Raw genomic sequence first — 72,089 nt, forward strand, 5'->3', positions numbered from 1 at the left:
CAGAATATGACAACTGGTATCAAATCGCTTCAATTCTCCATCCGTTTGACTAAAACAATCAGAACTCCCCCTCACAACAAACTATTTTCCCATAATGATTTCAAATCACTCAAGTTTGTTTTAATCAGAATGGTTTTTTCGGAAAATAAGTTTTGTTGATTTTACCACTTGTAGGTTTGTCAATAACAAGTTCGGGGATGTGGTTCATCATATTATCTTTGAACCACTTGTAGGAAAAATTCAAGTACAAATTAATGTCCTTGATTTACCATATGCAGATATGCACAAACAAATCTTCAAACCTGTTTTTCAACCAATTACCATCTGTTGGTTGAATTCTCAAGGTGCCGATTCCTACTCCTCGCTTACAAACCTGGGAGTTCCGGCAAGTCCTGCAAAAACTTGTCAAACACAAAATACAAACATGGTAAAGAATGATGCTGATTCCTGATCCACAATTACCAACTTGGGATCTCCGGCAAGTCAGGTTTTTACTCTTTGAAAAATATATCCACCCAAGCCTGGCCTTCCTTGGGTGTAACTGTTTCTTCATCTTTACTTTTAACGGACTTGTGAACCCCTCTTTTGGCAGCATAAAATTCTTTAACACCTTTGGCCTTACCATTGACCATTTTGCCAAAAATATGTTTCACATTTCCGTTGAAAGTCTTTTCAACATCAAATTTCTTCTTGTCAGAATAAAATTGATTTGAAATTTCAACCTTTCCAACTTTCTTCATAAAATTTTCAGCACGTAACGGTGGAAAATTTTCATCGTTCATAGTTGGAACTTTTCTATCAACCTTTTTCTCAACACGTGGCTCCTCTGATTTTGTGGAATCAGATTCATCACCAGAATTATTACCTGAACCTTTCACAACCCATTTTTGATTTGCCACATTATCTTTTCTTTTAAAAGCACTCTTTGAACATTCTCCTTTCTTAAAAGTTGAATTTTCAAAGCCAGTAAACTTTCGGGTTGAAAGTTCAGTTTTCTCAACAACTTTCTCTTTCATTTTACCAGAAACTTCCTGTTTTGGCTTGAATGTCTTTGGACAATTCTTCGCAACATGACCAACCGTTTTATACTGAAAAAAGGTTCTCTTTTCAATCTTCTTTGAAACATCATTCTTCTTCAGTTCTTCTTGCTTCTTGGCAAGGAATTCCTGATTTGACTGCTTTCTGAATGATTGTTCCTTTTCAGACTCTGACGTTTTCCCTGAAACAAACATAGTTTTTGGTTTATACATTTTTCATTTTTATAATTTTTCGGTGGAACAAAACCTAATCCTTTCTTTTTGAAATTACGATTATGGTTTGGTTTCTTTTGGAAACTATAACCACAATTGTAACCCATTTTCTTGTTAATTCTTTGTTGATCTCTTGAAGTGTATTGTTTAGGTTTTCCGATAAGATTTAAATCTTTTATTTCAGAAATATTAATTTCTGTTATTTTGAAAACCTTTTGAATCATTTCAAATCTGACACTTCTTATTGGAAAAGCTTCGTCAGAATATAATTTGTCAGAATCTTTCAAAATGTATGCTACTTTGAATGATTCATCATTCAAATTAGATTTTGACATCAAAAACTCTGTATCATAAACCCGTTTGTCCTTTTTGAATGTTGGCTTTGACGCATTGGACCCATACTTTGACTCGGGTTTGGACTCCTCACTGTCATCTTTATCTAACACCTGATCGACCACACTTTTTATCAACTTTGACTCATGATCAGTGTCGGATGACGTGTACGTGACATCAATATTTTCTGGCAAGTTATTCGATGGCCCAGACTCCCATTCTAAATTTATAGCTTTTTCGACTCTCTCGGAATTTGGATTTCGAGGTGAATATCCATTTTCGACCGGGGGCGGACATCTATTGTAGACCACACTTGATTTCTTACCAGAAGTCTTCACTTTTTCTTCGTCTTTTGTCATAGATTTCTTTTCTTCAGACGTCTTCACTTCTGCAAACGTCTTCAAATTCTCCACAACCGGATAAATCCTGTCAACAACAAAAGTAGAACATGAGTAACTTTCTAATAATTTTTTAACTTTCTCAGTTTCTATCTTTTTTGTTGCTAACTCCAACTCCAGATCAGCACATTTCTTTATATGAAAATTAGCATCATCAAGCTGTCTCAGGTACGCTATCTTCAGTGTATTCATTGCCACAGCTTGTTCACCACTCGAATCAGTATACTTGTTGATTTCTCTGTTCATTGTATCATAGGATTCTTTCAATCTGTTTATATTATGCAGCAAATCATTGTTCTGCTTGATTAAAGAATCACAATTCATGCACTTTTCAGGAACTTTGACAGGTTCAACATCAACTTTTACTTCAAATTCAGGAACCTCTTTGACTGTTCTGTTTGATCGTAAAAAATCAGCTCTTCTCTTTCTTTCAGCTTCAGCTTCAGCTTTTAATCTCTCTTCCTCTTCTTCTTCTTCTTCTAGCTTTCTCCGTCTTGCTTCAGCAGCTTCTATGACTTTTCTGCTTCTTTCTGCACATTTCAAATCATAGGCATTAGCAATGAAAGCGTTAACATTTGAAGTGTTTTTGGACATCTCTTTGGCCATGAGATCTTGATCTGGGCAAAAATCATCCCAACAAAAACCTTCAGCCAACTTTTCATCATCTTGTTCTGCCAAACACACTTTGCTGTTTGTTGGAATATATTTATCCCATGAAAAATTTTCATATTTGCTTAGACATGCTCTTTTTGTCCCGTCAATCACATCTCTCCCATGTACAGTTTGTGCCTGATGCTGTGCTGGTGGTGTGACTTGATGATAAATTGCCTTTTTGTGATAGTCGTTGTTTCCAAAAGGATTCTGGGCACTAGTAGCTTCACGATTTTTGCACTCCCTCTTGAAATGCCCCTTTTCCCTGCAACGAAAACACGTAACTTTAGATTTATCAAAGCCTAAAGTTGAAACATTTGCATCACGAAAATCATCTCGGCCTTTAATTTGTTTAAACTTCTCAGCTCGTCTCATCACGCTAGCCATGCACCATTTAATGTCCATCAATTCCATTTCCTCAGCATCAATTTGATCGTAATCCTCTTTCGTGAGCATTGGATTACCGATCTTTCCGGCCACAAAACTACTATAAGACTCAAGAACCATTCCCAACAAAGACATTTGATTTTTAGCAATCTCTTCAGTGTAATCTTGATCATTTTCAATACTAAGAACAATATTGCACTGAAGTTTTCTTCCATTCTTTGTTACAGAAATGTTTGGATCGAATGATGAAAATCTTGTGCTGCTTGATCCTTGGGATGACTTCTTTTCAGAAGAATCTTTCACACTGAATGCTGTTTCAATTTTTGGAGAATGACTTGTCGTTCCAGGAACACCACTCTTGTAGTATAAGCTGATGTCTTGTTCTCCATCGTAATTCTTCATCCTGGCTATCTTCCTTTGCTCCATCTCTTGAGCTTCCAGGTGTTTGATGAAATCTCCCAGTGTCATATTCTTGTAATCTTTTCTGTTGGATCTCAGCATCATCAGAAACTTTCCCCATGTTTCATGTGGTAGCGCATCTGCAAGTTTTTCAATCAATTCATCAGTATCTTTCTTAATTCCAAGTTTTGTCATATTTCTCACCAAGTTACAATATCTATCAATTATCTGCTTGGTGTTTTCAGTTTTCAAACCACAGAATAAATCGAATTCTTTCTTCATGAGAGACATCTTATTTTTAAGCATATCATCACTTCCAACAAATTTAGCTTCCAATTCTGTCCAAATTGAATAAGCAGTTCCATCATGTTGAAGCAATATCAAGATATCTTCTTTTATCGCTTGCTGAAGCAGACTCACCATCAATTTCTCATCTCGATATTTCTTTTTATCTTCAGTACTCATTTCTCGAATTGTTTGCTGCACACCATTTGTAACGGGTCTAACATATGGCTCTTCAGTGTGTTCCCACGCATCTAGGTGATAAGCCTCGACCCAGTTTCCAAATCGTTTAGACCACACATTATAATCATCAATATCCATGAGTTTAGGCGGTTTCTGAGACGTTCCGGTTTCATTGTCAATCAAAGCATTCTGTGTAATTGAGATCGGACTAGCAAAGGCGTTATAGAATTCAGTGTCCATTGTTCGATTGTCCAAAGTTCACAAGTTCACAAATTTCCAAGCTTAGGCAAAATGTTCTCTCAAGCGAAACACTAACTGTCCAGAAAAGCGAAACTAGTCTAGACAGTCACAAGAGCGAAACTATGCTTTGTTCAGATAAGCGGAACCTTCAAGTGTCACTATGAGCAGAACTTTCAAACTGTCTTATAAGCGAAACCTTTGATTTGGTCAAAAGAGCGGAACCTCCAAAGTGTAACTACAAGCGGATCTCTTGAGCGAATCCCCAACAAACAAGTCCCTATAAGCGGATCTTTCAAGCGAAACTACAAGTTGTTTGTTCAAGCGGATCTGTGATGAACACAAAAGCGAAACTACTGATACATTTTGGAGCGGAACTATCAACTTAGTTGACACTGAAGCGAAACTAACTGTCCTTTGGAGCGAAACTACACTGTCACTGAAGCGAAACTATCAAGTGTCCGTAAAAGCGGAACTAAGTTCGAAGGTTATTTCGTCCATTTTTTGTCCGTATTTTGGTCTGAAACTTTACAGGGTTTGTTAATACTCAATTGTGCACACTCTGTGAAATTTTGAGACAATTTCGACCAATAAAATTTTCTGAATTGATGAAAGAAGGTGTAGAAACAAGAAATGATGATGAAATCCAGCTAAAATGGCAAGAACTCCTCCTCCTGAGCTCTGATACCACTTGTAGGATCGTGTTCGGCCCTGATTGAGTCGATCAGAAGAATTCCTATCCAAATCAAGAGGCGGAAACTAATGATTTGGTGCTATTTCATTCGGATTCACTTTAAACTGCTGTTTTATTGATTTTGATAACGTTTACAGACTTTGACAGCACTTCGGCAGCACTTCGTGGCTCACAGGAAGAATACACCTACAACTATGTGCTTAGGTTCGCTTGAAATGACCTATTTATAGATGACATGGTTTCGCTTATACGGTCATGTCCGTATAAGCGGAACTATCATGTTCACATAAGCGAACCTGTTAGACTATGACACATAAGCGGACCTAGCTTCTTGACACATAAGCGAAATCTATTTTAACACTTGTTTCTAGGATTTCGTGCCATATCTCATCTATACAAGTCTAAGACTCAATGTAAGACGTAGTCGACAGACGTAGTGCATCAACACAGGCCCACTCTTCGCAATTCACACACTCCACCACACCATCCGTGGCTCACACTTCTAATGACCATACATCTGATTTCCCTCAATCATCCACCGAATTCCACTCCACCTCCACTGCCCAGTCATCTCCTCCTTTGAACTCTTCCAACTCGGCCACCACCAGCCCAACGACCTCCACCTTACCTACACGTAACCGTAAGCCGAACCCCAAATACTATAACTCTGCTTTTGTTAATCAAACCACACTTCATCCAATCTCTCCTACCCTTGAACCAACAACACATAATCAAGCTCTAAAAGATCCAAAATGGCGAAAAGCAATGGATAATGAATTTAATGCCTTATTAAAAAATGCCACATGGGAACTCGTCCCTCCCACCCAACGCACACCTATCGATTGCAAATGGGTCTTTCGTATCAAACGGCGTCCGGACGGGTCTATTGAAAAATATAAGGCTCGCTTAGTTGCCAAAGGTTTTCTACAAGAATATGGGAAGGATTACTTTGAAACGTTTAGTCCAGTTACTAAGCCTGTGACTATCCGTACCGTCCTTTCCATTGCCTTATCTCAAAATTGGTCCATTCGACAACTCGATGTCAACAACGCCTTCTTACATGGCACTTTGCATGAAGAGGTTTACATGACTCAACCCCCGGGATATGTCAATCCGGATCTCCCACACTACCTTTGTCTCCTACGGAAATCTCTCTATGGGCTCAAACAAGCACCACGTGCATGGTATATGGAGCTTGCAACGTTCCTCCTTGAACTTGGTTTTCGAAAATCCTTCGCGGACCCCTCTTTGTTCATCTACAATCGGGATGGCATTGTCTCGTACTTTTTGGTATATGTTGATGATATTGTCTTGACCGGCAACAATGATACTTTTGTCCAACATACTGACGTGATGTCGTGGTCACAATCAAATTTAATCCAATTACTACTAAATAGATAGTGGTAAGAGGGTATCGAACACAGGGAGTTTGTGGAATATGTGTTATTCGAAAGTTTATCTAATTTAACTAAATTAATTTAATTGCAAGAGAAATAAAATTCAAGAGTTTATGTGAGTGAATTGGTTTTATACTAAATTAAACTAATTAAATTGCAAGAGAAAAGTTTGGTTGTAAGCAAATTAGAGACAAATGACCATCCTAGATTTCCGGTTTGTTTCGACATTCATATTATCATTCCACTAGAAAGAACTACATAGACATAGCTCATGTGTGATTACTTGCAGTGATGAAAGGGAACTAAGTACTCAGATTCCTAGAACGTGAGGTTGTTACCCGATGATCAATCAACCCTTACCCAATCCTAATTCTACCCATGATATCTCGATTGCCAACGGCACCAAGAACGTATGGTTTCAAACTAGAAAATCATAAGAATTAACAAGTTACTAATAAACAATCACACACCATAACAAACCAAACATAAAGATAAGGATTGCTATTCTAGAAATTAGGAAATCAAATACAAAATGTCTCAAACAAACCTTCAATCTAGGACGATCATAAAGTGTTTAGCCACACCTGGCTCGAATCAACATAATAACAAAAGTTTCAATGTTCATCCAAATCGAAAACACAAACCGAATGTTAACAATCGTTTAGAACCAAGCTAGCACAAGCCAAATCGCCCCTCGTGTCTCCCCAAAACCGACAATGATGAGAATACTTGAAAAGACACCATAAAATTAACTTTAATGAGGCAGTTACACATTTGATCGCAGCCTCCACCGTAAATTACGGTATCACCGTAATTTACGGTGATGTTCAATGTGTTACGGTACTTCTTTCCTGAGTTACGGTGGAATTTAGATGGAATTCAAGTCCACCGTAATTTACGGTGAAACCGTAAATTACGGTATCAACCTGAATTTTTCACTTTGTTCACGTGATACCTCTGCCAAGCCCAATGATCATGATGTATGTTGATGGAAAGTCAAAACCCTCACAACACTTTTTGTCGGCTGCCAAGATAATCCCACATGTGCATCCAGTCAGCCGCCTCGAAGATAATATTGATGTTGACTATTGTTGTTTTTAAAACCTCAAGGCCCTCTCTCCTTTCTTCACGTGCATCTCTGGCTGCCGCCCAAGTCCAACCGAACCTCACATGGACCGTCCACTAGTGTTGGCCCAATGTCAAAAGTCTGCGAGCCCAATGTCTGCCAAAATCCCTGTTGGGCGATGTGATGATATTGTTTTATAATTATAATGATCCCTCTCATAAAAATCGGCCCACTTATGTCCACTAATCCACGTGGTACTGATGATAGGTGATGATGTTTATTAATGATGGAACAAATAACTTGCACACCTCCCAAGTCTCATGCCGTCCAAGATGATTTCTGTTGCATTATGATGAGATTGTTGACTTTGATGTTTTGTTGAGGAACCCTCTAAATCACATGATCTTGATGTTTGCCTCTTCACATGTGCCGCCCCCAAAGAAGTCCAGCCCGCACAAGTTAAAAATCGGCCCAATCACATAAATCCACAAGTCTCATGTAAACCCAAAAGAATTAATACCACAAGCCCCATGTGCCTCTAATTAATATTCATGTGAAAGAATCTGCTGCCAATTATGTGAAGTGATGATGATGTTTGCTTCTTCATCAAAAACCAAAACCTCAAAGTTGCTGATAATGTTGACTTTTGTTCCTTCCTTTCACGTGATTGACTCATGTTTATACAGTCATGATGTGATGACTATTAAAAATAATAAATCCTTCTCACCAAAACACTTGCGCTGTTAACACGTATCATCAACCGTAGCCTACGGGTTCCAATTTAACCGAATTAAGTGATTTACCTGCAAAACACACGAACACTCGTAGTTACTAAGTTCAAGCAAATAACCAAGTAAAGCATGAAATTTTAATCTTTTTAAACTATTTAAGGGTTGTCCAACGGACCACCCGTCACATCCCCACACTTACCCGTTGCTTGACCCAAGCAACCGATTCAAAAACTATTTCAAAACCACAAGCGATCAACATGCAAAACAAGCTAAAATGTATCGTCCTTTTACTAACTTTCAATCATACCACAAGACACACCCCTCACAAAAACTCTCGGTGACAAGAAATATTAGCTACTCAATGCGTGTGTGTGTTTGTGCGACAATAAGCTTGTATAAAAATCAAGTCTCCTCCTATTGAGTATTTAGCATGCTTATGAATCAAAAGGACTTACGGGTTGTAACGGGGCTAGGTGCAAAGATAGAAAAATGGTGGAATATATATGCGAGAGCTAATTGATTTGACCCGGTTTTTATTTCTACCACTAATAAAGCAACCATCAAATATATACACAATTTCTTCAACATTCTCAACTACTGTTGCAACCAATCACTTCTTTTTTTTCATATTTTTCTCTCTCTCTTTTTTTTTCTTTTTTTTATCATTTTTTTTTCATTTTTTTCTTCATAACACTTCAAACTCAACAATATATACAAGAACATCAATACTACATACTAAATCTCCTAAACCGGGTCATCTCAATAGGTAAAATTTTGTAGGAAGTAGGTTTGGGTCACAACCGAATGGTATAAGGCTCAAACATGGCTTTCTAAAGACCAAACCCCCACCCCTCACAATACCAAGCTCATATATGTAACGTATGAGGTCCAACCCCCAATTCCCACACTCTCACACATCTAGACGAGGCTTCCTAAAAGTCCCCCTATCATTTTCAAAAGCATGCTAATTCTAGGATTTAACAAGTATTCACACACAAGTTCTATTAACACACAACACACACTGCCACTCAAAAAATGAAATATCAATAACAATCATGTGTGGCTCAAATCCTCACCAAGAAAAGACTAGGAATGGGTGTCGGTGGGTCAAATGGTACAATATCAAGCTTTCAAATTTTAACAATTTTCGCTTGGATTTACAAAAATTTTTTAAAACTCCCAAAAATTTCCCCCATCCCCACACTTGGGATACATTGTCCCAATGTATGGCTTTGAGGGCTTTGATCACTAAAATTCATTCAACATCAACAAAAGCTTTAATTCTCAAACCCCAAATTTCTTTTTGGTATTTTTTTCTCATTTTATATTTTTTTTCATATTTTTTTTAATAAACAAAAGCAAACTAATAAACTAGCAATATTTCAAAGCTAAAGAACATAACAAGACTAAGGAAAGAGTACATTGACCTGGTGAAGTTTGCCACAACAGATGTTGTAGATAATCCGACTTCCTATCACCACCTTCACCCAAATATCCGTACATCTTCCTCGCACTTGAATGTCACCATGGCCCTGAAACATAGAAAGATAAAAACAACAAGATCAATATAAAACCCCGGGTTGCCTCCCAAGCAGCGCTAAGTTTCGAGTCTTCAGCCAGACTGTGCCACCACCATTTATGGTGGCTCAAAGAATCGGTTCCTATCACCTCCCCCACTGTAGCTTGTCATTGGGCAAAATGCATCCGTCTCATTTTGACTCGGTGGGTAATCAAATACACTCTTGCTCGCACCCATATATGTTTCTTCACGGTCCGGTGGGTGTTTTTTTCTCATTCGTGGTAACACATTTTTCATACAGTCACTAGACTCACCACCCTTCCTCTCAATGGACTCATAACTAATCCCTCTAGTTTGAACATCAAAGGACAACTTACGGTTCTTTTCGGTCATGGTAATAATCTCGTCTCTACAATTAATTTGAGCATTTGCCGTGTATAGAAACGGTCGACCTAAAATTACCCTTTGTTGTGATGCCATGTTGGTAGAAGCATAGTCCAAAACTAAGAAATCCACTGGGTATTCAAACTCTCCCAACTGAATCTTAACATTCCTAACCATTCCCCGTGGACGCCTCCAACTTCCATCCGCCAAGCTCACCATGGTGTCTATATCTTCAAGCGGACCAAAGTCGTACATATCGTATAAATCGCTCGGTAGCACACTCATGCTTGCCCCGTAGTCCAACAATGCGTGAGGGATTTTTAATTTTCCCACACGGATAGGCACGATTGGCGCTTCACACTCTCTATCATTCTCGACTTCGGATCTTTTTCCAAACCTGCATTCACTTGACACGAAGAAGTTATCAATGTTTCATTAAATTTAGTATTTGGAATGGTGCTTACCACATTGATGTTAATGCTCTTTGTGTTCTTGGGATTTATCACTATGTCACTTGGTAATTGACCTTTTGCTTTCTTCAATATCGCCACTTCACTTGCAAGTTGACCCATTTGGGTGGTCAAAGTTTGAATCGCTTTATCACGGGCCTCGTCCTTTTGCATCCGAACCTCATCACGTTGATTCATTCGTTGCATTTCAACTTGCATCGCCTTCAACATCTCCATTACTTCGTTTCCACCCGAAGAGCTTTGACCCGTTTGATATTGCCTTTGAAATCCTTGGTTTCCTTGGAAATTCGGGTTTGCTTGATTTGAAGGGTTCCCATAACGAAAGTTTGGGTGGTTCCTCAACCCGGGGTGGTAAGTGTTAGAATTCATATTGTTGTAATTTCTACCACCCCCTCCTTGACCTTGAACAGCATGAACCTCTTCGTATTGCCCATCATCTCCTTGGCAATTTTCAGCCGCATGACCTATTTCATTACACAATGCACAAACATCATAAATTTGATTAGTAGTTTGAACATTACCATCGTCAACTGCATTAACTTGCGATCTCGTGACAGCCGGTCCTGCTCTCCTTGATGCTTGAGCTTTCCTCGTTGAGGTAATGGCCATTTGTTCCAAGAACTCCCAATCCTCATCTTCATAATTTGTGCCAAAAGTACCATTTGTGATGGACATTAGATCACGTGCATCCTCGGCACACAACCCTTCATGAAAGGCGTTCATCAACTCCCAAAGCTCAATCCCATGGTGTGGACAATTTTTAATCATCATGTTTAAGCGCTCGAAGGCTTCATGGAACATTTCGCCTTGTTGTTGTTGGAAACTTCTCAACCCTTTCCTAGCATCATTGGTCTTTTGGGCGGTATAAAATTCGTCTAAGAAAGTTTGTTGCATTTCCCCCCAAGTGTAAATAGATGCCGAAGGCAAAGTGTAGAACCACTTCTTTGCCTTATCTTCCAAGGAAAATTGAAACAAAACCAACTTCACATCATCGGCCGAAAAACCTTGACTCCCAAGAGTGTTACAAATTGAGTCATAGGCCTCCAAATGGAAATAGGGTTCCTCCGTTGCTAGACCCTTATATTTCGGCAAACTTTGTAAGGAATTAGTCCTTACTTCAAAAGTTCTTCCTTGATTGTTATGAGGAATAACCACCGGTGAAGGGTTGTGAGTAATCACCGGCCTAAAATGTGCTTCAATACCCCTCGCATGTTCTCTAAGATGCCTCCTTGGTACACCCAACCGACCCCTTGGACGAATAGGACCCATTGGTCTTGGTATATGCCCTTGTGGTGCGAATGGTTGTTGGGGCATCGGTGGTTGTTGAATTGGCCTTTGAAATTGTGGTTGGACATTTTGTGGCCGAACTTGTTGCAATGGTATAGGGCGTTGCATTGGTGGCCCTTGTGGCCTTGGTCTAATGTGTTGTGGTATGAGTTGTTGTTGTTGTTGTGGAATCCCACCAACACTTGACATTCTTTGTGTTTGACCAGGTACATAAGTCAACTCCCCTTGATCTCCACTACCCACATAAGCATAACCCTCTTCCTCATAACCCTCGAAATCTTCATATCCTTCTTCATATCCATCTCCTTCTATACCCCCCGATGATGGCCCAAATGGAATAGATGAGTATTGAAAACCGGACTGGTTTGGTACTCCAAATAATGAAGTAGCATGAACAACAATTGAGCCTTGTGGTAGTGTATAGGTGGATGATGATTAACCTGAAGCTGGGAAGAAATGGGTGAGAGGTGGAATTGTAGAAGCAGGGCTAAAGGTAAGAGTAGGTTCAGTTTGAGTATTGGTAGGTAATGTGGTATTGGGTGGTGGGATATCAAATGGTGAAGTAAATTCGGTAGTAGAACTGGGCATGGTGGTATTTGGTGAAGGTTGAGTGGATGTTGGTATAAATGGTGGAGTAGGTTCACCCGTAGTGGGTGGTGGTTATGGTGGATCCATGTATCGGATTGGTATGATTGGTGTAGTTGGTGTTGTTGGTGAACCGCTAATTGTGTTTTCCCTTAACAAAATTCTGTTTGCTCGCAAAGTCCGTTCGATTTCCGGATCAAATGCTAATGGTGAAAGCTTGTGAGAGCTCCTAGTATGCATGCACCTGTCAATACCTGCACACTAACACACCCAGCGTAAACCAGAAAAATAACAAACTTAAGAAAAGAACAAAAATAACACACGTTGCGCACTACTCCCCGGCAACGGTGAAATTTGACGTGATGTCGTGGTCACAATCAAATTTAATCCAATTACTACTAAACAGATAGTGGTAAGAGGGTATCGAACGCAGGGAGTTTGTGGAATATGTGTTATTCGAAAGTTTATCTAATTTAATTAAATTAATCTAATTGCAAGAGAAATAAAATTCAAGAGTTTATGTGAGTGAATTGGTTTTATACTAAATTAAACTAATTAAATTGCAAGAGAAAAGTTTGGTTGTAAGCAAATTAGAGACAAATGACCATCCTAGATTTCCGGTTTGTTTCGACATTCATATTATCATTCCACTAGAAAGAACTACATAGACATAGCTCATGTGTGATTACTTGCAGTGATGAAAGGGAACTAAGTACTCAGATTCCTAGAACGTGAGGTTGTTACCCGATGATCAATCAACCCTTACCCAATCCTAATTCTACCCATGATATCTCGATTGCCAACGGCACCAAGAACGTATGGTTTCAAACTAGAAAATCATAAGAATTAACAAGTTACTAACAAACAATCACACACCATAACAAACCAACCATAAAGATAAGGATTGCTATTCTAGAAATTAGGAAATCAAATACAAAATGTCTCAAACAAACCTTCAATCTAGGACGATCATAAAGTGTTTAGCCACACATGGCTCGAATCAACATAATAACAAAAGTTTCAATGTTCATCCAAATCGAAAACACAAACCGAATGTTAACAATCGTTTAGAACCAAGCTAGCACAAGCCAAATCGCCCCTCGTGTCTCCCCAAAACCGACAATGATGAGAATACTTGAAAAGAAACCATAAAATTAACTTTAATGAGGCAGTTACACATTTGATCGCAGCCTCCACCGTAAATTACGGTATCACCGTAATTTACGGTGATGTTCAATGTGTTACGGTACTTCTTTCCTGAGTTACGGTGGAATTTAGATGGAATTCAAGTCCACCGTAATTTATGGTGAAACCGTAAATTACGGTATCAACCTGAATTTTTCACTTTGTTCACGTGATACCTCTGCCAAGCCCAATGATCATGATATATGTTGATGGAAAGTCAAAACCCTCATAACACTTTTTGTCGGCTGCCAAGATAATCCCACATGTGCATCCAGTCAGCCGCCTCGAAGATAATATTGATGTTGACTATTGTTGTTTTTAAAACCTCAAGGCCCTCTCTCCTTTCTTCACGTGCATCTCTGGCTGCCGCCCAAGTCCAACCGAACCTCACATGGACCGTCCACTAGTGTTGGCCCAATGTCAAAAGTCTGCGAGCCCAATGTCTGCCAAAATCCCTGTTGGGCGATGTGATGATATTGTTTTATAATTATAATGATCCCTCTCATAAAAATCGGCCCACTTATGTCCACTAATCCACGTGGTACTGATGATAGGTGATGATGTTTATTAATGATGGAACAAATAACTTGCACACCTCCCAAGTCTCATGCCGTCCAAGATGATTTCTGTTGCATTATGATGAGATTGTTGACTTTGATGTTTTGTTGAGGAACCCTCCAAATCACGTGATCTTGATGTTTGCCTCTTCACATGTGTCGCCCCCAAAGAAGTCCAGCCCGCACAAGTTAAAAATCGGCCCAATCACATAAATCCACAAGTCTCATGTAAACCCAAAAGAATTAATACCACAAGCCCCATGTGCCTCTAATTAATATTCATGTGAAAGAATCTGCTGCCAATTATGTGAAGTGATGATGATGTTTGTTTCTTCATCAAAAACCAAAACCTCAAAGTTGCTGATAATGTTGACTTTTGTTCCTTCCTTTCACGTGATTGACTCATGTTTATACAGTCATGATGTGATGACTATTAAAAATAATAAATCCTTCTCACCAAAACACTTGCGCTGTTAACACGTATCATCAACCGTAGCCTACGGGTTCCAATTTAACCGAATTAAGTGATTTACCTGCAAAACACACGAACACTCGTAGTTACTAAGTTCAAGAAAATAACCAAGTAAAGCATGAAATTTTAATCTTTTTAAACTATTTAAGGGTTGTCCAACGGACCACCCGTCACATACGATTGGTGCATTATCAAAAAAATTCTCTATTAAAGATCTCGGTATGCTACACCACTTCGTTGGTATAGAAGTCATTTCCACCACCAATGGTTTGTTTTTATCTCAGCATGCTCATGTGCAAAATCTACTCACCAAGTTCAAAATGGATGGCGCTAAACCCGTTGCCACACCCCTCAGTTCCACTGAGTCTCTTTCTCCTGTTGATGGCTCATCTCAGATTGATCCTACACCATATCGTCAGCTGGTGGGTTCTCTCCAATACCTTGCCTTCACTCAACCTGATGTCTCCTATGCCGTCCACAAGCTCTCACAATACATGCATTCCCCAACTCAACTTCATTGGCAAGCTTTAAAACGTGTTCTCCGCTACCTGAAAGGCACCATCCATCACGGTTTGTTTCTTAACCGTGGGTCTCCCATTGATCTTACCGCATTTACCGACTCTGACTGGGGTGGTATTGCAGATGGGGGGCGCTCCACAACTGCATACATCATCTATCTTTGCTCAAACGTTCTCTCCTGGCGCTCAGCGCGTCAAAAATCGGTCTCTCGATCTTCAACCGAGGCGGAGTACAAGGCATTAGCAAATGGAGCTGCCGAACTATCTTGGTTCCAGAACCTGTTAGTGCACTACATCTGTTGATTGCGTCTAGGTGTCTAGGATCAGGTCTTATGTCGTAATGTATAGCATAGGGCACGTAATACGAGAAAACAGGAGTCTGTATAGATTTTATATGCTAGGTCCGCTCATAGGGACATTTGGGTTATGGTTCGCTCATTTGTCAATTGTGGTCCGCTTATGTGGACTAAGGTGGTCCGCTCTTATGGTCATGCGACACATAAGCGGACCCAACTGCCTATATATAGAAGTCGTTTGAGCGGACCTTAGTAGTAGTAGTTAGATTCCACGCCGAAGCTCTGCCGGTGTGACGATTGAGCTGTAAAACGTTTCAAATCAATAAAACAAGCAGTTAGAAGGAAGAACAAGCTATATCTACTTGCATTTCTTATTATTCCGCATCTGAAACGCAAGAGACAACCTCTGAACGACTCGTTCGGGTCAGCAAACGATCCTACAAGTGGTATCAGAGCTTGGGAGGAGGTTTTCTACAGATTGTAGCTGTTTCTCATCGTTTCTTCTTACTTCTACACCTTCTTTTCTTATTTCGGAGAGATTTCACGGTTGAATTTTGGTCAAAAACTCACTGATTGTGCATTACCATACAAAGATAAACCCTTGGAAGTTTCAGGTCAAAATACAGCTTAAAAACAGGTCAAATCATGTTCGTTATGTGGTTCGCTCGTACTGACGTCATCGAGATCCGCTCTTAGATCACAGTCTGGTTCGCTTATTTGTACACGTTTAAGTCTGGTTCGCTCCAAATTCATTTCTGATTCGCTCAAGAGTACACTTCAGGTCCGCTTATCTGTCAAGACAGGTCCGCTCCAAATTATTGTTGGTTCGCTCCAAAGAACACTTTTTGGTTCGCTTATTTGGATCATTCTGGTTCGCTTATTTGGATCATTCTGGTTCGCTTATAAGGGTTCGCTCCAAAGTTCAGTTAGCTTTTGTGAACATCTGGTTCGCTTATCTGTTCAGTGTTAGTTCGCTTTTCTGTCATTTGTTTAGTTCGCTTATAAGTCAGTATGGATTCAGAGTTTTACAACGCTTTTGCTACATCGACTACTCCAGCCGCAATTGCTCAAGCAATGAATTTAGAAAATGAGACGGGAACGACTCAAAAGCCTCCTAGATTGATGAGCATTGAGGAGTATTATGGGTGGAAGGATCGGTTTGAAAACTGGGTTCAGGCAAACCATCTCAGATCGTGGGAGTGTATATTGAAGAAGTACACATTGCCTCGAACAGATTTGCAAGTTATTAAAGAGATATCCGAGTTTACCGATCAAGAACGAGCAATGTATAGAGCCGAGAAAATGATGATCAGTTTGTTGCAACAGGCAATAAAAGAAGATATATTCATCTTGTTACAGCATGACAAAACTGCTAAGTCTATATGGGATGCTCTTAGAGTCAAGTTCGAGGGAAGCGAAAACATGATCAAAAGCAAGAAGGCCTTGTTAAAGAAAGAGTTCGATTTGTTTAGCAGTTTGCCGGGAGAGGATACTAAGAAGTTGATCGAGAGATACTGTCACTTGGTGCGATCACTGTCTATGTTGGGAGTTGAAAAAGGTCGTGAGGAATGGGTGGATAAATTGGCTGACGCGTTACCTCAGAAAGAGTGGGGAACGTATTTGATGATTTTAAAAAATACTGGTGTGTATGACGGGCTGACTATTTCACAGTTCATTGAGAAAATAGAAAGTCAGGATCTTGAGCAGCAGAAGATTGCTAGGATGAATAGTCCGAGTGGTCAACAGCATGTTAAGATGTACTACCGGGGTAGTGTTCCAGTCACTGAGTCTGACAGAAGTCCGAAGATTCAAACTGCGTTCAGTGCTGGTGATTCATCTGAAAAAGCTGATCAGGGTTCGAACAAGTGTAGCAGCGGGTTTTCATCGTTTCCGAGTGTGAATCCGAAAGAGACTAACACGAGTTTTCAGTCTCAGAGTACAAAAACCGGAAATGGATACACAATTCAATGTAACATAGCTCTTAATCTTCCAGAAGGTCAAAGCTTCTCTGAAGACACTGCTAAAGACCACATGGCACTTCTGGGTTCAGTTCTGTTATCCTATGAGGGTCTTGTTGCTGGTCGGATCGGAAATCCTATGCTTACCAAAGAGGATTACGATCAGATAGACGCCGAAGAAATGGAACTCATGGATATTAAATGGTGTCTTGCTAGTGTTCTTCGACGAGCTGAGAAATTCAAAACCATTACCGGGAGAAATGACTTTCTTGATGCACATGTCTCTACTTTAGGTTTTGATAAATCTAAAGTTACTTGTTTTCGATGCAGGGAGAAAGGCCATTTCAAGCGGGAGTGCAAGGGAAGAGAAGCTAGCGGAGCACAGAATCCATTCGGGAAAGATGATTACTATCGCAAAGCTATCTATCAGCAAGTTGGTCAATCCCAAGAACCGCAGACAGCTCACGGGAGAAAGATTGAAGATCCGAAGAGAGCATGTTTGGTAGATTTCAGCTGGAGTAATTACATGTCATCTGAAGCCACAGCTGCACGCATTATCGATCAAGATGATGAGAAACTACCAGAAGGTTTCAGCTGGGATATGTTTGTAGATGAGAAGGCAGAGTTTAAAGCTTTCATTGCCAAGATCGTCCGAGAGCCAGATTTGTTTGCTACTTGGATGAAATCTATTGGAGAGACTGTGAAAAGTGAAGATGAAAAATCTGTGTCATCTGAAAGTTCAGATAGTACTGATAAACTTTCAGAACATTTTGGGGAAGTGTCAGAAAGTTCAGATGAAGGTTTACAGGGTTCAGATGAAGATTTACAGAGTTCTGATAAAAGTGTAAAAATGAAAATGTTCAAGAAAAAGAAGTTGTTTTTGATAAAACACCGACTGTTTCTGATGTATCAGATGATGATTCTGATAAATCTGTAAAATTTGATCAATCACCTGATCACAGCAGCAGTGATGATGAGGAAGAAAAACACATAAATATTGCAAAAACTCATCTTTCTCCTAAAAGTTTTCATTTCTATTTTGCAGAAAGAATGGAGAAACTGAAGGAGAAACGAGCTGCTAAAGAACAACAATCCGAATCTGAAGGTGATATTCAAAACGCTGAGAATGTTGCTGAGAAGATTACTGAGGTTGTGAAAGAAGAAGAAAAGGTGATCGAAGTAGAAAAGGTAGTTGAAGTTGTTAAAACAATCGAAGTTGAGAAGATTGTTGAAGTTGTTAAGCCGTGTGAGAAGTGCTTGGAAGCTTGCAAGAATTGTGCAGCTAAAGACGACATCATAGCTGAGTACGAGAAGAAAAAGGAGCAGTTACTGTTCAATCTCAACTATGTGAAAGAATCATATGATGTTCTGAATAAAACAGTAACTGGTCTCCAAAAGACTAACTCAGAGAGAGAACAAGCACTGACGATGTTGAATGCAGTTTTAATGACAAAACAAAAGGCAATAAACTTCTATATCGAAGAGAGTGCTAAGTGGAAGCAAGAGTTGGAGACGGAAAAGATAGAGAATGAGAGAATTAGACGCTTATTGCAAAGTTATTCTAGTTCTGATTATCTCATTGATCGTATTTACCCAACTGTTGTAGGTATGGAAGCTTTCAAAGATGAGAAGCTAAAAGACAAGAAAGACTGTGGTAAGAAATCGACTGTTAGTTACAACAAATGTTCGCCTCCGATTTGGGATGGTTATTCACCTAGGAGACCAAATGAGGAGCAATTGGAAAAAGCAGTCAATATAAAGCTTAAAACCGACACAACTGACGTTTTACCAGATAACATTGATGTCACGTATACCTCGTCCGATACTGATCATGAGTCTGAATTAATCAAAAAGGTGGTCGACCAGGTGTTGGATACTGATGAGGAGTCTGAGTCAAAATCTGGGTCTGGAAAGTCAAAGTCGTCAGTCAACAGTCAAAATTTGTCGGATAAACGGTCTTATAGTAAAGAATTTTTATTGTCAAAGGCAGATTTGAATGATCAAACATTCGAAGTTGTGTATACTTTGAATGGTTCGGACAAATTATATTACAATAAAGAGTTCCCGGTAATGAGTATTAAAACGGAACTAATAAACAAAACTTTCAAACTTATAGAAGTTAATATTCCAGAATTAAAAGTTTTGAAAAGTTTTGAAAAATCTAAAAAATACACTTCTAGAGTTCAGCAACGTTTAAATAAGAAAAAGGGCAACAATCCTGGTTCTGGTTTTCAAAAGAAACCTAACCAGAATCGTAGCTACAAAAAGAAAGGTCTTGGTTTTGTTCCACCAGAAAATGATAAAAATATGAAAAATTCTAAAACAAAATCTGAATTTGTGTCAGGTGGAAGTGCTGAGGAGGAACAACAGAAACCGTTCTGGAGACAGTCTAATAAAGAGTTTCATGCTGAGAGAAAGAAGAATGGAGCTGATATATGTTATCTAAGAGAGACTAGAACTTGTTACAGATGCAATGAAGACGGTCACATTGCATGGAATTGTACAAAGAACGCTAACACAAAACAGGGAGTTTCTCAGAAAATGAAAGAGAAAGTTATTGATGTCGAATCACCAACCAATAGGCCTAAAATTTTTGAGAATTCAAAATTTGAGATTGGTGAGTGTTCAAAGAAGAACAAATATGAGAAGAAAGGAAAAGACAACCAGGTGTGGGTTGCAAAGAAAGGTGAAGTGAATGTCGGCGATGAATCTGGTTCCACAAAGCCAGAAGAGCCACAGGTTGAGGAGAAAATTTCAGTGAATGATGAAGAGTTTCCATCGCTGAAATTTGAAGAAGTTAAAAAGAAAGTGGGAAAAACTGAGATTTCAAATCAGTTTTACAATGAGAAAAAAGATTTTGATGTCGAGAAAACATTCAACGGGAATGTTAAAAAGATATTTGGGAAAATGTTAAGTGGAAGGGCAAAGGGGGTTAAAGATTTTTACGCCACGAAAAAGGCTACATACAACCCTACTGCTCAGGAGTTGAAATCCATCAAGTCTGAGAAGACTTGGATGGATGTTTGTTTTCCATAATAGTCGAAGGACTATGCCGGAGATCCCAAGTTTATATCGTGGATCAGGAATCAGCATCTTTCTAGTGTTTGAAAAGTTTGTTTGTAAGATTTTGAAATGTGTTTAATGTTTGCAGGATGAAGGACTACGCCGGAGCTTCCAGGTTGGTAAGTGCGAAGCAGGAATCGGCATCCTGATTGGTAAAATGGTGATGTAGACGTAACATTCCTACAAGTGGTATTGTGTGTTTCTACAAGTGGTTATTTTGTTTTACAATTGGTTTAGAGATTGATTGATTGCAAATGGTAAATCAGGGACATTAAGTTGTACTTGATTTATTGTTCATATGAAATTGATAAACAAGATGATGAACCACATCCCTGTACTTAAAAATGATAAACCTACAAGTGGTTTTTATCAACACAAACCCATTTTTCGGAAAAGTCATTTCGATTAAAACAAACTTAAGTGTTTTGAAATCTAAATGAGAAAATGGTTTGTGATAGAGGGAGTTCTGATTGTTTGTGTCGAGTGAATGGCGATTTGATGTGATTCAGTGTCAGTTATCAAGTTTCTGTGCAGTTTGTTTTGCATTTTATGTTTTCATTTTAAGTCCAGAGTCTTTTATTTTCAAATTTCCTTCGAAATGTGTTTGCATTTTAGGGGGAGTAGGGAAATTTCAAAATCCAAAAACATTTGAAAATTTGAAAAAGACAAAAACATGATAAAATCCAAAAATGAGTTTTGTTGCGAAACAGAGGAAATGATAGTACATCAGTGGACTATCACGTCACGCTAAAGAAATGTAAAGTTAAAATGTGATAAACAATCTTACTGCGGATGTGTCAGTAGATTTTCGCACATTTAGTAAGTTGAAACGAGATATAAACCTAATTCAAACTTGCTTAATTCGTGGGTAACTATTCTTGGATATATGGGTAACCCCCGAAATCTTGTTTGAAAGGTCCCATATTCTGAGATACTAGGTCTTTATACTCAGTGATATCTGGGGTATTATCCCGGGACTTCTGCTGAATGGAAGTTCTGACCTAGTCCCCGGATAATACTTTCTGCTAAAGCTTTGAAACATAAGCTTTGCCCTCAGCATGCTGATGAAACAATAAAATTGATAGTCGCTGCTGTTGTAATCAAAAGATCCTCTAAAGGGGACCCACCAAAAGTCGAGCCGTCATCTCTCTGTTGAACGGAAGTTCTGACCTGAGCTCTCACGGTTTCGCATCTACCCCTATACGGATATCAGCTGTGGTATACTCACCTGTAAGACTGAATATTTGGGATCTGGATACAGGAGTATATTCAAGTGGAGTGATACACAATTAAGTTTAAGTCTCTAAAACATTAATATAGTATCTCGAATCGATTGAAATCTGTGTGAGAATTTAAGTGGACAAACATACTGACAATCTAGGTAAATTGTTTAAAGCTTAAGATGTAATCAAGCTTAACGGTGTTAGTGATTAGTCTCAGAATTTGATATGATCCTCTCGCACGAACTCACAAAAATATTGTTTGTAAATATTACATTTCTGTATGTTTGTGTTTACTAGTAGTGTCAGGTAATATCTCTCAGAAAATCCAAAAAGATTTTAGTGTGTTTTAGCTAAATTTTGAAAAAGTCAAAAAGATTTTCGACAGCTGACGTTGGAAAACTGATTTTCAAAATTCCGAGTGCTAAACATGATGAGCTGAATTTGAGGGGGAGTGTTTGTATAAAACCGTTTTAGTTAAATCTAATCTTCTTCAAGTGGTTCATCATAGATATTTGAGAGAAAGTCTGAGTTAGTGCGATCATATGTTTGTTTAGTGCATATGAGAGTAATCACGTGTTGGTGCACAGTTATTTGAAATATTTGTGAAAGAAATTTATTTCGGAGTTGAGATTGTGTAGATAGCCAGGTTTCAATATCTGAAGATCTCTGATGGAAGAGAGTCAAGTTTCTATTCTGGAAATCAATCCTGAAAAAAATGAGTAGAGTCAGTTTCTGATCCTAAAGATTACTTCAACCGTTGATGCTGATGAACTTAAGGAATCAAGAGATCTGATCAAGAGAATTAGAGTATTTTAAAGCCAGACAACGATCCTGAAGATGTTACTGAAGAACAAAAGAATACCAGTAAATCGAGAGGGGGAGTCTGAAGATTGAAAGAAGATAAAGCCCATAGACTGATCTAGACTGAAGATGTGAAGACACAGTTTTGCAGTCAAGGTGTATTGGCGACTCCATCAACATCTGAGGGGGAGTCTGTTAGTGCACTACATCTGTTGATTGCGTCTAGGTGTCTAGGATCAGGTCTTATGTCGTAATGTATAGCATAGGGCACGTAATACGAGAAAACAGGAGTCTGTATAGATTTTATATGCTAGGTCCGCTCATAGGGACATTTGGGTTATGGTTCACTCATTTGTCAATTGTGGTCCGCTTATGTGGACTAAGGTGGTCCGCTCTTATGGTCATGCGACACATAAGCGGACCCAACTGCCTATATATAGAAGTCGTTTGAGCAGACTTTAGTAGTAGTAGTTAGATTCCACGCCGAAGCTCTGCCGGTGTGACGATTGAGCTGTAAAATGTTTCAAATCAATAAAACAAGCAGTTAGAAGGAAGAACAAGCTATATCTACTTGCATTTCTTATTATTCCGCATCTGAAACGCAAGAGACAACTTCTGAACGACTCGTTCGGGTCAGCAAACGATCCTACAGAACCTACTATTGGAACTTGGTCTATCACCAACTAAACCTCCTACATTATTTTGCGACAATGCTGGAGCTACTTATCTATGTGCCAATCCGGTCTATCACTTGCGTATGAAACATGTGGCACTCGACTACCACTTTGTTCGGGAAAAGGTGGCTAATGGCTCATTAAAGGTTCTTCACATTCACTCCGCTGATCAACTTGCTGATATGTTGACTAAACCTCTTGGTCGGAGTCCGTTTCAACAACTACGGTCCAAGATTGGAGTCTCCGATGGATCCTCCATCTTGCGGGGGCATATTAAGGATATCAAGGATACCAATTCATAATTGTATAATCAATGTATATTTCCGTTTATATGATCAGTATATATTTAGAGAATAATTTCTAGTCAATAGGTTTCCATAGTCCTAGCCATAGTTCTAGCCTTGTTTCTCTCGTTTCTATTCTTGTCTCCTGTTGTAGCTATTGTAGCTGGCTATTTAAAGCCTCTGTATCTTTGCAATGAATCAAGCTTTTGCATAACATATTCTAACATTTATACACACCACCCACCTGGGATGATGCTTCCGATCCGTGTAGTGGCAGTTGGGAGGGCATCACCTGCTCAAACGGTCGTGTCACCAAAATGTGATTACTTTCTTTTTACTAGAGTTGGAAATATGGTTGGGTTGACCACAAACACTTTTCATCTTGTGCTAAATATGATAACTTAATAATATTACCATCTATAAGAAAATAGTTCAAAGATTACATTAGTAACAAAAGTTTGATTATGTAACTCATTATATAACTTTGCAGCACCTTGTCCAGCATGCAACTGATTGGTGAGCTCCCGGGAGACATCGACCAGTTTACCGAACTGCGGATTCTGTGAGTCCTACGTTTTTATGGTAGTTTTGATCGGTTACTTCTGTTGTTATCTTGTCAGCAATCTTTTTGGATTGTTTCGTATGTAGAGATTTATCTTACAATAAAGATTTGACTGGATCACTCACTTTGAATATCGGGAATATGAAGAAATTAAAAAACTTGTAAGTAATTTTAGATTCCATCTATGAAGAAAAAAATAACGTTGTTAGGGTGTAAGGGGCACTCCTCTAAGTGGGGAGTGACCTCTCTTACCCACAGCCAATTAGCACACGTCACGTCAACTCCCCACTTAACTCCCCCCACACCCTCAATTTGATGGCGGCACTCCTCTCTTGGGGGACTTTGTTTTTTATTTTTTTAATTAAGTAAATATCGTTCTAAAAATCAATTTGATGTGCGGTCTATGAAGCACGGGGACGCCAACTGACCTCGAGTACCCGTCCCGGGGACGGCGTGGGGACGGAAACGCGCCGGAAACGCCATGGGGACGTCCCCCAGACGTTTCCGGGAATATGGGGACGGCAACGATACGCTTCCGGGAACATGGGGACGGCAGTTCCACGTTTCGGGGACATTTCCTTAATAAATTTAGGGTTTTAACACAGGATTCGATGTTTAAGAGTGAGATCGGAGTAGAGGTGTAGAAGGATTCGATGAAGATGTAAAAAACCCAAATACAACTTCCGACTGGATTCAGGTCAGAATCTGCAAATTCCGGTCAAAAACCAGACCGGACTGGTAAAAAGGTGATGGAAATAGGGTAAAAGACTAAAAGATAACCAGACGGGAGTGGTTAAGTTCTGCTTTCTTTTTTCTTTCATCTTGCTTTTTTTCTTTCTTCTTTCCAACTGGCTGCTACTTCTACTTCTCTTTTGTATTCTGATTTTTAAGAGCCATGAAGCTTAAAGATGATGTAAATAGTGTAAAAGGTGATGTGAACAGTGTAAAGTGTGCAGTAAAGTAGATAGGAGTGTGCAGCCAAATTATTTGGGTTGTCAATAAAAAGTTAAATAAACTTTGAACTTATTTTCATTAGAACATTAAACTTTTTATTAGATAGATATCTTTTGTTTTTAAGCCACTGATATATATTTTTATTGTTTTCTAATAGTGCGCTTTTTTTTTTGTCTCGGGCGTGCGTCTTTATTGTTCAGTTTGCAGGACTCAACAAGTGGTTAGGGTAGTTTTAGTTTCGAGGTTAAATTTTCATGAAAAGAAACACATCTTCATTGATATGTCTTCTCAAGAAACACATCATTGATATTTAATATATTTTTATTTTTTAATATTATTTTTTTCGCCGTACCCGTATCTTGTATTTTTGAGTTTTGCCGTTCCCCGTACCCGTATCGTCCCCGTATCCCAGTCCCGTACCCGTATCCGTGCTACATAGTGTGCGGTGAACCAATGCCGCTCCCCACTCCCCGCTTAGCCTCCCCGAGGGGTCGGCGGCAGTGTTCCCGCTCGGAGACTCGCCTCACCGAACCCCTCCCCGCAAAGCGCCCCGTTCACCCTTACTTTTATAAAGTTAAACATCTAATCGTGTATTTTCAGAATTCTGGTTGGTTGCAGTTTCAACGGTCCCATTCCAGCCACCATTGGAAACCTTAAAAGTCTTATCTTTTTGTAAGAATTTCTTCCATAAATCACTGATTCGAATCGAGGTAGTGGGGCTATGTTTTATTACAATCTGAGTCAAGGTGTCAAAAGTCACGTGGTCTTCATCTAAAAAATATTATTATTTTTTGACAATATAAATTCAAATAAATCAAATTAAATTTTTTTTTAACGGCCAACAAACTCAATCCCGAGTACTCTCGGGGCATCCACTGGACAAACGGAGTACTCCGAGAGTAACCCGAATCCACCACTAATTCCGGGGAAAACCCGGTAACCCACTCGCCCGTAGGCACGACGGTAAAATTACCGGTAAAACCCGTTTGGTTCAAGGATCTAACCCAGGTTTCCCAGGGTCTCCTATCATTGCCCACCAATGCCTCACTCTGCACCAAGTGGGAGTCGAACCTGCATCTCTCAAGAGAAATACAAGCCCTCCACCAATTATCAAATTAATTTTATATAATTCAAACTATACCTTATTAACTGATAATAATCAATACGGAAAATGGAACAAGTTTTTTTTGAAAGGTTGAAAATGGAACAAGTAATTCTCTTAACTTTCACTTTCGTTATAACTTTCACTTTCGTTATAAAAGGAAATTATACTCACACAAAAAAGTATTTTGTTTACCCCTAACTTTTGGGTATGTCGTTTAAAAACAACAACAACATTCTAACCTAGAAAAAAACAATAAATTGTTCAATAGAGCCATACATACAGAGTTGCTTTTCTGTTAGAGTAAGATTACCCTGACAAGAAGAGTGATGGGTGTACGTCACATTACCTGTACGAATATTATCAGTCAATAAGTCATAGTTTGGATATTAATATTACTATTCTTATTAGTATAGTACTAGAAACTACTATCTGCTAATAATATGTCTTAAATTGGTGTTGCATAGAGCCCTAAATTCAAACAGCTTCTCGGGACCCATTCCACATTCAGTTGGCAATCTAAAAAATCTGTATTGGTTAGATCTCTCTGATAACAAGCTCACAGGGAGCATACCAGTTTCAAACCCAACAACGCCAGCTGGTCTTGATAACTTGACTCACGCCAAACACTTGTATGTTTATGCCCGTTTTCTTTCCTTTTTGTACAACAACCGGCGACTTATGTTTTACTGTTTTCAGTCACTTAGGAAACAACCAGCTTTCAGGTGATATCCCACTTAGGCTCTTCAGCTCCAACATGAAACTCATTCATCTGTACGTTTTTTATATTCTGTTGACTATTATTATACTACTAGAAAAAAAAGGTTAAACGATTACTAGAAATGAACATCAACATGATCTATATATCAGGCTATTAGAAAACAACAGGCTTACGGGCACTATCCCGTCCACCCTCGGACTTGTCACGTCTCTTAAAGTTGTGTAAGTAGCGTTTTATCGGCTCATAATTTGATTTGCAATATAACTGGATCAACTGAATGTCTTGTTATTAACCAGACGACTTGATAGGAACTTTTTGAGAGGCGATGTCCCATCAAATATCAACAATCTTACCAATACTACACAGATGTAAATCTGACAACCTTAAACACTAAGCTTGCTTTTGATTTCATTTCTTAATTATATGATGTTTGATAGATTGTTTGTGTTTCATAGGTTTTTGTCAAACAATCGATTGACTGGTCCGATACCAAATCTCACTAGCATGAACGTCCTCAACCCCTCTATCACTATGTAAGTATCAAGACATTGTAGCATCAGTTTGTTCATAAGAGGCCTTAGTAGACTCATTTTCTTCAATGTCACCACATATTTGTATAGAATAATTTATCAAAAATCCATAAGATAGATTTGCAATAAATCCCAAGTTTTTAATATATTTTATCTAATAATTTGCAGCGATTTAAGCAATAATACTTTTAATCCATCCGAGGTTCCCTCATGGTTATCGACTATACAGGCTTTGACAACCATGTAAGCAAAGTTGTCGGATTAAAGAATATCTTAAAAATTTGGCCCAAAATGAATAGCTTATTTATTGTCAAATGTTATCATCGCAGTAAGATGCACAACACTAACCTTGGAGGAGAACTGCCCTCGACCTTGTTCAGCATTCCTGAGTTGCAGAACATGTTAGTGCATCAACTTGTTGACTGTTTAAAAAACGTTTCTGCTTGCTAATGTTTGATAAATCCCAACCGTTGTTTTGACAGCGATTTAAGTAACAACCAAATAAATGGTACCTTGGACATTGGTTCAAATCCTAGCACACAACTTGAACTTGTTGATCTTCGAAGAAACAGCGTTGCGGAGTTCGCCCAACGCCACCAATATCGACATGGTATTGGTTTAATGTAAGTTTTGTAACCACATACTATTTTCTAAGTTGTAAGGGGTGAGGTTGAATATGTTACTTAGACCCTAAACTTTTTTCTTATATTTTTTTACTTAGATCCTGGCATTTGGATGTGGTTTTCCGTTGTTTATTTGACTAAAAGTTTTTATATATAATTATAACTACAGACTGGTAGAGAAACCAATATGTATGGAATCTGATCTGAACGACGCATTTTGCTTCCTCCCAACAAATACCACTCCATCATATTCGACACCATCGAACAACTGTGAGCCTCCTTCATGTGTTCCAGGCCTTATTGCGAGCCCAAACTGTCGATGTGCATTACCATACACGGGCATACTTTTCTTCCAAGCTCCTTCCTTTTCTTCAGTAGACAATTCCACTATTTACATGTGACAACCCGAACATTCAGGTTAGTATTATGTAAATCGCTCGCGAAACCATTTATGCCGTTTATGCATTTCTTGGCCGTTTGGGCCTCTCCTCCCCTTGGCCCACATAGCGTATCAGACACAAAACCCATATACGTTATAGATGGGGACGGGTAATTGGGTTCCTTGTAGCCCACTCCTAATAATGAGCCCAAATCCATTTTGTTTTAATACTGAATAATTAACAACACATTTATTGTTTAGTTTAAAAGGTAATCGGCCCAACATATTTATTGTTTAGCTAACCGGCCCAACTCCTTCATTATTTGTTTAGATGGACTAATCAGCCCAACACCCTAATTCTGATAGACATGGCATCCGTATTACACTCTAAAACGAATCCTTATAGTTTAAAAATCATAACAAACTCTACTCCCCATCTCTCTCTCTCAAATCTACATACGGCAGACGTAGGAGACCCCCCCCCCCTCGAAGAAATCATACATCTGATCGACTCATTATTATTTGTGGTTAGTAAATTCTTCTGTGTAAAACGTGTTGACTGTATTTTTGGTATGATATGATGCATGACTTCGAATTTGTTGATAATAGATACGGCAACAAGTGTTTGTAATTATGATGTAGGTGCATGTCAATAAAGTTGAGCTAAGAGTTCACGTAATATGGGCAGTTAGTTGTGATCATGTTGATGATGTTAGATCATGTAGTCGTCATGTGATCACCGATTAATCATCCAATTAAATTTGGTGGCTACTGTGAATGGTTTGGATTGTCAAAAGCACATGGGTAGTAATCGATGGGGTGGGGCATTAATGGAAAAGGTTGTACATGGGCAGTAGACTAAGTTAATTGTGTTGCTGCATGACATTTGCGGTCCAATAGTTTTTAATTGTTTTAAACATTGTTTGCTGGATAATTACATGTGATCTTTATGATGTGTTGATCATCTAGTGGACCGAATGAAGGTCCAATGGGGGGCGGCTTGGGTATTACTAATAATTAATTGTGTAGGTTGTATATCATTGGAAATTCGTATGTGTTGTCATGCAATAAAGGGACCAAACAAAAGCCCAATGGGGCGGCTGGGTTGAACTATGTGGCCTATGGGTATGTTATGATGAATCATGTTGGTATCCCTCAATTTGTTTAATAAAGCCGCCATCCACCATGTCACCAACATATAAAATTGTTAATTTTGATAATTGTCAGTAAGCATTAAATGATGAGAAGATGTGTTGGAATGGGGGTTGGGCGTAACACAAGTTAGTAATGGGCTGCATTATTTTTTTAGTATTATACATAAGTAGTTACTTAGTGGATTGTGAAGAAAACTGATTTTATAGTGGGCCTGAACGGTTGGGTTGAACTGTTGGGGGATTGTTTGCTATGTGTGATAAAGTGTAAACTTGTAATGCGGAGTGTAAACATGAATGATATATTAATTGATATGAGATTCCATGACGATAACCGATGGACATGTTGCATGGTAAACTGTTATGTTTCATAGGACATGTGTGATTCTTGTATGTTACTACGTATACGTAATGAAAGCAATGATTATGTGAGTTACTGTTATGGCGCGTGAAACGATGATTGTAAATGTGTGTACGATCCGTGTTTATTGCATGTGTGGTGAGTTCCATGTAGAACTAATTCTTAATGATAACCATACTAGGATTTGATTGACCAACTGTGAGCGTAAACGAATTACTAATCTTACCGAGCAAATCTAAGGTGAGTTCACTGCACTTTTCTCAAGCATGCGTCCCGGTGGTTTGGGACAACGGGTAAACATTTGGAAGGGAAACATTGGGTAAACAACTTAATCGGTTTTGGTTATTGCCTGGAGGGCAATGGAGGTATTTAGTTGATAGCGCTATTAGGTGGGAAACCTCACACCGGACCGTAAGGACGGGCGTGAACTAATTATCTGGGTATGGCTATGGTTGTTAGAGGCACACTCCTCGGATACATATGGGCACTCTCCCTAGGGTATCTAACGAAGGCAACATAGCAATCGGTCGTTAAGGGGTACCCACTCCCCGGATACATATGGGTACATTCCCTAGGGTATCTAGCATGAGCAACATCGTAAGGCAACATTAAATCGCATTAACATACATATGGTAACATAACCTGTTAACAAAACCTTGAACTCACCAGCGTAGTCTGACACACTTGTTGCATGCTTGTAGGTAATTATTGAAGGAACTTGGGAGCTTGCCGTCTGATGCTGCTGGAGTGGTTGTGGTCATGATAAACAATTACATTGATTTGGTTTCGATACATTTACACACTTATACATTTATGCTTCCGCTCAATACTTTGGTTTTGGTTTAACTTTTCAAACGTTACATTTATTTCAATTGGGTATTTCAATACATTATAACTTGTGTTTGATATGATTGGTGGCTCTTTGGTTGAATCGTTACACCTCCATTAGGGACACGCCCTAGGTGGTAATTTGGGGGTGTGACAGTTTGGTATCAGAGCCACTGGTTATAGAGAACTCGGTTTTAAAACGTTTTCATAAAACCAGACTATAACCGAATTGATCCAAACGATGACCATGACACTCAGCTTCAGACTGCAAGGTTCGTTCCTCCTTAGCTTATGCATTATATGCCTAGTAAACGTAACCATATTTATAGCATGCACGATACGACATGGTAGGCATCATGACACATTGATAGTGTAACCTAACACTTGCATCTAGTAAATTCTAATCTTGTTGGTAGTGCTTATTTTGTGTTGATTGGGGTGGGAGAAACTTCAAACATAAGTTAAGAAGCATCGAGAGGATCATGCAAACCGCCTTATTATCATGGGTGCACACATAATAATAACGCGTGGTGCATGCAAATCCCAATGAGGCTTAACGAGTGTAAGAGGGGTTCTTCCCTGTTTGTGTATGAACATGGTAGTTAATCGTTCTTAACGTGATAAACCTGAACACTTTCCTCGTTTTCGACCCCTAAATTAGTTCATTTCCATATATAGAAACATGAGTGGACGAGGAAACGGACGTAGCAACTGTTGATTGAAACCTTGTGTGCTTACTCTTTCTGTCATTTTTTTTTCTTCCTTTCTGCGTTAATACCCTCTTTTGGAACGTTGTGAGTGTGCATTCTTTCGTTTAACTTGCGTTACGTCATCAACTCGACAGGCATGTCTGCACCGTCCGCATCTTTCGACCAATCCCGGGCGCCAGGGAAGGCACCCGCTGCTACTCACTCACCCCCGCGTCAGATGGAGACGCGTGCTGTTTATAGGAAGAGACTCGCACAGGGCGGGGAGTCGTCCTCCCGACCTACGCATGCACTACCAGTTAACTCCCTCAGCGCTCAGGCCGAGTCGGCTGTGAGTAAGGCCCTCCGAGATTATAACCAGATTCTAATAGGACAAAACCAAGTCTTAATGGAGCAAAATCAGAAATTACTAAGAAAGGTTGATACCCTAGGAGGGCGAATGGAAGCTCAAGAGAAGCAGATACAGGAACTTACTAGGAGAACTACTGACTTGAAGGCAGAAGCCCTAAAAGGGCGTGAGGTACAAGGTCTGATACTGAGAGACGCTCGAGTGGATCATGAAAGGCTTAACTCGCATGCCGAAAGGATAGGTATGATGGATTGGAGGGTCCATCAGTTGGAGGAAGCCCGCTTCGCACCTGAACCCGAGCCAGCCCCAGTCCCGGCACCTCCCGAACCAGAGGCGGAAGGGTCTGATGAAGAGCCCGAAGAGGAGGAGGAAGAGCCAGAAGAGGAGGAAGAAGAGCCAGAGGAGGTCTCGGATAATGACGGGGACGATGATGATGGTAGTGACCTCGGGGATGGTGACGTGGACGACTGACTCGTCTTTCAATCGTTTATCTAGTTATTTTTCTTTCAGTTGTTTTCGTATAAACAATCATGGTGATTAAAACTTTTGCGAATATTCGATGTAGTGACTTATATGGTTTAATTTGAATGGGTTTCTTATTCTATCGTTTAAAGGATATTTCTTGTACTGAGTCGTCACCTTACCTCTTTTTACCCTTGCACCACAAGAGTCACATCTTTGACTCTACGACAGTTACCTTAATTATGGTAAACCTCTCGCTGGCCTTTGTACTACCCGGTGCCTATTGGTTGATGCAATGCCTCTATTGGTTGATGCAACACTCTTGTAAGTTTTGACATGGTCGTTGACATGGACTTGGTTATCTAGGTATCAAGCGGAAAATTCTCTGCAAACAGAAAATCGTGCGTCCCCTCTCCCCAGTGGGGAATCCTTATCAGTTTAAGATCATCGTAGTGGTGCCGTTGTTGGCATTGTCACAGTCATGAAAGCCCAGAAGTGTCTACGGAAGGGCTACCCTGCCATACTAACTCTTGTCACCGATTTGCCGCTTTAAGGAAGGAAGATCGAGTGTCTTCCACTTATCCATGAATTTTCTGACATACCTCCTGAAGAGTGAGCTGGTTTACTTCCACATCGTTAGGCGGAATTTCAGATTGACCTTATGCAATTTCAGATTCCTTATGGGAAACAGAAATCCCTTAGGTTTGCAAGATACTATCACAGCTTCATCATAGGATTTTCGAAGGTTTCGCAACTTCAACCTCCTTAGCATAGCGGGGAGCTGTGAATTCCTGAGAAATAAAATCGGAGAACGTCCTTACAGCTTTTGAAACCCAACCCTACAACACGCGGAGCATCACTTCTATCCGAGAGTACCGATGATACAGCGATATACCATGATGGCTTAATTCGGAGTCCCAGTTACACGCGTTTGTCGTTTTGCAACACTAATCTTTACCCACCAAACTCTGTTTTGGACAAATGATACACTCGCGCGACCGCAATGTAACGAACCTCCCTGTTGTGCCATGCCGCCATGCACCACTACTGGAAATTATTTCTAGACAACAAATTTGCTGGCCAAATCCTTCGGATATTTAATGGACCCCTGTTTCGCTCGATTCTTTGTACGAACCTCATTAATTCCCTGTTTCTTTGATTGGCAACTGATATAACAAAACGCTAGCAACCATACCATGATTTCCACCGATCACAAGATTAGCCCCCCAGGCGTTGTAAAGTATCTATAGATCAAGTTCGTCGGAACTCACTTCAAGCCATTGTTTTAGATCAATTTTCGGAATGAAAATTCTTTCAAGTAGGGGATGTTGTGACACCCCGCGAAAACGCTTAACAAAACTAGCTTCCTCAGCGACTGTTTGCTAAATTTCGGGACGAAATTTCCTTCAAGTTGGGGATGATGTCACAACTGAGCAGAACCCGCAACAATCCTGATTTCTCACTTCGTTTCTCTCACACGTGGCGCTTGCCAATTTCGGGACGAAATTTCTTTCAAGTTGGGGATGATGTGACAACCCGAACATTCAGGTTAGTATTATGTAAATCGCTCGCGAAACCATTTATGCCGTTTATGCATTTCTTGGCCGTTTGGGCCTCTCCTCCCCTTGGCCCACATAGCGTATCAGACACAAAACCCATATACGTTATAGATGGGGACGTGTAATTGGGTTCCTTGTAGCCCACTCCTAATAATGAGCCCAAATCCATTTTGTTTTAATACTGAATAATTAACAACACATTTATTGTTTAGTTTAAAAGGTAATCGGCCCAACATATTTATTGTTTAGCTAACCGGCCCAACTCCTTCATTATTTGTTTAGATGGACTAATCAGCCCAACACCCTAATTCTGATAGACATGGCATCCGTATTACACTCTAAAACGAATCCTTATAGTTTAAAAATCATAACAAACTCTACTCCCCATCTCTCTCTCTCAAATCTACATACGGCAGACGTAGGAGACCCCCCCCCTCGAAGAAATCATACATCTGATCGACTCATTATTATTTGTGGTTAGTAAATTCTTCTGTGTAAAACGTGTTGACTGTATTTTTGGTATAATATGATGCATGACTTCGAATTTGTTGATAATAGATACGGCAACAAGTGTTTGTAATTATGATGTAGGTGCATGTCAATAAAGTTGAGCTAAGAGTTCACGTAATATGGGCAGTTAGTTGTGATCATGTTGATGATGTTAGATCATGTAGTCGTCATGTGATCACCGATTAATCATCCAATTAAATTTGGTGGCTACTGTGAATGGTTTGGATTGTCAAAAGCACATGGGTAGTAATCGATGGGGTGGGGCATTAATGGAAAAGGTTGTACATGGGCAGTAGACTAAGTTAATTGTGTTGCTGCATGACATTTGAGGTCCAATAGTTTTTAATTGTTTTAAACATTGTTTGCTGGATAATTACATGTGATCTTTATGATGTGTTGATCATCTAGTGGACCGAATGAAGGTCCAATGGGGGGCGGCTTGGGTATTACTAATAATTAATTGTGTAGGTTGTATATCATTGGAAATTCGTATGTGTTGTCATGCAATAAAGGGACCAAACAAAAGCCCAATGGGGCGGCTGGGTTGAACTATGTGGCCTATGGGTATGTTATGATGAATCATGTTGGTATCCCTCAATTTGTTTAATAAAGCCGCCATCCACCATGTCACCAACATATAAAATTGTTAATTTTGATAATTGTCAGTAAGCATTAAATGATGAGAAGATGTGTTGGAATGGGGGTTGGGCGTAACACAAGTTAGTAATGGGCTGCATTATTTTTTTAGTATTATACATAAGTAGTTACTTAGTGGATTGTGAAGAAAACTGATTTTATAGTGGGCCTGAACGGTTGGGTTGAACTGTTGGGGGATTGTTTGCTATGTGTGATAAAGTGTAAACTTGTAATGCGGAGTGTAAACATGAATGATATATTAATTGATATGAGATTCCATGACGATAACCGATGGACATGTTGCATGGTAAACTGTTATGTTTCATAGGACATGTGTGATTCTTGTATGTTACTACGTATACGTAATGAAAGCAATGATTATGTGAGTTACTGTTATGGCGCGTGAAACGATGATTGTAAATGTGTGTACGATCCGTGTTTATTGCATGTGTGGTGAGTTCCATGTAGAACTAATTCTTAATGATAACCATACTAGGATTTGATTGACCAACTGTGAGCGTAAACGAATTACTAATCTTACCGAGCAAATCTAAGGTGAGTTCACTGCACTTTTCTCAAGCATGCGTCCCGGTGGTTTGGGACAACGGGTAAACATTTGGAAGGGAAACATTGGGTAAACAACTTAATCGGTTTTGGTTATTGCCTGGAGGGCAATGGAGGTATTTAGTTGATAGCGCTATTAGGTGGGAAACCTCACACCGGACCGTAAGGACGGGCGTGAACTAATTATCTGGGTATGGCTATGGTTGTTAGAGGCACACTCCTCGGATACATATGGGCACTCTCCCTAGGGTATCTAACGAAGGCAACATAGCAATCGGTCGTTAAGGGGTACCCACTCCCCGGATACATATGGGTACATTCCCTAGGGTATCTAGCATGAGCAACATCGTAAGGCAACATTAAATCGCATTAACATACATATGGTAACATAACCTGTTAACAAAACCTTGAACTCACCAGCGTAGTCTGACACACTTGTTGCATGCTTGTAGGTAATTATTGAAGGAACTTGGGAGCTTGCCGTCTGATGCTGCTGGAGTGGTTGTGGTCATGATAAACAATTACATTGATTTGGTTTCGATACATTTACACACTTATACATTTATGCTTCCGCTCAATACTTTGGTTTTGGTTTAACTTTTCAAACGTTACATTTATTTCAATTGGGTATTTCAATACATTATAACTTGTGTTTGATATGATTGGTGGCTCTTTGGTTGAATCGTTACACCTCCATTAGGGACACGCCCTAGGTGGTAATTTGGGGGTGTGACAGGTTGTATATCATTGGAAATTCGTATGTGTTGTCATGCAATAAAGGGACCAAACAAAAGCCCAATGGGGCGGCTGGGTTGAACTATGTGGCCTATGGGTATGTTATGATGAATCATGTTGGTATCCCTCAATTTGTTTAATAAAGCCGCCATCCACCATGTCACCAACATATAAAATTGTTAATTTTGATAATTGTCAGTAAGCATTAAATGATGAGAAGATGTGTTGGAATGGGGGTTGGGCGTAACACAAGTTAGTAATGGGCTGCATTATTTTTTTAGTATTATACATAAGTAGTTACTTAGTGGATTGTGAAGAAAACTGATTTTATAGTGGGCCTGAACGGTTGGGTTGAACTGTTGGGGGATTGTTTGCTATGTGTGATAAAGTGTAAACTTGTAATGCGGAGTGTAAACATGAATGATATATTAATTGATATGAGATTCCATGACGATAACCGATGGACATGTTGCATGGTAAACTGTTATGTTTCATAGGACATGTGTGATTCTTGTATGTTACTACGTATACGTAATGAAAGCAATGATTATGTGAGTTACTGTTATGGCGCGTGAAACGATGATTGTAAATGTGTGTACGATCCGTGTTTATTGCATGTGTGGTGAGTTCCATGTAGAACTAATTCTTAATGATAACCATACTAGGATTTGATTGACCAACTGTGAGCGTAAACGAATTACTAATCTTACCGAGCAAATCTAAGGTGAGTTCACTGCACTTTTCTCAAGCATGCGTCCCGGTGGTTTGGGACAACGGGTAAACATTTGGAAGGGAAACATTGGGTAAACAACTTAATCGGTTTTGGTTATTGCCTGGAGGGCAATGGAGGTATTTAGTTGATAGCGCTATTAGGTGGGAAACCTCACACCGGACCGTAAGGACGGGCGTGAACTAATTATCTGGGTATGGCTATGGTTGTTAGAGGCACACTCCTCGGATACATATGGGCACTCTCCCTAGGGTATCTAACGAAGGCAACATAGCAATCGGTCGTTAAGGGGTACCCACTCCCCGGATACATATGGGTACATTCCCTAGGGTATCTAGCATGAGCAACATCGTAAGGCAACATTAAATCGCATTAACATACATATGGTAACATAACCTGTTAACAAAACCTTGAACTCACCAGCGTAGTCTGACACACTTGTTGCATGCTTGTAGGTAATTATTGAAGGAACTTGGGAGCTTGCCGTCTGATGCTGCTGGAGTGGTTGTGGTCATGATAAACAATTACATTGATTTGGTTTCGATACATTTACACACTTATACATTTATGCTTCCGCTCAATACTTTGGTTTTGGTTTAACTTTTCAAACGTTACATTTATTTCAATTGGGTATTTCAATACATTATAACTTGTGTTTGATATGATTGGTGGCTCTTTGGTTGAATCGTTACACCTCCATTAGGGACACGCCCTAGGTGGTAATTTGGGGGTGTGACAGGTTGTATATCATTGGAAATTCGTATGTGTTGTCATGCAATAAAGGGACCAAACAAAAGCCCAATGGGGCGGCTGGGTTGAACTATGTGGCCTATGGGTATGTTATGATGAATCATGTTGGTATCCCTCAATTTGTTTAATAAAGCCGCCATCCACCATGTCACCAACATATAAAATTGTTAATTTTGATAATTGTCAGTAAGCATTAAATGATGAGAAGATGTGTTGGAATGGGGGTTGGGCGTAACACAAGTTAGTAATGGGCTGCATTATTTTTTTAGTATTATACATAAGTAGTTACTTAGTGGATTGTGAAGAAAACTGATTTTATAGTGGGCCTGAACGGTTGGGTTGAACTGTTGGGGGATTGTTTGCTATGTGTGATAAAGTGTAAACTTGTAATGCGGAGTGTAAACATGAATGATATATTAATTGATATGAGATTCCATGACGATAACCGATGGACATGTTGCATGGTAAACTGTTATGTTTCATAGGACATGTGTGATTCTTGTATGTTACTACGTATACGTAATGAAAGCAATGATTATGTGAGTTACTGTTATGGCGCGTGAAACGATGATTGTAAATGTGTGTACGATCCGTGTTTATTGCATGTGTGGTGAGTTCCATGTAGAACTAATTCTTAATGATAACCATACTAGGATTTGATTGACCAACTGTGAGCGTAAACGAATTACTAATCTTACCGAGCAAATCTAAGGTGAGTTCACTGCACTTTTCTCAAGCATGCGTCCCGGTGGTTTGGGACAACGGGTAAACATTTGGAAGGGAAACATTGGGTAAACAACTTAATCGGTTTTGGTTATTGCCTGGAGGGCAATGGAGGTATTTAGTTGATAGCGCTATTAGGTGGGAAACCTCACACCGGACCGTAAGGACGGGCGTGAACTAATTATCTGGGTATGGCTATGGTTGTTAGAGGCACACTCCTCGGATACATATGGGCACTCTCCCTAGGGTATCTAACGAAGGCAACATAGCAATCGGTCGTTAAGGGGTACCCACTCCCCGGATACATATGGGTACATTCCCTAGGGTATCTAGCATGAGCAACATCGTAAGGCAACATTAAATCGCATTAACATACATATGGTAACATAACCTGTTAACAAAACCTTGAACTCACCAGCGTAGTCTGACACACTTGTTGCATGCTTGTAGGTAATTATTGAAGGAACTTGGGAGCTTGCCGTCTGATGCTGCTGGAGTGGTTGTGGTCATGATAAACAATTACATTGATTTGGTTTCGATACATTTACACACTTATACATTTATGCTTCCGATCAATACTTTGGTTTTGGTTTAACTTTTCAAACGTTACATTTATTTCAATTGGGTATTTCAATACATTATAACTTGTGTTTGATATGATTGGTGGCTCTTTGGTTGAATCGTTACACCTCCATTAGGGACACTCCCTAGGTGGTAATTTGGGGGTGTGACATTACATCTCTCTTCAAAATTCATTGATGTCATTCTTTCAAAATGCCAGTCTCCCTGTAGATTCAGTATCATTAAAGAATCTGGGCAAATCCTTGGAAGATTATCCTCTGCTCCGTCTTGATGTTTTCCCGCCTGGCCCACAACCTTCGTTTACTAGGACTGAGATTATTGGGATCGGTTTCGCACTAAGTAATCACTCATTCAAGCCGTCAAAAGTGCTCAACGCCTACGGGTTCATTGCTGACAACTATACTAACTTCTTCTCAGGCAAAGCCTTTCTTCATCTTACCACTTTAAACTCGTCCCATCATTGAAAATTTATATTTGTATGCCTTTTTGCAGGGACCGAAGACACCGGACACAAGTCATCTAACACTGGAATTATCATAGGATTAGCCGTTGGTGGTTGTGTGCTTGTTATTAGTTCTAGTAGGAATCTATGCTTTCCGTCGAGCTGAAAGATCCCCACAACAGAACGAACCGTTTGGTAAATATGGTCACAATCACACTTAAATATAAATTACACACATATCTATTCTAACCACATAACAGACTGTATGAATCAGATAACCTTTTATAGTATTATTTGAAATCCAAAGGTGGTCTTGTCCTAGATCAATTCATTTGCTAAAATAAATGCAGTACTCTGGGATCCAAACAGCGGGAGTGGTGGTGTTCCTGAGTTGAAAGGAGCAAGATCCTTCACCTATGAACAACTTCAGAAGTACACAAACAACTTTTCGGAGACTAACAACATAGGAAGAGGCGGATACGGGATGGTTAGTGTTAGTATACGTTATAAACTGATTTTCATGCATTTGATTTTCATGCATTAATGATCAAACAACATTGTGTAGGTATATAAAGGAAGTCTTTCGAATGGGCAGCTGATTGCAATAAAAAGAGCTCAAGGAGGATCTTCACAGGGTGGATTCGAGTTTAAAACTGAGATCGAGCTTCTTTCAAGAATTCATCACAAGAATGTAGTGGGTCTTATCGGATTCTGTTTTGATCAGAGTGAACAAATGTTGGTTTATGAGTATATCGTGAATGGTACACTCAAGGATAGTCTTTCCGGTACTCACATTTGGAATCCTTTCTTTTAATCATGTTTGTGTAACTGGCACTTCAAAAGCTTATTTTTAGTCTTCATTGGTTCAAAATGTTTATGTGTGTAGGGAGATCGGGCATTAGGTTGGATTGGATGAGGCGGCTTAAAATAGCACTTGGAAGGCGAGAGGTTTGCAGTATTTACACGATCATGCTGATCCCCCAATCATACATAGAGACGTTAAAACGAATAATATCTTACTTAACGAAAGATTAGTTGCAAAAGTTGCTGATTTTGGACTATCCAAACCATTGAGTGATGCTGATAGGACTTATGTAACAACTCAAGTCAAAGGGACCATGGTTAGTAACTATTTCTTACAATGAGTGCTCCTTTTATTATCATATCCCCACGCCTGGATAAGTGTTTCGTTTCGTCATAGTAATGAAAAAAAACTGATGATTGTACCTGCTATGAGATTTTATGCTTAGATATGTAATATGGGTGACTTTTAGCACATCACATATTGATCCATCTTACTAATTTAAACATTTTTTTATAATTTACATGCTTGAGATGTATGTAACCCAAATGGACACATTCATATATTAAGGGGTGTAAATTGCATCCTTTATCAATTTTTGACTACATTGATGGATGTAGGGTTACATGGATCCTGAGTACTACATGACTCAACAATTGACCGAAAAAAGTGACACTTATAGCTTTGGAGTGGTGATGTTGGAGCTAATAACGGCAAGGAACCCAATCGAGAAAGGCAAATACATTGTGAGGAAAGTGAAAGAAGCAATGAACAAAAATAAAGAACTATATGACTTACAAGAAGTTCTTGACCCGACTATTGGTTTGAGTAGCCAACTCAAAGGTTTTGAGAGGTTTGTGGATTTGGCTCTTAGGTGTGTCGAGGATATGGGATATCAAAGACCAACAATGAGTGAAGTCGTGAAAGAGCTGGAGAGCATTATAGAATTGATGGTATGCACTGAATCATCATCGTCAACTTCAGCAAGTTATGAAGGAGCAAGTATAGACCACAATTATCCTTATAGTAATGACAGCCTTTTATCTTACAACGGAGGTTCTTTACCCCCAACGTTTCATCCAAAGTAGCTTTTTTTGTTTTTACTTTTGCAATGTATGTACCCACACTTATATATATACATATATAATTTGTGTGCGAACGCATGAATAAGTTAAAAAGTGTACGGATTCCATCTGGTTCCCGTGCATCAAGGGGCACGGTTGCGATCGAGGAGTCAACCTTGAACATAGGCCCAAGTATGATGGGTTTACACGTAAGATTCGTTGTCGTTCAAAAAAAGTGTATAATGTATTATTGTATATATCAATCAACAAAGTTCAAATAAACGGTATATATAAATGGTATATGTAGAATTGTAAGTATTTAAATAAATTTCTTTTATCCGACTCTTATTTTCAATATCATTAGTTTCCTCCCGTTGTCCTTAATTCACTATTTGAAACTTTTAGCTAACATGTTATGACGACATATAGATCTACATATAATAGGAACCTAACAATAAATCCAAACATATATATATATATATATATATATATATATATATATATATATATATATATATATATATAGGGAGTCGCTAAAATGAAAACCACCCCCAGTTGTAAGAACCATGAGAACCACTCTCCACCAATCAGATTATGCCAACTTAAAGGGTAATTTGGTCATTTACCCCAAATGTCAAATCTGATCTCTCTCTCTTCATTTAAATCAACTGACTTTTTAAACACATCTCTCCTCTCTCATCTTTCCTCTTTCATCTGTCATCTACATTCATCTATTCCTTTTCTCTATTCAAATAACATTCTTCAAAGATCCATTCAAAATCCATTCTTCAGATCCATTCAAATCCTTTTGTCTCTTATCATATGTCTCCACTCGAGCCCTCGCCCTCCCCCTCTTTGTTGAAGACGAACAGCCGGACTCCGGCCAGTCACGGCGGAGCCGGCGACGGCGGTGGGTCCCAGGTGCGGCTCCCTCTCCGGTGAAACCGTTTTGGCACCGGTAACCAGCCGACAACCCCCTCCCTAAACCTCCCTTCTTATCCCCATGTAACACCCTCATCGCACAAGTTAGAACCGATCTCGAAGAGAGTGAGAGAGATGAGGAGCGAGAGAGAGAGGAGTCAGAGAAGAAGGTGGTCGACGGTAGCGCCGCCGCTCACGGTGGTCGAGGAACCAAGAAGCATAAACTTCTCGAAACGTCTGTTCTTCTTTATCACTTCTTCCGTCACGATTTGATTTAGAAGAAACCTGATTGTTCATTCGGAGCAAGATTATGGAAGTTTTTTGTTATTTTACGAAAGGAGTTCAATGGAGTTGTTTGATTTTTGAAGAAAGGAACTGAAATTGCTATTTCACGGTACTGAGGTTTTGCTTTAGTTTTTGTATGCTTTGTTTTTATTTTGTTAGATTGTCTTTTGTTTTTATGTAGATATTCTTTTATTTGTAGGCTTTGCCAAATAATTACTTTAGCTTTAAGCCTGTGCTAATGTTGACGTTTTTGAATTCTTTATGGGTCATGAATCTGGGTTTGAATGTTTGAATCTGGGTTTGAATGTTGAATCTGAGTTTTTAATTTTGTTGAATCTGGGTTTAAATCGGCTGTGATGATGCAAAAAAAAAAAAAAAAAAAAAAAAAAAAAAAAAAAACTGACGAAGGCGCGGCAAGGATGGCGGAGGGTAGGGTTTTGAACCTGCAACCCCACTTTGCAGCCTCTGATTATCGGAAAATCTGAGCCAAAACTTCGTTTTTTTTCAAGAATCCTCTCGTTCTTTTGATTTTTTTGAGACGTCGATGATGATAACAAAGTATCTGAGACACATCCTGATTGTGCGATTTTCTGGGTGCGTTCGTTTTTGTGTAAAAACGTTTTTATAAAAAAAAAGTTAAACCGTAAACTTTTTAACGTAAACCGTAAACTTTTTATCATAAAACGTAAAATCGTAAAAAGTTTTACGTAAAGCGTAAAAAGTGTTACGTAAAACGTTTTACGTAAAACGTAATTCGTAAAAAGTTTTACGTAAAACGTAAAAATTTTAACGTAAAACGTAAAAACTTTTACGTAAAACGTAAAAACTTTTACGTAAAACGTAAAAAGTTTAAAATTTTTAACGTAAAACGTAAAAAGTGTACAAAAAGAGGCGCGTTAAAAAAAGTGAAAAAACGGCGCGTTAAAACGGCGTGTAAAAAATTTGGCGCGTTAAAAAACCGTAAACCACCACCGTAAACTTGAAAAAAAGGGTGCGTAAAAAAGTTTTTGTAAAAAAAAAATTAAACCGTAAACCGTAAACTTTTTAACGTAAAAACGTAAAACGTAAAAAGTTTTACGTAGAACGTAAAAAGTTTTACGTAAAGCCTAAAAAGTTTTACGTAAAGCCTAAAAAGTTTTACGTAAAGCGTAAAAAGTTTTACGTAAAGCGTAAAAACTTTTACGTAAAACTTAAAACATAAAAAGGGCGCGTAAAAACGGGACATGAAAATGGGACGTAAAAAAACCCGGTCGCAAAAACGGCGTGAAAAAAACGGGGCGTAAAAAAACGGCGCGTAAAACGGGCCGTATGAACGGCGCGTAAAAACGGGACATGAAAACGGGACGCTAAAACGGCGTGGTAAAAAACGGCGTTAAAAAACGGCACGTAAAAAACGGCGTTAAAAAACGGCGCGTAAAAAATGGCGTTAAAAAAACGGCGCGTAAAAAACGGCGTTAAAAAACGGCGCGTTAAAAAAACGGCGTTAAAAAACGGCGCATAAAAATGACGGTTCAAAAAACCCGGCGTGCAAAAACTGGCTCGCAAAAAAATTGTCTTTGTTAAAAAAATTTGAATTTAAAAATGTTTTTACTAAAAAAAACTTTTAAAATAATAAAAAGTAATATAATAAAATTAAAAAGTAATATAATAAAACAAAAAAGTAATAAAAAAATAATAAAGGCAAAAAGACAAAAAAAAATTATTTTACTTAAATACCCTTTTGGATTAAAATAATAAAGACATAATAATACAAAATCTATTTAATATTAATTTTTGTTACTTTTAATTTCATCCATTCATCTTGTTGATCCAAAGGCTAGAAAGTGGTTCCCATGGTTTTTACAACTAGAGGTGGTTTTCATTTTAGCGATCCCCTATATATATATATATATATGGGATAGAAAGAAAACTCATTTGAGTTAAGAAAACCTTTTGTAGCAAGTTGCTTCGGTGATTGAGCAAGCTTCTTTGGTTGACCTTGGCCTTGTAGGTTTAGCTTAGATTCTTTGTAGAAGGTCTAGCATGTGATGCTCTTTAGTTAGCTTGATAGCTTCCTCTAGCAGCATGAAGCAACATTAATGTTGGAGGGAACATATGCATTATCCTACTTAATGATTCGATTTGAGGCTTCTTTGGTTCCCAAGAGGTGAACTCTATTTGTTTCCTTGTTCTTGCTTACTCCTTGATTGCCATCGCATCCGCAACAATATACTTGTGACTGTGTTAGCAGTATCCTTGACATGTGTAGTTGCTCAATTCTCGTCTTTTTAGCTTCTAGGTTTCCTAGAAAATGGGAGTTTAGGTACCTATATCAGCCCCCAGTCATAAGTAGTCATGACGTAGTTATGGGTGCTTGTGACTTAGTACCATTCCCTTCAATTTTAAACCTCTTGTTTATGAGCTTCTTCTTGGAACTTATACGCTTAAAAATTTGTTGATTTCCAAGTATCAAAGCTTCACTTTTTGTTTATGAAGTTGTGACACTTCCTTTGAAGCTTTTAAGCTTATGAGCTTGTTTTGGTTATTTGAGAAGCTGCTAATAAGGTGCTCAAGGAAATCTATGCTCATCTCAAGTAAACTATGGATTGGGAGCGTGTGAAGTCTATCAATGTTTTCTTGAACGCGTGACCCTATTTACCATTGGCCGTTCTTGCTAATATGCTCAAGCGTTAGTTTCTTTGTGCGCCTCCTTGCTCGGGGGTATCTTTGGTTTTTGTATGCAAATTAGAGTTTAGCCGCCATGTGTTAAGGATAGGGTAGCTTCTAAGTTATTATAGCTGAAATAATTCGTTTGGCTTTTGATGGCTTTCCATTGTTGTTTCTCATTATGAGGTATGACCATCATTGGTGATTAGCTTACTTGCTTATGCTTAATATTGCCATGTGTGTGCTCCTTGCTTAAGGTTGCTGTTTGGAGACTCTTTGAGAGCAACAAAAAGCTTGATGGCTTATAAACTTCTTGGATGAGTTAGTGGCGGCTGCCCAGTGGTGTGTGGTTAAGCTTCTAGGGTCATAATAGGTGAAAACTTGTGAATCTATCTTTTGTGCTCCTTAGATCACCGTAGGTGAGGACCTACTACGTTGATTATTGTTTGGGCTTCTACGATTATGTGAGGTGATGAACTTGAAAGCTAACTTTCTTATAAGTTTCTAAATGTTGCATTAGGTGAAGAGCTACAAGGCTAATTGCTTCTAAGCTTCTAGGTTACATCAGGTGGGAGCCTGAGAAGCTTGTTTACATCTTAGCTTCTAAAGTCACATTAGGTAAGGACCTGAGAAGCTGGTTACATTTGGGCTTTGAGGTCATAATAAGTAAGGACCAGAGAAGCTAATTTTCATTCTAATGAAGGGGTGTATTTTTTCTTAAAGAGAGTGACTTGCCTTGAAGCGTCTTAGAGATAGGTTTGTGCTAAATGGAAAGGTATGTGGGAAGTTGCTTTATAATCTTCTCAGTGGGCGAGCCTGACCTTCACTCCTTTAACAGCTCCTTAACCGGAGAGGGTATTTTTTTTCTTGGGGAATTGGCCTGTAATAATCCCACCTAGACCTTATTGGCCATTAATAATCTCACCTCAGAACATTCCCCCCACTAGTCCCACCTTTCACCTATTTTTCCTACAATGGTCCCCCATTAAAAAAAGTTAACGGAGTTAAACTTTTTTCCAAATTATAAACATATTTTTTTTGGATTTTGATCAGAACGATGATACGAGTCCATTGATGTAAAACTTACTTCGAAATGGTGCTCCAAGTGACTTGATTTTGGTTAATTGGACATTTAAACACCCGAATTGAAGCGTCGTTTTCATCGTTTGGAGCACCGTTTCGAGGCAAGTTTTAAATCAATGGACTCATACCGTCGTTTTAATCAAAAGCCCTAAAAAATATGTTTGTAATTTGGAAAAAACTTAACTCCGTTAAGTTTTTAACGGGAGACCATTGTAGGAAAAATAAGTGAAAGGTGGGACTGGTGGGGGGAATATTCTGAGGTGGGATTATTAATGGCCAATAAGGTCTAGGTGAGATTATTACAGACTAATTTCCTGTAACACCCTAACACCTTTAACCTTAAAACGACGCAGCGGAAAACACGAGCCTTAAAATTTCTTTCTTTACTAATTACATTGCTTACGTGAAGGCTCAGTTACAAAATGTTAAACATTTACTAAAAGGAATTAACAACATTCTTGACTAAATAATACTACAAGCGTTACATAATTCAAGCTAGGTGACCGTTCTTCCCGTACAATCCTTGCTCTTTGACTCGATCCGCGCCCGCTTATCTTCGTTAGCGATAGAGGGAATCTGTGTGGTTCCTGTGGACATCATAAACAACTTAGCCGTTAGTCATTGACATCACCATACAACATTATTCTATATGATTGAAACTTATATAACATTCCACGATACAAATCCGGAATCATTCGATTATAGTCTTAAACCCTTTGTCCAAGATCGGCTTCAATTCCTCATGAACCTGACGACCTCATACCTGCATTACATTCCAAACTCAAGGCATATCATTAGTAATTGTCATTACTCACGTATTGAAACCGTTCCTACGTGAATTCATAGCAACCTACATTCACATATACATACATTACTACATGCGTGCATTCATATTTACGATCTCTTGCTTACTACTTATGTTCTCATATACTCACCCAAACATGACATACTCACAACTTTCCATACTATAAGTTTTAAACATATTGACACACATACTTACTCGTTCCTAGACATGTTTACCTATTGATTCCCTTGGCTAACATGAAGGTAAATCCATTCTAATACTATCCGAAAACGCACAACATCTTCACATATTCAAAACCAACTTAAACATTAAATATGAGGCCTTGAGAACCATTGAAAAACAAGTTCCATAACCAAAGTACGTGAAATCGACCCATTTGCCAACAGCATGGTCTCTCGCGGGCCGCGAGAGCCTTAACTGTTTCCTTCGCGGGGCGCGACAGCCTCCGCCGTAAGCTACGGTAACAACCGTAGCTTACGGTGACACACAAAAGCTTACGATAATCTTATACTGCCCTATAGTGGAGGAAGGACTTTCAGCACCCACCGTAGCCTACGGTGGACACCGTAAGCTACGGTGGTGCCCAATTCAGCCTTCATTTTTTTGTACAAAAATTGTCATAACTCGAACATTTCACAACCAAATCACTAGAAACTTGTTCCTATTTGTCCGAAAAACATATCCCTTCATTATTAGCTAAAATCTTTACCACGGGTCCTTGATCTTTACGAGTTTCGTTAATATTACAAGACTTATGCGCATTTATTCGACCCGCTCATGTTTTTATCCAACAACACTTTTGTTTAAACTCAAAACTAAGCTTTTTGGAACATTACCCCGTGTCCCCATTTCTCAGTTAGTGCACTTGTAAGAAGTTCTACCCATTCCCGGTTATAATGCCATCGCCATTACTTATGCAAATCGCACCATAATGTAATGACCCTCATTTTGACCCGTTTGGTCCACTTAACGGAAACTTTCTCTTCTATATTCCCAACCCTTCTTAGACTCTGATTTCATACTTAATTAACTAACACGTAACCTTACTTAAATAAACTATGAAGTGATTCCGAAAATCACTCACTTAATACCGTTACTTGATATCATCATTAAAAACACATTTCAACATAACTACTATCAATTATCATACAAATAATCTCTTTATTACTAAAGAGGGAGTCCGGAAAATACTTAACTCACGCATCCGTATTTGTGTTCGCTTCCTCATATCCTCCTGATCCGTTAGCCTCTCATGCTTCCATCCATCTTGATATGATCCCTATTCTTTAATTTCATTGCATCCACATTCTTGTTAGTATTTATATAAAATTGTACATATGAATGATCATATCAATTTGCATTTCACATTCGGCCTTCATCAACATTTCAAAAAGCATATGGTATACTCATAGTGCAATACTCATTCAACCACATGATCACTTAGCTACATTACTTTCATTAATCAATCATTCACTAACATGTATAGCTCAATTCACTGAACATAGGCTGTTTTGGGACGTCCGTTTACTTTACTTACGAGCTTGTAAAAATTACAATCTTTTTATGTGACGTGCCCCTCAGAGGGATTATCCTTGTGTTAAATTTTTAGAGTCTAACTTTCTACCAAAAATTTATAAAAAATCATTTACTAAGCATCAATCAGATTCGTCACTTTCTGACTGCAGCCCACGGAAAAATTCATTTAAAAATCCTCGGTTATCCGATTGACATAATTCCAGTTGGAGATTTTGATAACCTCCTGAACTACCTACAGTAAAAATTTAAGATTATAACTCAATTCCTAAATTGAGTTATGACGTTCGTAATGGGATGCAAAGTCTGCCAGAAAACACAGCCTAAACCTTCGATACGGAAAAATTCATAAAACGTTCATTTTTCGTCGAAAATATGCGATTCCAGTTGGGTTTGAAAGGTTTTTCCTGGTAGTTCATCACAAACTCAATAAACATTGGTTTCTTATAAAATTTGATCCGGTTACAACGTCGGCTGTAACTTTCTGGACAGATTTAGTTTTCACCAAATCTTTTATAAATATTTCACATTCTAACTTCACCTAGACATTTTATCAAACACTTGGGGCGCGTACAAATTTTTAAACATAATGTACAAGTATCTTTCATATTTTTTCTTCCTAGTTCTTGTTTTCAAACATCTAAGATACAACATATCAAACCAATTTCATACCATGTTCAACATAAGTAACAAGGATTGATCACATATAACATAACATACCAAGGATTTGAACAAGATTGGACATGGGTGACATACCCATGTCGCCACCTTCACCACACCTCTAAACATCAAATTACTCAAAAACCATTCATAATCTAAGTTGTATTTGTAGATCCTAACACCTCCTCATACTTAATTTCATATGAATTTCAAAGATATAACACATACCCATACTTGCAAGATCACTAAATCAAAAATTATGACTTACCACATGTATAGTAAGGCTAGATGATCATGTATTAGGGTCCATGCATAAGATTCAACCTTGATCTCCATTCCAGTTTGCTGATTTAGGGTTTGAGAGGGGTTTCCCCCCTTTTCTTCTCCTCTGGTCGAACACCCACACACGCCCAGTGTGTGTTGGGATTTTTAATTTTTTTTTTATATTTCATCTTTCTATTTGCCCCTTTTTGACCGCTCAAGTTTGAGCATTTAACTTTAATTGGCTATGTTTTACCATAAGTCAAAAGATCACTTGCATTCTAACTAGGTTAGCACTTCTAGTTATCATTCTATAAAATAACCGAACAATTATAGTCATATACTTATTCTTATCACGTACACATACAAATAGCCTAGTTATATTTTTTTTTCATGCTACATCATAGAAAAACATACTAGCATATATAAAATTCAGATTTTGGGGCGTTACATTTCCCTTTTTTCTTTGAGTTATTTGTCCTTTTGAAGGGGAAACCGGGTGTCTGCCCTAGGTGATGTGCATGTTCCCTAAAAGGATTATGTTGTATGATTTTACGAAAGATCTGTTCTTCCTTAGGAAATGCTTGTTTGGTTCATGTGTTTGAGATGCTGAGCTGTTGCCCACCTTACCTTCTTTGCTTTCAGCTGGAAGCTTCCTGACGTAAGCTATTTTAGTAGCTTTGGTAGCTTCTAGCCTGTCCTGTGTTGACAAACTGCTTTAGTAGCTTCTGACCATGAACTGCTTTTGTCTTTTTTTTTAACTGAAAGATGTTTAAAAATAAATGTATCTTTATTTATAAAACAAACATGGTTGAGGTGCCTAAGGCACCTTATATGTGGTTGTTCTTTGCCCAAATATGGCTTTGTTACAGGCTTCATGTCTACTCTGGGTGTGTGTTTATCTTCTTTTAGGGTAGTAGCTTTCGGTCTTATAGGGTTTTTGGCTTCAAGCTTCATGGCTTGTAGCTTCCGAGCTTGAGCTTATAGCTTCCAACTTCTTGATTATGAGCTTATAGCTTCTCAACCTATAACTTTAAGCTTGTGGCTTGAAGCTTATAGCTTCTGACTTCTGGCTTCTAAGCTTATGGATTCTCAGCCTATAGCTTTAAGCTTGTGGCTTGAATCATATAGCTTCCGACTTTTGAGCTTATAGCTTTTGAGCCTAAGCTTACAGCTTCTTACTTGTTGTCTTCTTAGCTTCTTGACTATATAACTATGCAAGAAGCTGTTATGTTGTATTCTTCATGTGTTTTAACCTGGTCCGCCTACCTACTATCACTATTAGTCCTCAATTAGAGGTGTTTATTGTGAGGATGTAAGTGCTTCTACCCTTAAGCTGTCATGCTTCTAGCTTCTCCACTTATTGCAGCTTCTGGGGAGAAGTTGTCTGATCCACCTTTACAGCTGTAAAAGTTGCCAAGAACAGTGGACCCATCTACTTTTCAGATTTGAATAGTGACAACATGTCATAGATTGATGTGAATAGTGACAAGGTGTCACTTTTGTGAAAGCACATGCATTTGTCACGTCAAGTTTATCAAAACTCTTTTGACTTTGTAATTTCACTAACAAACGTGAAGATATCACATGCATTTGCAATTTTTTTAAGTAATCATCATGTAGCTTTCAAGCATCGCAGACGTGTATGGTATAAGTCATGCAAGCATTAAATATAAAGGTAGGCCTCTACATGTCTATTTTTCTTTTACTTTTAAAAAGTTGTACATCATATGTGTGTACTTTATGCATTAGAGTTTGTACCTTTATTTATTTATTTATGAAAAGCATTCAAACCATATAGAAAACATGGTTTTTGATATATAAAATGACAAGTTCATTTTGTATAAAAAATCTAACCCGTCCTTTTCATGGTATAGATACGTGTATCAGGTTCCAACATATTCGGGTGTTTTTAGACAGATGAGTGGTCAGTGTCGCGCTTCGGCAATTATCCGTTGAAGGTTTATGTGAAGAGTTCGAAGCACGTTTTGTACGTGAATGAGTCGTGTTCACGGCAAAGAGAACTTTTTTTGTTAGTTGTTTTCTTCGGCAATGGTTTGCATGAAACCAAGAAAAGCGGAGACCAAGTGTTTATTTTTCATAATACATCCTGTTGATGTTTACATGAGTTGTCGTAAGCCAATTTAGTAGCCTTTTAACCTGAACTACCTTGGAACTTTGAGATATGTGTGGTAACCGAGCTTCTAGCTACTATTGCTCATGTCTCAGCTTCTTGCCTAATGCTTCCACGTCATAAGCTCATAGTCATGAGCGTATATAACGTTGATAAAGGTGCTTATGACTTAATAAAACGTTGTTAAAGGTCGAAGTCCTTACAATAGGCTATAGTAGCACTGAGCTTGTTTATAAGAGTTTTCTTTCGGGGGAGCAAGAAGCTTCACCATATTGACCTAAAGCTTTGTTTTGGATGTTGGAAGCTGTTAGGTTAATATGGGGGAGCTATGAGCTCAAAGCATTTTTCGTGACAAGCTGTTAGCTAGATGTGTTATGTCAGAGGCTACTAGCTGGAAGCTACTTGTGCTTCTATGTTGCCCCAGTGTGTGCTTCTAGCTTAAGCTGTTGTGATTCTAGCTTCCCTCCAGCTTAGCTGCCTGACCTGACTAGTTTACCTTTATAGCTCTTAAGGCTAGAATGTGTGGCTGTTATAATTAACGTGAATAGTAAGCCTATCCTACTTTATAGCTATAAAATTGATTTGATGTCTCTTTTTTTGAAAGCACATGTCAATGTCAGGATAAAGTAGTATACTTTTGACTTTTTTTTCTAATTTTTTTTTTTGTTTTTTAGTAGACAATAGTTTTAATTTTCCTTGACAATTGTGCGTGAAAAGACATGACATGAATCTTTATTCAATAAACTTTTGTACAACTCCTTAGTAAATAGGTCATATATTGGCAACTAAGACAAGTTATGTTTGCACATTTTTTAAGAGTAAAAACCAATTTAGTTTTCCAATATTATTTCAAACACAAACCTCTCATGTATTGTTTTATAAAACATATGGTATTCACAACCAGCAAATTTTAAAGAGTATAAGGTGTAAGTGTAACAACCCGCACGTTCGTGCGTTGTTACTACTCGTTACACTCGTTACGCCTAGCACCAGAGATTCGGATCATAATGTAACTATATCGCATACATCGCTATTTCGCATAATACGCATACTTTATCGCTATAACACATCGCATCACACACACTAACGCTCACGATGACGTTGAGTGAGGACCTATTCTACCCTCCTCGATGGCCGTGATGCGTCGCAAAGTAACGCATATTCGAAACGGAACCCAGTTATTATATCGCAACTTTGAAATGTGGATATTTATACAACCCTACGTGACTAATTATTATACGAAATATATGAATGTGGGTATGAAAAGGTGTGACCAAACTATCGCAACGCTTAACGATCGAAACGAAACGCCAAAAATCAATTCGCCGGAGGCGTTTGATCGAGTGACAATTCGATCGAATGGCCATCCGATCGGATTGCCACCCGATCGGATTGCCACCTGATCGGATTGCCGTCCGATCGAAGTGCCACTCGATCGGATTGCCACCCGATCCATGGCACTCCCTCACCTTCAATCCTCTCCCCCTATAAATAGCACTTGTCACATCACTTGAACAGTGATGTGACAGCTCCCACTCGACCAGTAAGCTTTGGGGCTATTTCCTCTCGATTTCTCGCAATTCTTGTAAGTTTCACCTCAAATCTTGTACTTCTATGATCTACACGCACTTCTTCATCATTTTCTCTTTTGAATCTTAACTTTTAACCGTGAAATCAATGGATTTGAGGTGTTCTAGGATGATGTCATCATGGAGTTCTTATGAACTTCAAGTGTTGGCCTCATTCCACCAAGAACCACTCAGATCTGAAAGATTTCCACAAGAATAAACAACATTTTCGCATAGATCTACACATAATCATGAATAAAAGGATTGAAATATGGTTTTCCAACTTTCTTTCAACTCTTTTACACTCAGTGCACTCAAAACCGATAGAATCGGAGCTCGTTCTGATCTTCTACTCTTTCTTAGTGATGTGTCAGCTCAAGATTTGAATTCTATCTACGAGACGACCGATCTCGGGTTAAACACGAACCGTCGTCTCAAACAGCTGAATGACCGGGTCACCTGGGCGATGATAGGGTTCTGTTGTTTGACACGTTGTCATACCGTCTCGAGAGAACTACAAACTATCAAACAACCAAGTGTAAAGACGATCAGGTCGTCTGGAACGAATTGTCGTCCGATCGGATTGCCACCCGATCGGACAGCCACCCGATCGGACAGCCACCCGATCGGTTTGCACCTTGGTCCCATGTAACATTCCCATTTTTACCATATAAGAATTTTAGGGTTGTTTAAATTTATTAGCCACTAGTAACTAGTTTTATTTTTACTATAATTATTCGACCCAAATAGTTTTAAAAACTATTTCATATATAGTTGATTGAAATATTATACTAATTAATTGGCCTGTATATGGGTGACCTTTCTAAATAAAATAAAGTATAAAAAGTTTATATTATTAGACGGGTAGATTACGGGTAAGTTGACTATTAGAAATATGAAGTATCTTGACGGACCCATGAACCGTTTATTAATTAAATTATAAAAATACATTATATTTGAACCTACTCTGTTTTTAATGAAACTTGGTTCAAAATGTAGACACAAATATTCTCGTTCTAATAGCATATTTAGTGTTTTATAAAACATCATATTTTAGAAGTTATAAGCACCAAATAAGTAAAGCAGTTAAATTAATTATATTATAATATATATATATATATAATAAAATAATAATAAAACTTAAATATATTAAAAGTGCTACGTGTGTGTGTTGGAACGGTACAAGAAAACAAATGGCAAAGTATGTGATACGTGGTGCATGGCAAAATAAATATATATAGTTTAAAACTTACAATTGTTCTACGTATCCATGGGTGCGCTACAAGACTTATGATGGCAATTATAAATAGAGTTTTCAAACAAACTTCTAACTGCTACTATCTTGGTTTTCGCCAACCCTCTCTCTCGACCAGCTTTCCCCTATCTTTCTCAAAATTCAATTTTTTCTTTAAACTATAATAATAATAATAATAATAATAATAATAATAATAATAATAATAATAATAATAATAATAAAGCCCTGCCCCGTTTTAAGTGTTTTAACTCCCAATCACCGCTACCCTTTCCGATTGATCTGGAGCCTCAGAACGCATGTCAAGGTTTTGCCCGACTAAGTTCGTTGGGGTTCGGTCTCGTGACATCGGGATAAGGTTGAATTAGGGGTACTATACTTACCACGAGTGCATTATATATATTTTTAATAGCTCAGAAGTTATACCCAAGATTTATACCAGGAAGCTTTCTAATTGAACCCTAAAGTTACAAAATGAGTCCATTCTATTTTCTCACGGTTTTATTCCCTTTTGTTATATAATTATATTCAAAAATGTCCCAAACCGACCCATAAGTAAAAACCCGGACCCCCAAAACCCTAATCCATATCAAAAATAAAGAAATCAAGATTTGTGGTCTTCAGACGGGCCGCGTTAAGATTCAGCATAGTCTTACACGGGCCGCGTCTGTCACGGCCCTAGCCCCGGTTTGACCCGGTCAAGAGCCGCGGGACAGGAACCTCGTAGTATTTAATTTAGGCGACAGCGGAAGTCTTTAATACATGATCTTTTAATACTAAAAATGCCCGTTTACTTTAATACATAATTTAGGGATAAAACCCTGTAATTTACAATAAAGTGATTTCACTGGGAAATCCTTATTTTACAAAACATGTTTCTTTATTTATTTATATTGAGCCACTTCCTTAAGCTTGTAGTGCTTCACGGCACTTTTCCTGGATCACATCAGATCACCTGAAACATGTTTGAAAAAGGTTTTGTCAGCGGGGAAATACTGAGTGAATCATTCTTTTTGTCTAAAACGATGCATTGTTATAATTTACAGTATTAAGAGCGATTACAATGTCTCTACATGTCAACCATATACCCACGGTATTTGTCACTCGACCACCCATTGGCTATCTCGTTGTCCAATGGTGTCTGTGACTATGGTCATGTCACCCCTTGGCTAACCCGTTGTCCAATGGTGACGGATAACAAGTAATGTATACAAAACCCCACATACCGGCTGTAATGAAGACTACAAAGACTTAATCCCTGTAATTATAACTTTGAAAACAAACATGATTTTGAAAGCAAGTTTGGTAAAAAGAGAATGACACACATTGCAGATTTATGCGGGCGGAGTTTAGTCTACTAATTAGCCTGTTTAACCTAATTTAAATAACAATGCACACGAACTGGGTTAGTAACTAATACAGCATTTACGACAATTCACGAGATTAAACCCTCACAACAAATGACAAAGTGCAATACTTAAACATCCATCGAATTAACGATGAATGACAAAGTATAAACCCAATTTGAGCAGCACTTAAACATTCTTTGGATAGTTTCAATCAATCGGACGTTGAATCATAATAGCGATCGAGTTATTACTCTGTTTATCGCGGCAGCGTTTAGTGATCCGTGTGTGTTTATAGTATTTGGACTATATCTCAGCGTAGAATTGGAATTTGAACGTCGAACTAACGCAGAACTTCAAGTGCCAACCCCCTCTATATATACTGAAAATTTGGTTCCCCCGCGTGTCGCGACAGGGAGACCTGTCTCCTTCGCGTGGCGCGACAGGTCCAATTACAGCATAGGGTTGCTTCGTGTGTTTGTAGCCTGGGTGAGTCAGCGAACCAACGAAATTCTCATTCTACAACGAATTGTGAAGATAATCGTCAATTAGGGTTTACCCCCCTTGAGTTTTAGGGGCCCTGATCCTGATTCTGATTGTTATGAAAATTTTAGGGTTTATGCAGGATTACTTAGGTTTCTCAATTAGGGTTTCCTTATTGGACAATTAACATAATAAGTAATAATTATAGTGAGAGTTGTTACATCCTCCCCACCTTAATAAAAATCTCGTCCTCTAGATTTACTGGAATAGATGAGTATATTACCGCTTCATTTCTGATTCCAGCTCCCGAGTGTATTCTGGTCCTCTTTTTGAATCCCATTTGACTTTGACTAACACTAGTCGTTTGTGCTTAAGAAACTTAATCTTTCTATCTTCTATTTGCAGTGGTTTCTCCACAAATTTTAACTTTTCATTTACCTCTATATCTTGAAGAGGTACTACCAGGGATTCGTCAGATAAACATTTCTTGAGGTTGGATACATGAAACACATCATGTACTCCAGCTAATTCTTCTGGTAGTTGTAAACGATAAGCAACTGGTCCTATTTGTTGGATTACTGGGAATGGTCCTACATATCTTGGACTCAGCTTTCCTTTCTTACTGAACCGTACTACTCCTTTCCAAGGAGAAACTTTCAAGAGTACCTTGTCTCCGATTTGAAACTCTAGCGGCCTGCGGCGATTGTCTGCATAGCTTTTCTGACGATCTCGAGCCGTTTTCAGTCTTTCCTTGATTTGAGTTATCTTGTCAGTGGTTTCTTGCACAATTTCAGGACCTGATAACTGACTTTCTCCTATTTCTGCCCAACAAACTGGAGTTCTACACTTACATCCATATAATGCTTCAAATGGGGCAGCTTCAATGCTTGAATGATAACTATTGTTATAGGAGAATTCAATTAAGGGTAAGTGGTTATCCCAGTTACCAGCAAAATCAATTACACATGCTCGGAGCATGTCTTCTAGAGTTTGTATCGTCCTTTCACTTTGTCCGTCTGTTTGTGGATGATATGCAGTACTTAAATTTAGTCAGGTTCCCATTGCTTCCTGAAAACTAGTCCAGAAATGGGAAGTGAAACGACTATCCCTATCCGATACAATGGAGAGCGGAACTCCATGTAAGGATACTACTTCGTCTACGTACAACTAGGCTAACCTTTCCATGCTAAGGTTTCTTTCATGGGTAGAAAATGAGCTGATTTGGTTAATCGATCCACAATTACCCAAATCGCATCATTACCTTTCTGGTTTTGGGTAACTTAGTAACAAAATCCATTGTTATGAGTTCCCATTTCCATACAGGCATTTCTAATGGTTGTAGTAATCCCGAAGGTTTCTGATGTTTTGCCTTTACTTGCGAACAAGTAAGACACTTAGATACATATTTAGCTATGTCCTTTTTCATTCCTATCCACCAGAAATTATTTCTTAAATCTTGGTACATCTTATTGTTTCCTGGATGCATGGTATACCTAGATTTATGAGCTTCTTCAAAAATCTTATCTCTTAATTCTCCTTGCTTAGGTACCCAAATTCTTTTCTTGTGGAATCTCCAAATTCCATCATTTCCTTGTTCTAACTCTTTTATTCGTCCTTTCATTCCTTCAGCATCGTCTTCGATTGCTGTTTCCTGAATTTTCTTTAATTGTTCCATTAAATCAAATTGCAGATTTAATCTAAGAGCACGGACTTGCTTTTGCTTTTCATTATACTTACGACTTAGAGCATCAGCGACTATGTTTGCTTTTCCTTCGTGATATTGGATATCACAGTCGTAGTCACTCAGGATTTCCATCCATCTTCTTTGCCTCATATTCAACTCTTTCTGCCCAAATATATACCTTAGACTTTTATGATCTGTATAAACAGTAAACTTACTTCCATACAGATAATGTCTCCAGATCTTAAGGGCAAAAATTATAGCTCCTAATTCTAAGTCACGAGTCGTATAATTTTCCTCGCGCATCTTCAATTGCCTGGAGGCATAAGCAATTACTTTCTTGCGTTGCATTAGCACACATCCTAATCCTGATTTTAAAGCATCACAATATACTTCAAAATCTTTAGTTCCTTCTGGCAAGGCTAAAATTGGAGCATTTGTCAACCTTTGCTTTAAAATCTTAAAAGCTTCTTCTTGTCTAGGTCCCCATTCAAACTTAACTGCTTTACAGGTTAGCTTAGTCAAAGGTACAACTATCTTAGAAAAATCCTTAATAAATCGTCTGTAGTATCCAGCTAAGCCTAGAAAGCTTCTAATTTCCATAGCTGCTTGCGGAACCTTCCATTTGCTGATTGCTTCTATTTTAGAAGGATCTACGTGAATACCTTCGTGATTCACCATATACCCTAAAAATTGCACTTCTTGTAGCCAGAATTCACACTTCGAGAATTTGGCGTAAAGCTTTTCCTTTCTTAACAAAGTTAAGAGTGCATGCAGGTGCTCACAATGTTCTTCCTGGCTTTTGGAATAAATAAGTATATCGTCAATGAAGACAATTACGAATTTATCCAAGTATGGTTTACAAATCCGATTCATCATGTCCATGAATGCTGGAGGAGCATTTGTTAGTTCGAATGGCATAACTGTAAACTCATAATTACCATACCTAGTTCTGAAAGCAGTTTTAGGTATGTCTTCCTCTTGTACTTTCAACTGATGATATCCGGAGCGTAAGTCTATCTTAGAAAAATACCTAGCTCCCTGGAGTTGATCAAAAAGATCGTCAATCCTAGGTAATGGGTATCGATTCTTAATTGTAACCTTATTCAGTTCCCTATAATCGATACACATTCTCATCGATCCATCTTTCTTTTTCACAAACAACACTGGTGCTCCCCAAGGGATGAACTAGGTTGTATAAATCCTTTGCTTAGTAATTCATCTAATTGCTTTTTCAATTCTAGCATTTCAGTGGGTGCTAGCCGGTAAGGTGCTTTGGCTATTGGTGTAATTCCAGAAATTAGATGAATCCTAAACTCTACTTCCCTATCTGGTGGTAACCCATGTAATTCTTCTGGGAATACATCGGAGTATTCTGAGACTACTGGTATATCCTTAAGTTCCTTACTTTTTGTGTAAATGATTACTGAAATCATATACACTACTTCTTGTTTTCTTGAATAACTAGCCAACTTCATTACTGAAATGAATTTCAGTGGCTTTTGAGGTTTATCTCCTGTGATTGAAATTACTTCTCCTGTAGGTGTATGGATTTCTACGGAATTTTTATCACAGAGAATTCTAGCATGGTTGGTTACTAACCAATCCATTCCTAACACCACATCGAATCCGGCTAACTTCATAGGTAACAGGTTTGCAGAAAACTTATGTCCTAATAGTTCTATTTTTCCTTCTTGCAAAACCTTATCTATTTTAACAGAATTTCCATCTACCGTTTCGACTGTAAAAATCTGCCTAAGATTGGTCAAAGGTAAATTAAGAGCTTGGCAGAATGAAGTATTGATAAAACTTTGGTTTGCACCAGAGTCAAATAATACTTTTGCATACATGTTGTGAACTAGGAACGTACCAGCTATCACATCGGGAATGAGTTCTACTTCTTGAGTGGTCAGCTGGAATGCTCTGGCATTCTTTTTAGTAGTTCCGTCGGTTGTCTTAGCTTTGTTGTCTGCTGGTTTGACTAGTTTGGGACATTTGGTTCTGAAATGCCCGGTTTCTCCACAGTTATAGCAGATCCTGGTCTTTTTCCTACACTCTTCCTCACGATGTCCTATAGCTTTGCAAAAGTTACAGGTTTCATTGCATTTTCCAAAATGTTTCTTTCTGCAATTCCTGCAGAAAGACGGAGTGGAAGATTGCCCGATTCCTCTCTTCTTGAACCTGCTATTATTACCCATACGAAATCCTTGGGTAATTTTCTGAGCCAATTCCTTCTTCCGATTTTCTTCTTTTATACGTACCAGTTCATCAGTTAGGGTGTTATCTAATTCTACCGCATCGTCTGTAGTGCGAGGTCTCGCAGCTTTAACTATATTACAGATTTCGCCAATCAATCCCCAAATATAACGGGAAATAAGCACCGGTTCTGGCGAAGCCAGGGTTGGTACCACTCTCGCATATTCGAAGAATGTTGAAGTATATCCTCGATAGTCTACACCCACCATACGATGGCTCAGGAACTTATTTGCCATTTGTTCCTTTTTATACTCGGGACAGAATTTTCTTTCCATTAACTGCTTAAATTCTTCCCAATTCATGGCATAGGCCATATTTCTTCCTTTGGCTTGAAGTACCGTATTCCACCATTCTAGCTCCCCTTCTTTAAAAAGATGCGAAGCATACATAACCTTGTCTTCTTCAGCACATTTACTTATCATAATTACTGCTTCGGTTTTCTCTAACCAACGCAGTGTCGCAGTCGCGCCTTCATTGCCTGCAAATTCAGCTGGTTTACAAGCAAGAAATTCTTTGTAAGTGCAACCAGGCGTTGCAGGTTTTATTTTCTTAGGGAATGGGGCCTGTCGTGGATCATTATCGTGATTAGTAGGGTTGCCGCTCCATTTATGCAATTACTGCAGTTATCTTCCTAAGTACGTTTACTAGGAATAATTTGTTGAGGTTCAGCAGGTTTCTGAACAGCAGCCAGGATTGCTGGAATAGCATTGGCTATCCCTTGAGCAACGATATTTTCGATATCTTGCCTGGTCATAAATTGATTTTCCTGATTTTGCTCAGATTGATTTACTTCATTAACTGGTTCATTACCAGCGTTTTCCATCTGGTAATTATTATAGGTATAAATTATTAGTGTTAAATAATCGATAATTAAATATAACAAAACAATTGCACATGAGCACACACATTTTTTTTACAACACACGTATAGCCAAAATTGTCGATTTCTCGACTTCCATTTATAGATTATATTAGGTATCCGTACACACTGTTATTTTACAGAAGTTTTATTTTTAAGCTATTTTACAGAGTTATATTTTTGTTACTACTGTTATTATACAAACACAGCCTCCCAAACCCACTATTCCTTTGTCAGCTGGCATTTTAGTAGCGACGTTCCCTCTCGTCGTATTTCCAGGAGATTTGTTCTCTCATTTCCCGGATCCTATTCCCTGTTCCTATCAGCTCTTCGCCAAAATGGCGGAGTTCGGCTAAGTTTTCGTTACTCATCGGTGGGTTTGGTATAGGTTCTGGGTCGAACTGAGGGAAAAAGGTATAAGGGTTATTAAGAAGGTTTTGAAACTGCCAGTCGTTAGTCCACCATTCGTCCATTTCTCCTAAAGGTTGGGCGTGGATTAGAGGGTCTGGAATAGCTGGTTCCAAATTCATTGGAAGTTGGGTTTCAGCAGGATAAGGGTAGAGATTGTTGGTGATAGGTCTAATGATATCACAGCTTGCCAGTAGATGATCTAATTCCTCCTGAAATGGAAATTCTTCAGTTTGCTTAGAACTTTCCCCGATTTCTATTCTTGTTTGCCTAACATTTTCCCCGATTTCTATCTCTGCTGGCCTAGAACTTTCTCCGATCTCGATCCCTTTTCCTTTATCCATAGGATTTTCTATTTTGGGAATTTTCCTAGTTGTTGGTTTCCTCATGCGCACTTTCCTCCATCCTACATATCTTCTTCTTTTCTTAGGCTTTGCTTTCTCCGGAGGTGGAGCTTGAAATTCCATAGGTTCCTCCAAATCAACAATGTAACCAGTAAAGTCGTTGGAAACTTCTATTGGTACAGGATAGAGATTGAGATTCTGAAGGGCTTCAGATAACTCATTCATGCTGTTTAGCATATATGCAAAATGCACACAAAATGCTAAGTTAAAACTTTATAACAAAATTTCACAAATAAACATTTAAGTATTATTGCATACCGTGTGATTAATTTAATACAAAGGACAAATGAAATTTAAAACATACTAGGGTTTATTTATTTATTTACTGGATAATACTTTCTTTAGGGTTTCTAGCTTGTAGGTAATATAGGTGCTAATACTGATTCAGGGTCCTGATAGTTTTAAAGGTTGGTATTTACTGCTACTGTTGCTAACATATAAAGATCTGCCCATTTTTCATCTAACTCATCTTCCCAAGGTGGATTATTGCCTATTTCCTGGGTTTCCGGATTAAACCTCACTTTCTTTGGTTGTGATTTCTTTCCTTTCTCCTGACTTTTCCTAATAATCAAACTTCTTTCATTAGGAGAAAGTGGCTTTTCAAACTGTGCTTTACGGACAAATATTCCTTCATCCATATCTGCTGGGTATTTTGAGGAAGTTCCTTTTTCTTTAGGTGAAGTATCTAATTTATGATAGATAGCCGAAAGTCTTTGTTTACCCATACTGTAACTAACAAAGTCAGTTAATAAAACACATAATCACAGAATGGCAATTAATTTAGGCGGCAGCGGAAGTCCGTGGTATTTAATTTAGGTTTGACCCGGTCAAGAGCCGCGGGACAGGAACCCCGTGGTATTTAATTTAGGCGACAGCGGAAGTCTTTAATACAGGATCTTTTAATACTAAAAATGCCCGTTTACTTTTATACATAATTTAGGGATAAAACCCTGTAATTTACAATAAAGTGATTTCACTGGGAAATCCTTATTTTACAAAACATGTTTCTTTATTTATTTATATTGAGCCACTTCCTTAAGCTTGTAGTGCTTCACGGCACTTTTCCTGGATCACATCAGATCACCTGAAACATGTTTGAAAAAGGTTTTGTCAGCGGGGAAATACTGAGTGAATCATTCTTTTTGTCTAAAACGATGCATTGTTATAATTTACAGTATTAAGAGCGATTACAATGTCTCTAAATGTCAACCATATACCCACGCTATTTGTCACTCGACCACCCATTGGCTATCTCGTTGTCCAATGGTGTCTGTGACTATGGTCATGTCACCCCTTGGCTAACCCGTTGTCCAATGGTGACGGATAACAAGTAATGTATACAAAACCCACATACCGGTTGTAATGAAGACTACAAAGACTTAATCCCTGTAATTATAACTTTGAAAACAAACATCATTTTGAAAGCAAGTTTGGTAAAAAGAGAATGACTCACATTGCAGATTTATGCGGGCGGAGTTTAGTCTACTAATTAGCCTGTTTAACCTAATTTAAATAACAATGCACACGAACTGGGTTAGTAACTAATACAGCATTTACGACAATTCACGAGATTAAACCCTCACAACAAATGACAAAGTGCGATACTTACACATCCATCGAATTAACGGCGAATGACAAAGTATAAACCCAATTTGAGCAGCACTTAAACATTCGTTAGATAGTTTCAATCGATCGGACGTTGAATCGTAATAGCGATCGAGTTATTACCCTGTTTATCGCGGCAGCGCTTAGTGATTCGTGTGTGTTTATAGTATTTGGACTATATCTCAGCGTAGAATTGGAATTTGAACGTCGAACTAACGCAGAACTTCAAGTGCCAACCCCCTCTATATATACTGAAAATTTGGTTCCCCCGCATGTCGCGACAGGGAGACCTATCTCCTTCGCGTGGCGCGACGAGTCCAATTTCAGCATAGGGTTGCTTCGTGTGTTTGTAGCCTGGGTGAGTCAGCGAATCAACGAAATTCTCATTCTACAACGAATTGTGAAGATAATCGTCAATTAAGGTTTACCCCCCTTGAGTTTTAGGGGCCCTGGTCCTGATTCTGATTGTTATGAAAATTTTAGGGTTTATGCAGGATTACTTGGGTTTCTTAATTAGGGTTTCCTTATTGGACAATTAACATAATAAGTAATAATTATAGTTAGAGTTGTTACAGCGTCAATGTGGAGTTGACCAGATAAGCGTCCAGATCCACGTGTCATCCACGTGGCACCCCTACTCGTGAACCAGCAAGCCTACACGTAGAATAGACCTCCTCGCGGGCCGCGACAGCCTCATATTTCACCTATAAATAGGAATGGCCATGAGCAGTCCACTGATGTCGAAACCAAAACTCAAAAAAGAAGTTTGGCTGCTCAAATTCGAACTTTACCTTTAATATAGTGAGGTGCTTCGACGATACAGGGTATTAACTCGATCGCTGCTACGATTCAATATCCGATCGATTGAAACTATCCGAGGAATGTTTAAGTGCTGCTCAAATTAGGGTTTATACTTTGTCATTCGTCGTAAATTCGATGGATGTTTAAGTATTGCACTTTGTCATTCGTCGTGAGGGTTTAATCTCGTGAGTTATCGTAAATGCTGTATTAGTTACTGACCTAGTTCGTGTGCATTGTTATTTAAATTAGGTTATCAGGCTAATCAGTAGGCTAAACTCTGCCCGCATAAATCTGCAATGTGAGTCATTCTCTTTTTACCAAAATTGCTTTTGAAAATCATGTTTGGTTTCAAAGTTATAATTACAGGGATTAAGTCTTTGTAGTCTTCAATTACAGCCGGTATGTGGGGTTTTGTATACATTACTTGATAACCGTCACCATTCGACAACGGGTTAGCCAAGGGGTGATATGACCATAGTCACATACACCATTGGACAACGAGATAGCCAATAGGTGGTCGGGTGACAAATACCGTTGGGTAGATGGTTGATATATATAAACATTGTAATCGCTCTTAATACTGTAAATTATAACAATGCGTCGTTTTAAATAAAAAGAATGATTTACCAGTATTTCCTGCTAACAAAACCTTTTTAGAACGCGTTTCAGGTAATTACAGTAGATCGGAATAAGAGTTGGATACGGCACCAAAAAGGCTTACAGAAGTGGCTTGATTTAGCAATTAAATTAAATTAAGAAAAGTTGTTTTATATATTCGGGTTTATCCCATATTAAAGCTACCTTTGTAAAACTTGGGTTTTATCCCATCTATTTAATAAATAAAAATCCGGTGTTTTATAAAACTCTGATATTTTTCCTAACTCACGATCCTGATGAAATTTCTGCTGCAATGCTTTCAAAATAACCACCAGTACCACTTGGCTGCTCGCGGCTCCCGATTCCGTCCAGGATGGGGTCGGGGATCGTGACATCCCACACTTGACTATTAACTCACCTTTTCAAAGTTTGGAACGTCGAACGGATTGCCACCCGATCGAACGACCATCCGACCAGCTGATGTTTTGAACTTCAACACTTAACAATTTTTTTAACGAAATCAATACATAGCAGTTCTAAACGGATTGCCACCCGATCATATTTCAATCCGATCGAGTGACAAACTGCTGTGAACTTTTTCTCACTAAGTGTCTTACTAATCGGATCGTCACCCGATCGAGCCGACGTTCGATCGATCGACCTGAAGGGTAGAGATGTTTCTCTGTTTTCTGAATGCTACAGCGAAAACTTCAAAAGGCAAACCACCATACACAAACGCATCTATACCAAACGAGGAGACAATCCAATCGAATGGCCATCCGATCGGATGACCATCCGAACGGATTGCCACCCGATCGACTGGCCATCCGATCGGATTACCATTCGACACTTGTTTCTCCGCCGCCGTTTAACGCACTGTTCGGCGCTTACGCTATCAATATGTAATCAGGCTAATCTCAGATGCGCTCCCTTTAATCCAACCAAGTTGTGTTTACTTGCTGAACACCGACTGTGAGTATACTCGAACCCCTTTTTTATCGCATTTTGGGTGTAACATACGTTTCTGTTAAATCGAAGTTATTAAAACGAATTATTCAATCAAACTGTTTATCACTTGCGAATAGCTGTTATGCATATTTACACGTGATGCTAGTTACATATGTGTTAGGACTTATACTCGCGAGGTCCCGCCTTAACTAGTATAGTACTATAGAACCCGACGGGGTCTAGTTAGGATGAATAGCAATCGCAATCGCAGCTCGAGCAACTTAGCTGGTAGTATCTGTCTTATATGCATGTATGTTGAGGTATCTCGTTTATGTATTTGGTAATTCGCATCACTTTTTAACTATTTACGCTACACTATCAAAACTTGTATACTCGTCAATACTTTTGTATTGACGTTTTTTTAACGTATGTTGCAAGTTTAGTCGTAGTCTACATCAAATCAAGCTAGGAAGTCTAGAACACACCTAAAATCTAGGTTGTCGGATTCGTATTGTTTGAGAAAACATGAAATTCGTGGCAGCTTATGTGATTGTTATTGTTTATTAGTATGGGATAATGAACGCATTAAATACTGTCGCAATATAGTTGTTAAGGATTCTCTTGAGCAATCTGATTCGCCTAGTGCCGCGCCCCGATGATTCCGCCATCGGTTGGGGTGTGACAGTAAGAAGCCGGGAACCTGGTAGCCGGAGCTTCAGACTAGGAACTGGGTATCGCGTAGGGCAGCTATGTGCAGGAGATCTAGAATCTATTACTTCCAAGAAAAACGTTCTACCCAACCTTAGAAAGAACTTAGGAACATATGGGCTGAACTACAAAGAGTTTCATGTTCCAAGCAGCGCAGCCCCACGGTGGGCGCCACTTGTTGAAACAACAAGGATAAGGTCAGGGGAAGGTATGAACGCTCATCGGGTCAGCCTCGTCACCTCCTAGCTTGTACCTACAACACGAAAGAACCCGTTAGAAGGGGCCAGAGACCGGGGTCTTTGGACCACCCTCCGATGCTCAACGTTAGTAATCTATCCAAGAATAGTGTATAAACATAAAGTATAGATGCATGAGTAAGTATAAGAGAGATAGAGAATGCTCATGGAGTTCGTGGTCGATATCCAGCGGTTAGCTAGCAGCTGTGGTGATTCCAGGTTGCCAGGGCCGGCTCTGGGCCCGGCAAACCCGTGCCGACGCCCGAGGCCCAAAATTTCAAAGGGCCCGAAAAGTCTTTATAAGCTTGTATATATTTATTAAATTATATATTTAGTATATTTATCCGTATATTATGCAAAAAAGTATTGGTGTTGTAGTGGCAAAAACCATCTCAAAATAATATAAAGGTCTCAAGTTCAAGTCTTTGCTCCATCACTAAGTTTTTATTTTTGTAATTCATTTACCCTTAACCATAATTTTGGGCCCAATTCTTTTCGTCGCCCGAGGCCTAAATTTTTTCAACAGTTTTCAGGGACGGCTCTGCAGGTTGCATAGTTCGTGACTAGGAGTTGCTGGTGTAGTCCCTCATGAGCTCGTGACCTTAGCAGCTCAGAGGGGGAAAGCAACTTAGCCTTGTGGCTTGTGTTCTTGAGAGAGAGTATGTGATTCTAGAGAGAGAGAGAGAGAGAGTAAATGGTTGGAATGTTTAAGCCAAAGTGTGTCATTGAAGTAGACGGTGGACCCTCTATTTATAGGCATGTTACCTTTTAACCCTAATGGGCTTGGTTGTTATGGGCCGGGCTGGCCCACTAGGCTTGTTCTCCTGTTTGGGCTGTTAAGCTCCCGACAGGAAGCAGGAAGCTGCTTCCTGCTTCCCAGCTTTGCTGAGTGGGAGCCTCAGAACACCCACGTCATCACTACGTCATCAATTTCAGAATAAATTTTTTTTAAAAGGTTTTATTAAGATATGCCATGTGTCAAACGGTGTGTCCAGACTCATTTGCACGATTTGTCCAAACTCATTAGTTTGACGCAAATACTCATCTCCCTAAAATTCTCTATCATACACATGTTGTGTCCAAAATCATTTCCGCTCCATTTTTTATAAGTTACATTTATGCTTATTGTTTTATTTGTTATTAACACATGAATGGTATATTTTTGTGCTTGCAATATGGTTAAGATTAAGTTGTGGTAAGATCGTAATTAATATTTATGTAGAATAAGGTTGGAATGGGAGAAATGATATACCAGTTATTATTGACTTTGCATGGGTTTAAATATAGTTCTACCAATTATTTTATAATTAATCAATTATTTTAACGGTACATACTATAAATTTAAGTAAAACTCAATCTGGGTCGGCCCACAATAATATTTTATATCCTGTGTTTTAAGGCTAATGAGACATTACATGGACTATCAATTCTGGTGTGATCCAATACAATTTTTAAGTAGTCCAGTTATAATGATTCAAGTGTAGTGAAGAAAATATTTAGATGACTAGGCCTTTAAAGGACATGTTGAAACTAGTGTTTGTTTGTGGTATGGAAACATTGTTTAGAAATGGATTCATTCACATGCTAAAATCTGATGTTGTCTATAATAGGAGATATTCAACATGTCATATAGCATTGCTTGTAAAAAACGAGATTGGTTTCTAGGTGGAGTATGAGTCGATAAAAGTTACAACTACGATTGACGTTTAATGGAATTCAACATTAATCAATAAAAAAGCTTCAGTCACTTCTTCGTTAATCGGGAGCTAGAAGGCTCGAAGATGCATCTCCATACCATGATTGTTTCTTGCAACAATACTATGTTCCGCTAACCATCCTTTGATCACACTAAGATTAGAGTTTAATTTTTTTTTTTCCAATGTTAAATTGATTGTTGAGAAACTATGGGTGTGAAAACTTCGATGTTGATCTAGCTTTTGATGATTAACTAGGTTTAAAGAACTTCGCCGTATTGCGGCAAATTTCTTTTGTTATTTAGTCTGTGTTTACATGTGTTTTGAAATCACTACGAGCGTGTTGCGAACGGAACTACTGACAAGAATAAAAAAAACATGTAGAAAAAAACACTAAAAGATAACCCAAAGAAAATCAACCAAAAAAGTTGTATGGTAACGATGTAGTTCATATGAAACCCGTGGTCAGAGATGAGCAAATTGTTCTGGGTACCGGTACCAAATTTGTTGAACCGAAAGATCTTAAGTACCAATTCGGTAACGACTTTTGGCGTTCCTGGTACCGGTTCACTACCGTTTTTCACCTTCATATACCGGTACCGTAACCAGTATTTTCGGTATCAGTACCGATTCTGTATCAGTTGGCACCGAGCTCATCCCTACCCCTGAAACTAAAAAAAGAAAAAAATTAAAAGTTGAAGGAAATCAACAAAAAAAAGTTGTACGATACCGTTGTTCGTACGGTAACCGTGATCAGTGATGAGCAAATGGTAACGGGTAGCAGCACTAAATTTCCCGAACCAAAAGATTTCCAATATCAATTTGGCACCAACTTTTGGCGTTTTCTGTATTAGTCCCGGTTTTACCTTCATGTACTGATACCGAACAGGACCGTCCCGTTATTTTTGATACCAGTACTGGTTCGATACCGGTTGACACCAAGCTTATCCCAATCCCTGATATTAAAAAAAAGATTAAAGTTAAAAAGTAAAGAAAATAATTATTATTATAATATTAAAATAATAAAAGTATTAAAAAAACTATATATTATTATAATATTAAAATCACTATTCATTCCAATTCGTTTAGTAATATATAGTAATAATATTGAGTTTTCCATTATTGTGCATAAAATTGTTAGTTAAAGCGAGTGTAAGATCATGGGCGCAACTTAAGTAGGGCGGGATGGGGCGGTCGACCCCCTGAACTTTTCGCTCAATGGTGGAGAGTATGTTGTCTTCTTACAGAAATTTTTGGGTATGTACATTTTTGACCCCGCGATTTTATAAAAAAATTTAGGTCCGATGACTTCTGCCCCTGGTCGTAAATCTGAAGCTTCGCCATTAAACAAGAAACCATAAGTAATCGCATTCCTTCTCATCAATAACAAATCCACAAATCAATAGCTTACACTTATAATGTACCTTTCTGTTAAATTAGCTCACATATTACACATAGTTTGAATACGAGGTGTTACATATGGTAACAAAGCGACACTGTGGGATATGTGAGTGTCTCCTACAATGATAATTAGATAAAGAGTGTCCTTTGATGTTGAGTGGTTGAGGGATTTAAGTTTAATTGCTACGTAAACCGATTAGTGGTTGAAGGCAGTGGTGGATTTAGAAACTTCTTTCGGTGGGTTCGTTTTGGTAGATTCTCACTATTTTTTTCAAATCATACAATGTTCTCACTAATTTGTTTCCATTTTTTCCAAACCGAGTGGGTTCATATGAACCCACAAAACAGGGCTGAATCCGCCACTGGTTGAAGATTCTAAATAGAAAAATAGATAGCTAATGAATGATCATTAATATATTACGAAAATGTTTAAGAAATTCCGAAAGCTTGAAGATATGAAAAGCAAACAAAACAATCCAAAAGATATGAATACCTATCAAATAATTTTATTACAGATGTATATGGAGTAAAATATTTCATCTTAAAGAAAGCAACTTTTTATTTTGATTTGTGGGAAGTAAGATGACATGATATACTAGTTTGGAAGGTACAACCATAAGGTAGTTGGGTTTGCTCTATTTAGAGGTTGACATTAAATCATACGACAATAAATTTTATTTAGCCCCCTCAAATATTACGTTTTGACAAGCAACGCCCCTATAGTTTATAAAACGACTTTTTTGTCACCCGAATTGTGAAATCAATATCTTCAAGATATAGTGGAATGAAGTTATAATTTCCGGTTGTTATTTATTGGGTTGTTTTGAGTCAAGAGGGCGTTATAGAACTTATAGGCTTGAAGTGTTACGTATGTTCGGTTTTAAAAAAAATACAGGATACAAAAATATATATTACACAAAGTTGCTCTATAGGTTGGTTTATATAGACTCGGTGAATTATTAAAAAATAAATAAAACATGCTGAAGTTCGATCATGATGGTGAAACTAAAACCTTCGGAGTTTTTAATGACTACTTAGACCGTCACATTATAATATTAAATAACCGAAAGAGAAATATAGCTTACTATCACATGGTTTAGTTAGGGGTTGGCTTAAGTAGATTCATGTGTGTAAGTTGAGAAAATGTTGCCCTTATATACACATGAATGACACATTTATATGAGTGTGTCTCTTCTCAAATGGTGAGGGTTCAAGTTCCGTGGTGAACAAAATGTGTTAGTTTAGAAGATTTAGAGGGGGGGAGGGGGGTGAATTACTCGTTGATAAAAATGCAAATGAAATGGGTGATCTTTCAACACATCTAATTAATATACGGGTTTTAGTTGTCATAAAACGGAACTAAGACTCTAAATCGCAAGTGATGAAACACATTTATGAGGTCGCCTGATAGTACTCACCTTGTACCCCTTACGGGGGTTGTAGTGGAAGAACGGTGCCTCTTGGGAACACGACATTGTGGCTAAGGTGGAAGAATGGTGTCCCCATTGCGGGGTAGTAGTGCCACTCAGTGATGAAGATAAAGAAGAAAAGTCGCAGGATGGAACCCCTATGGTGTTACGGGAACACTGTGCCTCGCCTACGAAGCTACGATGGTAAGTAAGGAAACTATAGCGACCTGAGTAGAATATTAGTTATTTTCATTTAAATATGTTACAGTAATACATAGATTATAATAATACAAGAAGTTTAGTAATAATGATAATAATAACAATAATATTCATAATAATAGTAACAAAAAATAAAATAAAAAAAGGAGGAGGAAACTGTCCTCCGAATGTTTGTTAGACTTGTTCTTTCGTCCGATTTTTTAAAAATGATTGAAAGCAATTAATATAAACTAACTTGTCTGTTACTTAGAAAGACAAATATACATTTTAATAATCTCACGTCATTTTAAAGTTAGGGATGGTTTAATGAAATAAAAATAATAGAATCAATTATTGACTAGTTAGCCAGCCTTTTTCTCCATTATAAACTAATTTATATTTGTAATAAATAAAACATTTTTTTATATATTTATGTATTCTGTAAAAACATCTTTACTTGAACTTGAACTTTATACATATTAGGTTATTAAGCTTGATTTCTTAGGATACTTTCTTTATCACGTTACTTTTCACTCTACCATCTTTCCTAAATCATCCTAGTTGGTTTTTTTTTTTTTTTTTTTTTTTTTTTTTTTTTTTTTTTTTTTTCACTCCACCGCCCCAAGGGCATTTTAAAAAAAAAAAAAAAGTTTGTTGGGGTGTTCCAAATAAAACGCCACATGGAAAGATTTTTGGCCAATGAGAGCGTTGGCAATGGTCAAATAACGGCTATATATATATATATATATATATATATATATATATATATATATATAATTTCACATTTATATATATACA

General features: G+C 38.4%; 1 protein-coding gene across 1 annotated transcript; it reads left to right on the top strand.

The window, feature by feature from the left end:
• The first annotated feature begins 14,787 nt into the window (after nucleotides 1-14,787).
• Nucleotides 14,788-41,165, top strand: LOC110892638 (probable leucine-rich repeat receptor-like protein kinase At5g49770). Its single transcript, XM_022139793.2, is given in 22 exon segments — nucleotides 14,788-15,266; nucleotides 23,514-23,603; nucleotides 23,775-23,846; nucleotides 23,933-24,007; nucleotides 25,401-25,472; nucleotides 26,370-26,534; nucleotides 26,602-26,676; nucleotides 26,773-26,844; nucleotides 26,920-26,991; nucleotides 27,079-27,156; nucleotides 27,322-27,396; nucleotides 27,483-27,554; nucleotides 27,636-27,776; nucleotides 27,946-28,171; nucleotides 38,958-39,219; nucleotides 39,295-39,358; nucleotides 39,360-39,439; nucleotides 39,595-39,731; nucleotides 39,810-40,029; nucleotides 40,131-40,181; nucleotides 40,184-40,365; nucleotides 40,667-41,165. Coding segments are annotated over 22 exon segments (3,228 nt in total). The 3' UTR covers nucleotides 41,135-41,165.
• The last annotated feature ends 30,924 nt before the right edge of the window (nucleotides 41,166-72,089 follow it).

The sequence above is a fragment of the Helianthus annuus genome, chromosome 3 (genome assembly GCF_002127325.2).
Source record: "Helianthus annuus cultivar XRQ/B chromosome 3, HanXRQr2.0-SUNRISE, whole genome shotgun sequence".
NCBI lineage: Eukaryota > Viridiplantae > Streptophyta > Magnoliopsida > Asterales > Asteraceae > Helianthus > Helianthus annuus.